Source organism: Ammospiza caudacuta, chromosome 4 (genome assembly GCF_027887145.1).
Source record: "Ammospiza caudacuta isolate bAmmCau1 chromosome 4, bAmmCau1.pri, whole genome shotgun sequence".
NCBI lineage: Eukaryota > Metazoa > Chordata > Aves > Passeriformes > Passerellidae > Ammospiza > Ammospiza caudacuta.
In genome coordinates, this window is record NC_080596.1 from 8,861,806 (window position 1) to 8,933,894 (window position 72,089).

Genomic DNA, 72,089 nt, shown 5'->3' on the forward strand with positions numbered 1-72,089 from the left:
GAACCCCACTGGCATTTTCAGTGTCAGGATTCCTCCTTCATATACTTTGGACTCAGTTTAAGACCTGTGTGGAGGTAGAAAGCTGAATGTGTGCACAAAGCACCACCACAGCTGACCCAGCCCTGCTGTGTTGAACAGGGCAGTTTTTAGCAAAGCCACGTGGAGAAAGGCAGGGATGTGTTTTCAGATTACAGATGGCACAGCAATGACTCCTGTGCAAATTCCTCCAAGGAGTATATGGTGCACACCCCACGAAGGGGACAATCCCCAAACAGCTTATTCTACCACTGCTTAGTAGGCACAGGGGAAAAAGCTTTGAAAGCCCAGAAAGCAGAGATGCAGCATATTGGCACACTTCATTTATCAACACCCATCCCTTACCTTTGCTGCCAAGACACTGCATGATGGAGCAGACTGACTCCTCCCTACCAGCTCCTGTTTATGCTTCTCATTCCACATTTCTCCATCCAGGGACGAGAATTCCATCACCTTCACTGTGTTGTGGTCCTGTGCATGCGACAGCTTCAGGCCAGCAAAGTTCCAAAGAACTGCTAAAATGCTGTTTAAAAGGAGTCTAAAAATGATGAGCTGTGGAGGAACTGTTTGAAGGAACCGTTTGACCTGCATCACTCCAGACTGCATCTAGTACAGGTTTTGAGGCTGGGCACTGGGAGCAGGGAGTTGGGCCCCAACCTTGAACACTGAGCTTAAAATGGAGTTTTGAACTGTTTTTAGGTACAAAGCTCGATGCTGGCTGTGTGGAGGGAGCCAGGTGGTGCCCATCACAAAGGGCTCTTCTCAGCATGCAGACACCTTCATAGCTGTGTGGGGGCAGCAGACACAGCCTGGAGAGCGGTGGGTGTTTTCCCCCTTGTAACAACGTGGTTTTTAGAAAAGGCAAAAGCAGACTGCCTGAGGGAGCAGATGGAAGCAGCAAAAGGGAAGAAACATGGCTACAGGACAACAACAATTTTCCCCTCTCTGTGAGACCCATCATCATCCCATGCCAAGGACCAGGAACTGAAATGTACTGAACTACTGCACAGATCCCCAGTAAACTCCTCCTTCCAGCACTCAGCCTTCCTGCTCCTCAGTGGGCAGCCAGGCTTGGCCAACTGAAGGCAACCCAAATATATCCAGGTTTTTGGAGGATGGCAGATGCCCCAAAGCCTCCATCCTTTGCCAAGAGAATAATTTAGGAGGGTGCAAAGCAGCCCCAACAATAAAAAAACCTACCTGGAGAGAGCAGAAGTGATACATGAGGCAAAATCTCCCTGGTGATTACACAGCAGTGGCACCTGAAAGAAATTACTGGGGTGATGGGGAACACAAGCGCCTCAGGGCCAGCTTCCCTGTGGGGTGGGCACCCAGAGGCTCTTCCAGCCCCTCAGCCATGCACAGTCTGGCACAGGTGTGTGCCATGGCTCCTAAAGCACCTGGCATAAGCAGCATGAAAGTGCAGTCTGGCTCACATCCTGGCCCCATTTATCTCCATCTCCCAGAGGTGCAGGTCAGGCCCCTCATGAGCTCATGAGGACTTAGAGCTTAAACTGTAGTGCAGTAGGATTAAGTCTTTTCTGTCCCAGTGTGCAAAGAATGCCCACAGATTTGGGGATGTGAGGGAGGGACCTAGGGAGAGTGTGTAAGCAAGCCCAACAAGCATTGGGCAGATGAGGGGCTTCTATCCAGTAGGTGCTTTTCCCCCATCCTGCCTCTTGCTCCCCCTTCCATCAGCAGGGACTCTGATGGCAATGGGGACTGTTTGGACATTTTTGTGACTCATCTCTGAAATTTGACCTGCAAGTCCAATGCAAAGCCCTGACAGTCAGCAGAGCAGCTGCAGGTACCTGCAATCACCTCCTCTCTGCACTTTCCATCAGGTGTGTGCTCCAATGCAGTCAGCTGCTAAATCCCAGGGAAAAAATATCTCCCTCCAATTACTTTGTTTTTTCTAGTAGCAGCTCTTTGTTGAGCTTCCTAGTACTGAGTCTTCTTTGGAAATATGCACATGGGATTCATAAAGATCGGACTGAAAGTGAGTGTGATCAGACTGGCTGGCATGGGACACCTGCAGCCACAGTCTCACCTGCATCACACAGCATTTCCCATCCTCTGAGGGCTGAAGGTCTGATATGGTTTTCTCCCTCAAATGATTTTTTCTTGGGTTGAGGTGAGCAGCAGAGTTCAACTCTGGCTCTGAACTCCCCCAAGCTACATGGATTTCATGCTCTTCTTCACCCTTCCTTCCTCACTTTTCCAGCTAAATTCAGACAAGGTGCCTGTTTGCATAAGAGCTGTACAGGAGCTACAAGTACAGGAGCTAGAAAAGTCTTGAAGTGTAAAGCTGGCAGCCCCCAAAGACCTGCAGGGACTATCCAATCCATCTGGTGCTCCAGGGTGCGGAGCAAACAGGCTTTTGACTAGTTCATAACCGCAGCATATGCAAAAGGCTCAATTATTGCTTCTTAAAAAGCCCAAATTATCTCCTGGAGTTGGAGACTGACAGCCACACAGTCTCCACAGCGTTATGCATGACTGAATTTTTGCTGGCTTATTCTCTGCTGTTCTGTGCTGCCTGTAATTGCATTGCATTTTAACTGTTTAGCATCGTCAGAACTTCAGCCCCAGGGGCAGCGGAGGTGGTGAGAGCTCAATACATCAAATTACTACCCAAAGAGCAGGCAGACAAAAAGCAGAGCAGGGAGGGAGGGAAACAGACAAATGAGCCACATTCATTAGAAAAACAGTAGCCCTGACCAGGGAAGCGTCCTACTGATGTAATGAGAAAGGTGAAAGTTGTTAATAATAATAAAGAGCACAGTAACACAGTTGCTTTTCTATCAGAAAGCACCAAATCTGGAGAAAATAAATGCTCTGTGGAAAGCAGAGATGAAAACCGATGAAATGCTCCTTGCCCACATAGCCCTTTCTTTCTTCCCAGTTTTATATTGTGGGTTTTTTGTGCTAGTGAGTTCTGCAGCTGCTCTGTTTAGTGCTGCTCCCTTGAGTGCTGTGATGTGGCCCCAAAAACTGGCATTGCTGCTGTGGAAGGCAGTGAAAGCACTTTCCCACAAGCAGGTTTTTGTTTCACCCTTGGCCAGCCAGAGGTCCTGAGTACTGCTCCTCTCTTTGGAATTTTGCCACCCGTGAGGGTCCTGAAATGTAACAGAGCTCTCCACGGGTTTGCCCTGCTGAGGCACCTCAGTAGCTTTGACCTCAAATAACTGACTAAGTTCTGTGCAGCTTAACACCCTGAAATTACAGGACAGTGTTCCAAGAAACAGGCCCCACACAATGCAGAGCCCACAACGATACAGCCACAGAATGAAGGGTGACCCGTGGATGCCTGAAGAGCAGCCTCAGAGCTGCCCACCACAGCACGGGGTCCCCAGGAACCAGCAGGACCTGCTGGGTGTCCCTTGTAGGCCACCAGCAGGCCGCTCGTGGGTCTTTGTCCTGCCTGCCTACAAAGCCTTGGGAGGTGATCACAGAATAATTTGTGTGGGAAGTGACCTCTAAGCTCTAGTCCAACCCTCTAGACGAAGGCAAAGGGAGAGCCATGTCAGCAGGCACAGCCAGTGATGCCAGCAATAAAGATGGTTGTGACAACAGAGAGGTTTCTGTCCCTGTCCCAGTGCAGCCTGCCAGGGAGGTGCCTCTGCTGTGGCTCCAGCCAGGGAACATGCAAAGTGGATGTAAGGGAGCTGAGAAGATCCTTCAGCTTTCTATGGTGAAAATTTTGAGGGTATTGACATTTCATGTCAGCTGCATTCACCAGGGTTAATTAAAGTCTGTGTTTTATAGATTGCCCATGGCCATAAGCGGAAAAGCTGCCTCAATTGGAAATCAATAGAGTAATCTTTAAGCTCTTTTATTTTATTAGATATAGAGTTCTAATTTGAAGAAATTGAGGAGCCATAATGAATGGTGCCAGAGAGGTCCTGAGGTACATGTTTAAAGTTTCCTCAGGAGAGTGCTTTACTGTAGGCAGTGTGCTGGAGGTGCCCAGCATGCTGGGGCACACCACTGAGGCTGGGGAATGCTCTGCTGAGGGAGCTCCCAGGAGCACTGCAGAAATACAACAGCAAATCAATAGCCAGCACTCTGCCCAAAAATTGAAGAGAAGGCTGTGAAGGCAGTCCTGCCACCACTGGGCACAGCAGAAAAGCCAAATTCTAGGCTGCTGACAACCAAGGAGTCTCACAGATGCTGCTGATGGCCTCCCTGTCCCGAGCCAGAGAGACTGATGTGCATTATGCCTTTCTCTAAGTCTACTGTGCACTGGTATGCAGTGAAATGATTTGCCCCTCTTCAGTGGGGTGGAGTCATTCCAAACCCACAGATGCCTCTGGGGGTTTTGGAAGGTGAAGTATCCTGACAGTGTTAGTGCTCTGCCCCTTGGAACAGCCTTGCTGGCAGGCCGTACAACTTTCCCACAACAGACAGACCAAGGAATATTTTTCATTTAAACAGCTTTCTAAGCAGTGCCTGTAAAACAATTCTGTCCACAGACAATGGAGTGTCACAGGCCAGAATGATCCCTGTGATCCAATAAGCAAAATAAACCCCAAAAAGACCAGCCCATTCATGAGCAGCCATCATGAGGCCCTCAGCCAAACTTGTGAGAATATGTAAGTACTTAGAAGGCTAATAAGCTGCTTGTGCTTGAAAAGCACTTAATGCCTACCTTTTCAGCATCTACCTTTTAGAAATAATTATTTTCAACTTTTCTATGTTGTTTTTCTCATTTCTAGACCTTTTCACTGTAAATAGTGATGAAAATATTTTTCTTTCTATGAGTCAAATAACTTACTTGATACAGCATCTTAGAGTAGAAAGCCAATTGCCAGTAGAATGTGGCACACCTTTTTCTTGTGCTGCGTTGGCTCTTCTTCTTCAGTGCCCACTTGTCTTGTTTGGGACTGTGTCCAAAATCCCAGCATGCTGCAAGTGGTCACTCCCAGAATATTGCAAATCTTTGTACTGAGCAGGGTTAGACTCTGGGAAGAGGTCAGGGAAATTTTCTGTGCTTGAAGACAGTGACTCGCCTTCTCAAGTTAAGCCTGAGATGAGCAGTGCTGAAAACACTTTCTCCTGGCAAACCTGGGCCCTGCACACTTTGCTGGCAGTGATTAATGATACCCCAAAGTCTTTGCCAGCCAAATATGTTCTGTAGTCTTGGATTGTAACATGTAGATCAGAATCATACACTCGACCTACAAACTTATTTAACAAGTAACTCATGAGCTGAACTAATTTGTAAGCAGATCCAGTTTAATTACATTTCTATGGGCATGTTCATTCCACAGCGAAGTAGATATCATTCACTTCTTTAGCAAATTAGGACACAGAAGCTGAAGAACATTAAATTTAGATGGGATTGTCCACAGAAGATTTAGTCCAACTTTGGTGAGAAGACTTTTACAAATCTAGATTCATTTTCCTAGTATTCTCATATAGACAAACCTCACAGTGGAGGATCAACTTAAACTTTTGGGGATTTTTGATATACTAGTGAGGAGAAAAACTCTACTGTCTCTTTTAGACACATATTAACAGTGGAGCTGTTGAGCCAGACAACCTGAATGGATTTTTCATTTCTTTTTCACCTATTTAAGCCATTGCATGTAACTTCTCTAAATACTGAGTTATCTCTGCAGACAGTTCAACATCTCCCATTAAAGGCAAATTCCAGTACCTTCAACTCTGCAGAAGAAAAGTGCCCTAAATATTCTTCCAAATCCTTTCTGTGCTTTACAGATATCCTTCAAGCAAATCTGTCTTCTCTCCTTCATATAAACATCAATTCCCTTGTGATTCTTAAGAACAGAAGTTCATATTGTCTCCCTTTACCACAAGTTTTGTCATTTCAGGGGTTAAGAGGAGCTCAGGCTCTTATTTCTGCTGTCCACTGAACTCACCTCTTTTACTTCATACACACTCAGCACAAGCCAGTCCGTTTGAGAGATGTTTCCCAGCCTTCTGACGAGTGCTTGGTTGTCTGCCATGCCCCTTATCACAAAGAGCACAAACACCTTCCCTGTTTTGTTGTTTTTCACTTTTCCAGTATCATGATTTGCAGAGAGGCCTGTCCTCTTCCCATCACTGATTCTAATGAGGAGGAGTTTCCATTTGTCACCTCCAGCATGCCTTCTGCAAGGTTTCATGGAGCCCCTGCCACCACCATGCCCAGAATATCTAATGTCTGCTCTCCAGGCTTGTCATAAAGGGTCCACCTCATTCTGTGAAACAGGAATGTGGAGTGATGGACAATAGCTGTGCTAGACATGTGCAATGGATTGCATTTCTGCAAACAGAAAAGCATAGCTACTTAATAAAGATAATAAATTTTAATAGGCAGTAAATTTTTTTCTTGACACAACATGGTAGTTTCTGAACAGATTTTGCACAAAAACAGAAATAGGTATTTCACAATATTTCTCTGCTTTTCTATACTGTCCTTTCACTATGATACAATATACTACAAAATACCTTGGGTTTTTAATCAACATGAAAATCCACAATGACTACTTTTTTTGGAAGGAAACCTCATCAATCAGGAACCAGAATAGTTGCAGATGCCAACTAGCCTATTTTAGATGGCCTGACCTTTCCAAAGTAGGCATCCAAGACTTCTCTGCTCCCGAGGAACACAAGCTATCCAGGAATACCTGAATGAACCACGTAAGTTCAGCTGCAGCATGGACACTTGTTAGTTTCCCATCTTTTATTGAGCTTCACCAAAAGTCTCTCGTGGTGCCACTAAGAAAGATTATCAGACCCACCAAGGCAGAAGTAAGAGCAACGGCCAGGCACAGGGAAATAAACACTTTTCAGATTTGTCTATAGACATGAAGTAATAAATCTGCTCAATCTCTCACCATCATGCTAAGCAAGTTTTAATATTTCAGAGAAGGAAATTGGAGAGAAAAGTTCCTCAAAAGCATTCTATCAATAGGTATCAAAACTTAGATGATTGTCCCAGATCTCAGCCCTGCACTTAGACCACCAGTTGTCTTCCTTCCATTTCCCAATTTAAAAAAATGTAATGCTTGGAATGCTACAGTCAGTGGATTGAGACTGAGCAGATGCTCACAGTAATACAACTTTCAAACATTTATAGTTCTAGAAAGGTAGGGTACATGCAGGCAGAAGCACTACTTGATATTTTGGAACTGCCGGCTCTGTACAAATTAAGAGTGTCTGTAATTAGCACTTGAAACACTCTTTGAACTTCCAGAGTTATTCAATAACCTGCAGGAATCCCATGCATTACTCAGAACACTGGCAAGAAGGTTCATCTGTGAAATTGCTTACCTTGCTGATTCCCACTGTGTGCCTCAGGCTATATGGGAGTCATATTTGCAGCACACAATGCAATTAGCCAAGGAACAGGTGAAAACCAGCTATTGCCTGCTACATTGCAAGGATTATGTTCAGTAATTTACAGAATTTCAAAGAGCCTCAGTGCAAGGTATATTCCTCCCTTCACAGAAAAGGAGCACACACTTCAGCATCTCTGCCAGGCATCCCACCCTGTAAACATTTATGACAAGCAAAGCATGTGCTACAGTGAGGAGTCTCATGCAAATCACTGAATTAATTTTCATAGTGGCTGTCTGCCCAGTCCTGTTTCAAGGGTCAGGTCCTGTTTGTATTCTGCTACATACAACTAAAATTTCCCTAGCTATCATAAGTCCAACAAAGTATTGCTGACTTATTCCTTCCTGTGTGTGCAGAAAACATTTTTAGTAGCTACTATGCGAACATCACCAAATTTTTACATCATCTTCACTCATCTCTTTACATTCTTTTCAACCTTGTTCCCTTGCTTTTACTATATGTGAAAATAATAAATATACATGGTATACCAGTTATTAAGGCATCAAAAAATTACATGTCATTCCAGAAGGGAAAGGAGATGCTTGAAATTTAGAAGTCAAAACCTGGTCATCAACACAAGTGGCCTGGTGGTAAAAAGCTTCAGCTTCTCCACATTTCCCATTGAAACACAACTTTGGTGAGATGTTCTTGCATATTGTGATAAAACAGGCTGCTTCACATCTGAAATGATAAGAGCATCTCAAGATTATTATTCCAGGTAAGGTTGTTCAGGAACATAAGAGTAAGCTAAAATGGAAGACAGAATAAATCCAGTATGGGATAGACAATAAGGATTAAATTTATTGTCCAGGCCCTTGTCCTGGGTCCACACAAAATTGAACCACCTCTGGGTTTTCAGTAATGTAGGCAAAACTCTATTCTGCTGCTCTAATTCAAGGAACAAAGGAGGTCATTTTGTCCTTACTATTGGCATCAGGAAAGCTCAGTCTCTACCTAGGGGAAAGGAGAATAGGTCAAAACCATCAAAGGTGTTCCTCACATTTCTGGCCAACCATGTATTTCTCAATGGAGACTGATGGGACCCATTCTAGCGGGGCTTCATTCTTCAGTGCTGGGAGGAGTCTGGGCCTCACCAGAGCCTCTGTGAGGTCCATCCCACGCGTGCTGTGACACCCAGTTTCTCAGGACATCCTTGTCCCCTGCCTCCTGCTCCACCCTGGTCATACAGGGCCCTTCCACCGCTGCTTCTTTCTCCCACACTCAGCAATGGACCACAGCTCTCCACAGTTCTCCACAAATGAGAAAAGCAGCTCCATGGGAAGTGGATATTGTGGTGCCTGAGAAAGCTTCATATATGAAGGAAAATTCAGCACCCACATAAAAAACTGTGTTTCAGAGTGCTCTGATGGTCTCTGCCCTCTCACACATAAAATTACCATCCAGCACTTGCTATAATTTAACCACCTAGGATTTCAAGCCATAATAAACCACCTCAATAAAACTCCTGGCTTTTGCATGAAGTGAAAAGATTCAGATTTTTCACAGAAAAAAAAAAAAAAAAAGGAGTAAAAAACTTCTGGTACCAAATTTTTTTTTTTTTTTTAAATAGGTATCTGCCCTTAAAAATCTATCATTTCTCACACGAACAGAAAGAAAATTCACCCAGGGGTTTACATCCAGGGAATGCTGAACAGTTAAAGTCACATGCTCTTCCCTATGAATATCTGTCTCTACGAGCTGGCAGCTTCTTCAGCCCCTCAGTTTGCCTGTGAATCTGGTCACCATGGGGTGCTCCAGCTGAGCTTTGTTTAAGCCACTTTTCCTTGAGGCTGCTGCCAATTATAAAGTAATTTCTCTTTTTGGCTTGCATTTTTAACCCTTTTTTTTTTTTTTTGTTACATGGCACAATACTGACACTAAGAAGTATTAAAAGGATTAACAAACACTAATGTTACAGGATGAAAAACAAAGGCAATAAACTTACACATTTATTGCTGAGATGTGAAGATTTGCCGAGTTTTATTCTTCCCGTGAGATGAGTGCTCTCCTAAGAAACAGAAAATACATTTGCATCAGATAAACATGGAAAGACAGATAAATATGGAAATGAGTCTAGCAGGAACACATCACTGACCAGTGTACAAACTAACCAGTCTCCTTGTCAGATTTACTTCACAGCAAAAACTGTTCACAAAATAGATTTTTACCACTCTTCCTATTTTATAGATTATTTCCCCTGTGATTTGCTCATTAATGCTGGGCTGCTACCACAAAGTATTTTCCAAGGCAGTTCTCAAGGGGGTTGAAGAGGAATAAGATTTTAATTAATTTATAGCTATGATTAGAACATTGAATTATAAAAATAAGAAGATAGAACTATACAATTAATTTTTGCCAGTAACATTGACATAAGCTCAGTTCCATTTAAGAACTTGACACAGTTCTCAATATTCCTTCTCTGGAGAAGCCAGAGCCACATGTAACCAGGCATGTGGAAACAGGAAACCCACATATCTCCTTCTGCCTCCCTGCTCACCTGCAGGAGACAATTTAATTTCTCATGTCCACATGAGAGGCAAGGAAATGATGTATTACATTCCAGGAGAAATGAATATGTATTAAAATCCTACAAATGATCAATGGCCTAGGGTTGCAAATTGTAATACAAATTAGGATTATGAAAAAAATCACTGATTAGGCATTTAAATAATTAGCAGCCAAATTAAATAGTTGCACTTCTGAAGACAATGGAAAAAACTTATCAATAGTTTTCAGACAGTTTTTCTTCACAGCAAAAAAAGGCTCTTTAATTGAGTGCAGCTTTTTGGGGATGAGTAAAAGACTTAGTATCTGCTGAAAACTGTTAAACAATAGTGTGCTGTAATGGTGTTCACTTCCCAAGTGTTCAATTTTGGAAAAAAAATATTTTAAAATAATTTTGAAATGTTGTTAAGATGGAGTTTCAGAAGCTCTTATAATAAATTTCAGGTAGGGCAAACCAAAACACAAGTTTTTGTTAGGAAAAAACTGGAATATCTTAACAAGACATATTTTTGGTAGGTGAAACGTTTTTGCTAGATAAAAATCTTGTACTGAAAAGTTAAAATAAAATGAACCAGCTCAAATATCGCACAGTTTCATACTAGCAAAGGAGTGAGATTTTCAAGAATTCTCGTTTCTTTTTTTATTTTTATTTTTCCTTCTGCATGTTTCTACTTTCCTTTTTTAATATACAGAAATAGAAGATTAAATAGGGGACAGAAGAGAGGAATTGGCAAAACTGTTTAAAAAATAAGGTGTTGGAGAAATTAATTGAGAAATATATTATGATGCAGAAGATAAAATCCAGTAGTAGTAATAAATATCAGTACTTTGTTATCAGTTCCACTCTCAGCTGGTTGTTCTGCAGACAGATTTACATGGAAGCACCCCAGGAAAATTACACATCTAAGGGCAGGCTCCCGAGTAAGGTAGCTCCCTGGGTAACATCCCATTTGTGCCAATAGACCATGGATCAGAGCATGGAGAGGGGAGCAGCACTGGCTGCAGAAGAGAGTGCTTGAGAGGCACCTGCCAGCAGTGGTGGCCGGGCCAGAGGGCTGACTCTGCCTTTCTGAGAGCCTGAGACAGTGGCACACAGACACTCACACGCCCTATCCCGATGTCCTGGTGCTCTACCCCTTATCTCTGGACCAGGGAACTGCCCCCAGCTATTGCCTGGGGCAATGCCCCCTACAATAGCAGTGTCTGCTGAGGGATGGATGCAGGCAGGGGTGTTCTACGTTGCTTTGCTGCTGCACTTCCAAGAGGGCAAGAGCCTGCAAGCCTTGGGAAACAAAAGGAAGTTAAGGCTACTCCATGGTTGCAAAAGTGCCCGAAGACAATTGCATAGTAATATATGTAATATAGTAATTGGTCTGTAATCATTAGTGCCAGCCAACAATTCAGTGACGAAGAGATGATGATTACACACCAGAGAAGGAGTGATCACAGATGCTGTCTGTTCAAGAAATAAAAGGTGGTGGGTGGGTTTAGATACAGGGCTGCAGTACACCTGGAGACTGCACAGAGAAGTGCCCAGATCAATTTTGGAGTTCAATGGTTCAGCAGTTTGATATTCTGCTAAATACCCCGTTGCAACTCAAAGGGCAAACAAAGAACATTCAGATTAGCTGCAAGTAAGAAAACATTTATATTGATCTCAAAACAGCCTTAACTGACACAAATAGATTCCAAGACTGGGATTCCAAGACCCAAACTTGTCCCCTAACCATCACCCACCAAAACAAATGGACTGAACCTTGCTTCCCATAAGGGAAATGAAAAACCAATACTTGTGTTTAGTATTTTGTTAGAACAGATGGCATTTTAGTAGATTGAAGAAATAATTTCACACTGAATTTTTTGATGACTGAGAAAATACAGGGTGTGGTGGAAGTGCTCAACCAGTCCAGATATATCACTGAAGGGGTATTGAGAACACTTAAATGTGATATAGACATTTTATTATTAGAAGGTATAAAAAGACACTTTGTTATTAGAAATCTACAGTTTTTATAGAAATAATGGTGGACTTAAGACTTGATTCATCTTTAGGAATTTTGGTGAACTATGAATAGCACACTCTGGAGAACTATATTGATAAACAATGGTTACAGAAAGAGAGATAATAATTGTTTGAATTTTTTCTTTTAAGTTTCCCACAGCTTCTAAACTTCTGGGAGAATTACGTCTCTCTCTGTTCAGAAGATATATAATTACTACACAGATACATTACAAGGCCTTGAAGGCTGTCACAGGATCATATATCTGTTGAGTTTGGAAAAGACCTTTAAGATCATCAAGTCCTACTGTCAACCCAGCAACATCTCCATGTTCACCACTAAACCTTGTCCTCAAGTGCCACATCCACACATTTTTCAAACACTTCCAGTAATGATGACTTTACCACTGTCCTAAGCATGCTGTTCCAATGCTTAACAACCCTTTTTGTGAAGAAGTATTCCCTAATATCAATCTAAACTCCCTTGGCACAACCTGAGGCCATCATTGAAAGAGAAAGGCTATAGTTCCACAAAATAAACCCACAAGAGCAAAATTGCTGCACAACGTCATCAGTAAAAAACTGTGATCTTATTTATTCTGGATTATGCATTTAGGGAAGGATGACACACAAACTCTAGTGTTATGCACCAGGAGATGGAAGATGTCAGGAGAAACTTGAACCATCAGCTTCTCACGATATAAGTACTCAGTGTCTTGCATAAGGTAGTAGTTGATCCAATCTGACAGCTTCTATGGCAATAAATTTCCAAAAGGGAATGAAATCTTGAAATTGGAGGACAGAGCTGAACAAATACTCAAGAAAGGAGATATGGTCAATAAAAAATGAAATTGAAAATCCAGAAAATCTGAAATGGAGTGACTACAACCAATTGTACTGAGATGAAATGTGATGCAGGGAAAAGGACCAAAACTTGCCCAAATCATTCCCTTTGAAATCCTTAAGATCAGGAAAGAAATGAAAACATAGACACAGAAGAGAAACAGAAGAATTGAAATTTCAAAAGAAAAAAAAAAGCGATACCAGGTGAAACCAAGGGAAAGCCAATGGGATGACCTAAAGTGCAGGAATTTGGCCCAAATCTTTCCCAATCAATCTTCATTAAAATCACAAGATTTTATTCCCTTTCATGAAAGGGAAAATCAGAAAAAATCAGATTCTGGCATGGAAGTTTTAGGTGACATGAAAAGCCTGCCATTACACCCTATATTCTCTTCCTGATCTTCAGTGTTGCATCTGTTTGTTGATTTTTGTCTGAAATTGGATTGCAAAAACCAAGGCGTAGGCATCATAAAGTCTCTATTACTGTCATATAACAGACAGATCTGTAGTTAAACTGTCAGGTTTATTGCTGCAAGAGGCTGCAGATACCACAGCAAACAAGACAAATCTGTGGAATTAATGGCCACTGAAAAGTATGAAACACCAAGGATAACTAGCTTGATTAAGGACGTCTCCAGCCACATGCTGCTGGAAGACTATGGTGCAGGATGCATTTCTGGACTCCTTTTCTGTTTGTCACACTTCCTTTCACCTCATGTGATCCACCCTCTTAAGAAATCCTTTTTGACTGGATTTGAGCCTACAGAGATCCAGGGTCCCAGCAGGTACAGCTGGCTCAGCTGATGGTTCCTTGGCCTCAATACTGAAGGAGGTGGGGCACTGACAACTTGCACAATACAGCACTGATCTTTCATACACACAGCCTCCATGTGGCACCCTTTGAACACTTCTGCCACAGCCTCAGTAACACTGATCCTCCCAAAGAAATTGGCAGTGTGGGCACTGGGTCTGATCCAATATGTCCTGCACACTTCCTCCTCTAAAACATGGTCATGTATTACCACACCTGAGTGGGCGCAGCTGGTGAGAGAGAGACGGTGAATCTTGTTTCTTGAATCAGAAGGCTTGATTTATTAATATATTATATAATATATTATAGTTATACTAAAAAGAATATAGAGAGAGGTTTTGCAGAGCAGCTAGGCTAGCTAGGAAGAGATAGAAAAGAATCTACAACAAAGTTGTGTTCAAGGACTCGGTCCCCTAGCTTGCACTGGTGATTGGCCCTTAATTATAAACATAGAACATGAGCCAATCAAGGTGTCCCTGTTGCATTCCCGAGCAGCTGATAATAATTGTTTACCTTCTCTTCGGGGGCCTCTGGCCTCCCGAAGACGCAGAAATCTGAAAGAAAGGATTTCTGTGGAGAAATGTCTGCGACAGTCATGGTTCAAAAGGATAAAGACAAGGAAGATGGACAAGAAAAAAATAATTTTACTCATAAATCCTCATCCTTCAACATATTTGTTTTAAGTGCATGGAAAGTACACTTAGTACCCAGCTACTGAGGGCTCTTCCAAGCCGAAAGATAATCAGAAAAGAAAGAATGCTGCAGTGAAAATGTGTTTTCTTCCTAATTAAAATTTTACTTGTGCAGTATTTGTTTTGATTTTTCACTCGCAAATATACTCATTTCCAACTATTACTGTTGCATTCTGATGCCAGTGTATGTGAATAAGTAATGGGTACAATCAGCTGAAATTACAGATTGCAATAAGATCAGTTTTGAAGCTCTGAAACAAACATTACTTTGTCTTACTGTTGTAGAAGGTTATTGTAATAATCTCATTGCAATTTTCCCTCTACTCTTGCCTCTCCACATTTGATTCAGAATCTGAATATATTATTCAGAATACACATACACTGCAGAACACCATGACATAAAAGAGAGTATAGACTGAGTACTATGAGTACAGAGCGTCTTTGACCTGGGTAAAGCCCTCTGACATTATTGGGAAAGCTGCAAGAAAAAGGATGTAAGAACAGTCTTTCATATAAAAAATAGGTTGTGCAGCATCTCAGATTACATTGTCTGAAAGAAGAAATTAGTTGTGCTCTTATTTCACTGTAATATCTGCTGCTGAGAAATTGCTTGTAAGTGGCAATCAGATTTGGAGCAAAGAATTAAAGCAAGCTTTTAATAAAATCTGATTGCAGAAGCCTATCTTTTATAAAAGTATAAAACTACCTCTGCAGACACAGGAATCAAAATGTCTATTTTTACCAGACTGAAATAAAAGAAAGATGCTGGAGAGCAGCATTGAGTGGGAACCACTGGCTGGGTTTGGTGTGGACCAGTGGGTCCAGCACCTGCGATGTGCTGCAGCTCCCCTGCCACACACTTCACCATTTTCCTGCAAACTGCTCCTCACCTCTGCCAGCACAACAGAAGGGTCTGAACAATCCACCATGGCAAGAGAGGGTGTGTGGAAACGTTCAGGTGAAGTTCAGGAAGGCAATTCCTGCTCAACGGGCAGCAAAGGGCAGGAGATGGCTCCCTCACAAGGAGCATCTCAGAAAGCTGCAGGCTGGAAAGTCAGCAAATGCTTCACAGGGGAAAACATCACCTGACCCTCAGCAGGCTGAATGCAAGAGACTGCTTAAAAGAACCCTTGAAAATATGCACAGCTCACAAACCAAATTAGAAATACAGAGGGAAACATATGCTATTTTGACTACAGTTTGACTGTGTTTTTGACAACATTTTTGTCCAAAAGTTTCAGCTGGAAGTTTGTGCAGTCAGAACTTTGTGGTGTGAGTAAACACAAACAGAGTCCAACCACAAGCTAAGAAAGTTTATTCTACAGTTCCTGTGAAGAAGAAACAGAACTTCAGGCTATTATACAACACAAGGTTAAAAAAATAGAGTATCAGCAAATGAGAAAGAAAAGGAGAGGGAGTGAGGTACTTGGTACCTTTCTCTGTGGCAAGGGGACTGTAGGAATGTGCCCCCTGTTGATGGAATGACCAAATTATCCTTTGTCTCCTTAAAAAGGAAAAAGGCCCAGAAGTTTCTCTCCTCAATTTGGTAATAAAACACCTCATAGGACTTTGGGGACTTCACCTCAAACTTAAGGATAGCCAATTGGACAGAAGCCAAAAAGTCTCGACTAGGCAATTTACTAGAAAAAGAGGACAGCAAAAGAATTAATTGCTTTTGTGAGGTGTTTTACCAAGAGCAAGAGCCTCTTGCCCTGGCTCAGTTTTTCTCTGTAAAGAGCTTTGTTATTTTGCCTTTCATTAAAACTTTTCTGTTTCAAACACTGCCACAGAAGCCGTCCTGCTGATTTTATGCCATCTGAGTTGGCTGAGCTATCTCAGGTGTGATATAGATCTCCAAGAACTTACAACACCTGGCTTGAAGAGACCCTTATATCAGGGGACCCTTTTTTATAAAGCAGCTTCTAGGTGTTCCATGTGCAGGGAAAAAACATAAGACCCTGAAACTACATCTCAGACTAGGAAACAGAAATAATCAATATCATAACCCTATCATAACTTTAGCAGGAGCACCTGCTCTTACCACTCCTAAGCACACAGCATGACAGCAGACTGCTCTTCACTGACCTACACTGCTTATCCTGCAAGGAAGTGGAAGAGGCAAAGGGATTTCCATTGACAGAGTGACTCATCTAGGGACTCAGATTCTTCACCTGCTCCTAGAGACATCCATACAGACCCTAGACATAATGAGAAAGAGGTCAAAGTCCCAATGCATGATAAGGAACCTCATGGCTCACCATGGAGTCATGCTCCCTCACAGGGGTAAATTTCCCTGGGTTGGTTCCCTAATGAGGTAAACCCCAAAGATTTCTTACCTACTTAAATGCCATGGCCCATGCCCAGACGTACTCAGCATAACAGGAAACAAGGTCTGCACCAGCTCCTGATTTGTCCCATTGTACCAAAACCACATCTATGGTTTGATGAGTGAGGCAGAACAATTAGTCTCAGCACTTGCAGAGTTGTGGAAAGCAGTGATGAAGACACTGTCATCCCACACTGTTTCAGAACACCACAGGATTTTCCATGTTCAAGCCCTAGCACTGCAGTGGGTTGTCTTGAGGCACATTCAGCTGAAGCAGCAGGTAACATCTTTAAGGCCATCATTACTGTTGAACAGCCGCAGCTTTTGGAAGAGATGTGGAGCACATGGAGAATGCAAGATTTCCTGCTTCCTCAGTTTGTTCTATCTTTGCACTGCACTGCCATCAGAGAGCACCTCTAGGTATTAACTTATCCCTTTCTTCAATGTGATTGCAATAAGTTAAAGGGGTTTCAAATGGAACAGGTTAGGTGTCTCCCAAATACCCATCCTTGCCTGATACATTTTTCCATTTCTGTTTAGTAACAACACTGAATTTTCATTTTTTTGTCCACGGTGGGTATCTCAGGAAGCCCTAATGCAGACATGTGCCACAAATCCTTCTACAGCCACCTTCCATTTCAGGTGCCTCACCAAGGTCTGAGGTACCTCAGCTCTGACGCATTTAACACCCTTTCAGCAAATTCAGTGCAGAACAGGCAATGTCTCTACAAGCCAAGTAAGTCATATCCTACCTTTTCACCTCAAAACAGCTCAGTCTGGTTATAAATCATGCTTTATTGGATCAGCTTATGCTTAGGTGCCAGGGTTATACCTAACGTATCTGAGATATTATGTCACCTGCACATCCCTATGAGACTTTACATTGAATATTGAAATGGTGTGCTTCTACTGAAAAGGCCTTTCACACATTTTACATGCTCTAGAATAGTTATTCCAGGCTAGGGCCATACAAGAAAATTCTCAAGTCAGGTATCAATGCTTCTATAACACATAATACACCTGTATGTAGTAGTCTTACCCAAATTTCTATTCACCAGCCTTTTCTGTAACAGCAATTTTCATCCCTCAACATTTTTAATGAGTCCTAAAAAGGTGATCAATAATTTGCTGTTTTTCAGTGTAATACACAAGAACCCTTGCAGAAAAAGTTAGGTCTGTTTTCAAGACAGGCAATACTTTCACTTCATGGCTGATGGTATTGATCTCTTAGTCATCAATTAAAGCCCTTCATCTTATATTCTCAGGAAATATAACTATCACTGACAAGCTAAGTGTGCAATTGTGTGGGCTGTGTTGAATCACAAATCAATATTTTTGCAGGTAGATTTCCTAGAACGCTGTATTGTGAAATACCATTTATTCTCCCTAGAGGGAGCCACCCTAAATTTGCTTGTACCATCAACATGAAATGGCTGCCCAAAGTCCTGCATTTGTACATTAGCGTGAAACTTTTGAGATTATTTTTATCCTAGCTGAATTCTCAAGTAAGATTCAAGAACAGGCACTTATCTTGCATCAGGTGTTGCAGTTCACTGATAAACATGCATGAAAAATGTTCTGAGTCTAGTTTAGTTTTCTCTGGTTTTATACTTTACATCCATTCTACACCAATTGTGCCTTAGAGCTCAAGACAATTAGCAATTCCATCTTTTTAAGAAGAGTTATAAAAAATGACAATATTAAAGCTCCATTTTACCTAGTTCTCTTGATGATACTACTCCATTAAAAACATTACTTTAGTCCAGGCTTAATTGAAAACTATTCTTCTCCTGCATTTTTTCACATTATTTGTAGGTATTTGAAATAATATTCTTGATTAAATTTAATTCAGCTGTGCCTCTGAAAAAGGAGTCTTTCCTTTTTCTTTCATTTCATATTCACAACTTAATTTCAGAAGTCCTAAAATAGGATCTTTCAGGAGTCAGTGGACTGCCACAGGTCAGCCCATCTAGCTCAAGCTAGATGTCCAAGGCAGATAAACAGCCCTCTGGACACATACATCTCCTTCAACTATGTGCAGCTAGCATGGTTTTTAGACAGATAAAACAGGGCAAGATTAAACTCACCATAACCTTTGATCAAGATCTATGCACAACACTGCTACAGGGTCTTTTCTAGGTTGCTTGCTTGAACAGTTTGTAGGTCCTTAGTTGTCCTGCATATATTTTACAAAATTATACAATCTCAAAGTCTTCTGTTTGGAATGAAAAGCAAAAATGAAGGGAAAAAAATAGAATGTATATTTCTAATAAAGCTTAATTTGAATACATATCTGAGCAGAACTTCATTGTAGATATGCTTGACCTTAGGGAGGAGCTGCTTATTGATAGTGAGGGGTGATGTAGCCCTGCCTGTGAAGTTAAGGCTACTGCTCTTTAGATCTTTCTAATTTCAGCCTTTCTACTCATTACTTTTTGTAGTTTTGTTGGTACTTACAGAGACAGCCACAACATACACTTTCTAAACAACTGGACCAAGGAAAAAGAAGAATACTTGTAAAGGAGTTTTATGCAGGACAATTGTTGTCAGTAGTTGTGAGAAGGCCCAAGAGTCAGGCAGTTCTTGTGTCTATACCATGAGAAGCATCTGCATTTATGCCTAAGCTTTTAATAAAGCAAGTAAATCTGATTCAAATGGGGAGGCATCCTCACATATTTTAAATTCCTTTATAAGAGACAAATATTTCTGGAAGAAAGAGACCCCTCTGCCAGAGTGCTTTTAATTTAAGAAGTAAAATGACTCTAAAAACCTAGGCAAAAGCAGGACTTCAATTTCTGTGAAAGCATGTTTAATTTTAAACATATAACCATGCAAGAATTCAAGAGAAAATGGCAGCTAGTTTAAATATGAATTGTATTAATGAGAAGAGGGCAAGAATCTTGTCTTCTAAGTGGTTATGACTTAAACCTTCTAATTATAGCATGCACACATCATAAGTCAGTAAAAAAGAATATCAAGCATTCTCTGGATGGAAGATGTTCAGTTATCTGGTGAACCAGTAGTTGATTAAAAGGGAACCTTGTGGAAAAAGGAAAAAAACAAACCCAAAACTGAGCCTGCGTCTTTTCCATTTACTCTGCTTTAAACCACAAACAATTCTGCTACTGTCAGTGAAGTCACTTTGTTTTTGAAATGTCATGAGGGCAGAATCAATCAAAAATAGTCCGTTAATTAGTTTCTAACTTCATTCAGCTTTCAAAACAAATAAACAAACAAATGCAACTTTAAGAAAACATATACACAACTTGATACTCCAGATAAAGTCCATTCCCAAAGACATTCTCTATAATAAAAAAATTAAATTTCGCAAACCATGAAGCTCTGAAGTGCAGCCTCTGAAGTGCCAAAGTGTAGTTTGCCTTTACCCAGCAGTAGTGGGATGGAACTGATGTGTCCTGTGATGGAGCAGGCCCTTCCTGTCCCCCTCTAGCCCCCAGCTCTGTGTCAAGAGGCCATGGGGACCTTGCACCCTTGCACAACTCTGGTTTGCTGCAAGGGCTGCCAGAGATGCCCTGTGGGTGTTTTGGATTGCACAAAACTTCTGGGAGTTGCAGAGAAGGCTAGAGACACCAAATTGTGCCTCTCCAGCAAGCAGAGGATAGTTCAGATGAAGGGCTGTATTTCAGTGGACTTCCCAAGGATTTGGACAAAAGGAGATAGCAGCTATTGCTCAGACTAAGAAATGTCAGTAGGAGAAACAGATGGCCAAAAAGCTTAAAAACCAAATAAGAGCATTATACTTAAAAACTAGAAAGTAAGACACCTTTTCTTGAAGGACTTTTGCAGGTGAGGTGGGACCTACATGACTGAGAGAGCATTGGGTGAAGGTGTGAAGTTTCACCATGACTACCTCTACCATGAGAGATTTAGGGGTTTTGCTTGTTTAGTCAGAATTCAATTCTGCCTCAGTCTTATTCTGCGCCACTCTGTTTTTTGCAGAACCTATAACTGCATCCATTGCTTTGCTTTAAGATTTTTCTTTCTTTTGTGTGTGTTATCAGTAACCTTTGTTCCTTCAAGCTTTATTACCACAGATTTTGTAAGAACCTTAAGCAGAGGACAGAGGGATTTGCAAGGAGAGCAGGATTTTGAATGCAAAGGGTGACTGAGTATGGGGCTGACTGAACCCTGCTGACACCAACTCCAACAGAATCCTGATTACATACAGCACTGGCTCCCAAACCTTTTGATCCCTGGGATATTAGCTCAGTTGCTTGGAGCATGGTAATAATAACACCAGGGTTGCGGGTTTGATCTTCACACGGGCCATACACTTAAGTTCACCTGAGGGTCCCTTTCAACTCAGAACATGCTGTGATTCTGATATTACCAGTTTTCAAACTTCCTTGTACAGACAGATCTAGCTGATAAATGCCATGATCACTGTTATTCCTGAAGATCCCTAGATAGATCACTTACCATCAATGATTTAAATAAAATATTTTCCTAAACCAGTCATACTTCTCACTCCCAAATACTGACAGCACACACAGTACAGCTGAACAGCAGCTCTACAGGATCACAGTCTGGGGATTTGCTCTGTAGAAGAATTGTTTGCAGTGACTTTTACCTGACAGGAACTGAAGATGGGTTTGCTATTGGAAATGACATCCCAAAACCTGTTTTTCTCTGAACTCAGACAGGGAAACAGACATACAAATGAAACACTCACCAGTCTCAGAAGAAGTTGTCTTCACAGAAAGAAGTTTGACTCCTTCTTTATCTGACTGGGCCCTGTTGAAGTCAGAAAACATTTAAGCAGTCAGCACACATGTTGGTCATGTCCAAACAAAACTCTAAGATTTTGGTCCTGGAGGAGGTAGCATCTACTCCAGTCTTAACTGGCTTAAATGGGCTTTGCATGGGGTCAGGTAGCAGAAAATACCATATGCCAACATATCTGAAAATACCTTTCTCTTAAAATATGTAATAAATTAGGTTTAATTACTCCAGGTTTAATCTAGGACTTCACAGAAGAGGAGGGAAAAGGAGGAATATTTTTTTTCTGTCAATGCAAACCTTTTAGCCATGTTGAATTGCAAAGGACCACTTCAGATGTCCAGGGAGTGAGGGCTACCAAGTAAACCAGCAGCCTAAACGTTGCTTTTGGTCATGCAAGCAGCCACTGCCAGGCTCAATGGCCTTTAGTTTGTACCTTCTAATGGATCTTTCTCAGTTTCCCTCTCCTTACACTCCTTAAGCCACTACTATTTCAACTATGCAAATGATCTAGGGGAAACAAGATGGGACAGAAGAACATGATATAATGGGGAACAGTGAAATATATATATAAATAATCCAGAATAAAAAGGAAACATTAAAAAGAGAGAAAACATGAACAAAAGAAGTGGGGTGGGAAAAGATGTGGGAGTAGAGGCGAGGGATCAATGGGAGGAAAAAGAAAAAAAAAAAAAGAAAAAAGACTGGGAAAGTGAGTCCTGTGGCACAGCAGAAGCTGTTTATCCCCTTCGAAAGGATCAATTGCAAAACAGTTAAGAGCCATCACATTTCTATCCATGCTGAAACAGCTGCTTATCATGCATACAGGTCTACAATAACTGCAAGTGCAGCACTTTCAGGATATTTCTCTTTGGGGTGGCAACTGATTATGATATTTAAACAGAGGAAGATCAAAGAAGATCCTATGCAAAATCTGCTATATTTACAAGTGCCCTGTGATAGATCTCAAAGCAATGAAAAGGATTCAACCTACTGTTCAGCGCCATTCTCTTGTCTCTCTGGAAGAAGAAAAAAAGTTAATATCATTTGGATTGCTAGAACTCAAACCCCAAACATTTAGACATGACTATTGCGGTTGCTAGCAGAAGGCTCAGTTGTAATTTTGCAGTATTGCATTAAGTTCATAAACACAATCAACCAGCTTGAATAGTAATTGTTATTTTTCTGGTCATCTGTGGAAGTGAACTGATGTTGCTTGTACCAACACTTCTGGAAACCAGGGAGAATGACATTTGACTTGTCCAAGAGCACAACGGGAGTACATTTTTCCCTGCAGCTCCCAAATCCCTGGGTAGCTGGCACAGAGAATATGAGCATGCCATGGCTCTCAAGTACACAACAACTGAGCTAAAAGATGCAGGGTAAGGGGACTGAGGGAACAAGGGTGTTCCTGAGGCTGTACCCCCTGGGGGCACAGCCTGGCATGATGTCTGGGAACAGACATCTGGGAACAGTTTGTCATCCCCATCAATGAGGAACAGGTTTGTCTCCAAAATGAATCATATGTTAAATGTATCTTATGCTTATGTGCAAGTGTGGGCAGATGGAAGGGGCCAGGGGGTTACATCAGAGACATGGAGCCAACTCCATGGCACCAAGCACAGGGGAAGTGCACTGGATAGACCTGGGCAAATCCTACAGCAAGCATTACAGATTCTATCTATCTATTCCATCATCCAAATGAGTTTGCTAATAGAGTGATGACATTTGTGCATAGGGGAGGCTGGTAAGGAAATGTTCTTCATCTCACATCTTTATCTCCTGACTCTGAATATTCCATCATTTCCTTAGTAAGGATCACACCTTCCTCTGTTTATCTGGGGTCTGTTTTTCCATGTCATTGGCTAAATTGGTTGTGACACACTGTTTGTCTTGGTTTACAGCTTCAACACCCTGTTGTGATTTTGTATTTCCAAGGCCTGGTGATTTCACAGTTCTGCACAGGTCTCCTAACTCATGCCAGCTCACAGGGACAGAAAAACCAGAGTCTGGTTCAGATCTGGGTTTTCACTTAATGGAAATTTACACTTACCTGTGGCCTACTTGGGCGACCCTGAAACATTTGGCAAATGGACTTTGATGGAATTATAACCCATTATCTTAAGTATTTAATGGACAGCAGAGAAACAGATGCTGACTTTAGCTGCTCTGTCAAAATGACTATTTCTGAAAATACTGTTTTCTCAGGGATTTTGCTCCATGCACATTTTACTGTAACTGGAAAATGTTACTCATGCATCATGTGACTGTGTGTATGTATGTATAAGATATATCCTTTAAAAGCCCACTGATATTTCTTTGCCTGTATCTAGAAGAAAGATAAAATAAATAAAGCGATTTTGTTGAATATCTTCAAATTTAGTTTTCACTGTCCATTTCTATCTGTTTGATTGTGTTAGCAGAAGTGTTTGTTAGCTCTTTGTAGCTGCAAAAGCATGACCAAAAAGCTTTACAGCATGATTTATTCTCAAAAAATCATTTTGGCTCACTCTGGTCTTCCTACTGATTTTGAAAATGAAGTGTTAGTTTCCCACTTCAGGCAAAACAGAAAATACAAAAAGCATTCCCATCAGACTACCACAACAGTGATGGTTAAGGTAATCCAAAAGAGACCTTTTAATAATAAAAAGGACATTGATTTCCCCCCTCCTGCAGAGAAAGCAAACCAAATACCTGGAGTTTTCTTCTGGCACATTTTGTACAAAGCTACCAGTGAGAAGACAGAGAGGGTAATGACTATCAGGGTGATGACAATTGGCAAGATAACATCTGCAAAAGAGGGAGAACATAATTTTGGCTGCTGCCTCTGACTTACATTGCCTCAGTGTATAGGTACTTGCACACACTAAGGTGAGTGGCACCTCCAGCTCCACTTCACCAAACACTACCCATTTCTCCAGAGAGGATAACCTACTGCTCCTGTTATTCTTCCTGCCACCACTGAGCCTCAGGCTTGGATGCTTTGTGGAGGGAAGACAGGCTTGTTCCTTCTCCCACCCTTACTCCTTCCCTGACACTCATGCTGCCCTGTGGAACTACTTTCACCCATTTTTCAGTAAAAGAACAAGGTTTCAGCACCTGCTCCACTGGGCCCACCTTAATTTTGAAAACTCTCATCATTCAACCCAGTGCTGATGGCCTCCAAAGGTTTTGTGAGAAAGTTGTGATCTAGAAATAGTTTTCAAACATGCAATTTATTTTTTCCTCTTCTTTTTTTTGAAAAAAAAAAACAAAAAACAGCAGTCTAAAATTCAGCAACTGAAGCAATTATTTTGCTTTTAACATTGTGCACCCTGAAAGACACCAAGGAATTACATAATTCAGTAACATTCCCCACAGCACTTAAAACCAGGGATAGAAAATGCAAGATCTCCTTTTAAAACGAGGACATTTCTTTCCTTTTATTATTTCCCACCATCTGTCATTTCCTGACAGGTGTTTCCCAGCCAAGAAGCAAAAAAAGGAAAGAATTATGTAATGAAGAGAAGCTTTCCCTGGGAAATATATAAGCCGAGCTTCTCCCTTTTTATCATTTCTCTGGCAGCAACTGGCCATATTCAAATTCAGCAGGCACTCTCTGCCTGCTGGCCTAAGCCCTGTGTCAGGGGGAGGCTGCATTCAATGGCTCTTGATGCAATTAATATTTAATGTTCATATAGATGCATCCTTGCATCTGTGGAACTAGAGGGAGACAGTTTACAGTGGGAAAACATCAAACATACTTTGCTTAGTCAGTACTCTGGCTTGGAAACAGCAAAGCTGCAGCACCACTCTTGCCCCAGAGATGCATAATATTAAAATGAAAGATTAAGTAGCATGCATCATGCAAATATCAAGTCCTTAAAGAGTCTGCAGAAGACTGCCTCCTAGACCTTTTTTCCTATGACAATATGAATAATACATTCATATCATACATTCATAACAAGACATTCATATAATAAGTACAACATGTACATGAGCAATTTTTTGTATGTTCCCTCAGGTCGTCTCTCACAGGGGATAACTATTTTTGGAATTTTTTTTTCAATTTCACCACTTTGAATCAGTCCTTGGGAATAATTGTGCTGCTCCACAGTGAGAGCAGTGTCAGCTTATTGAGCTCTGTTTCTCTCTGAGAGGAGTTTTATAACCAGCATTTAAATTTGGTTTGTAATAGGGCCCAAGTCTGGTAAGGCTAGAAATAAAACTGCCAGTTCCATTTGTCCGCTACTCCAATCACTCATCAAAAGCAAAACTGATCAACTGAAAACTCAAAATCTGGACAATTAAGTAAGAATACTCACTAGAATAGCTGATATTACTCCCTGTATGAGTCTGGTTTCCAGAATTGCTTTTAGGACTTTCAGAAGTTGGCTCTGCAAAAGAAATAATGCCTTTCAGGTAAAAATGTATTGCCAGAATTCCCCAAACAACTTCCTCTTAAAAATTACCCTCACAAAACAACTTCTGTGTCCCCAGTTCTGGAGCTTCACTCGCTGCTTCACATCTATATTTCTTTTCAATAATACATGGATAACTCAGCAAGAGGGGTGGAAAAGTTTGTCTAGGGTGGCCTAAAGAAACACACACTTTGTATGGGTGCAGATTTTCCTAAGATCCCCTGCTTGTCCACTTACAGGTTATGAGCTACAAACTTTTTCCACTTTAGGAGGTTATGGTACTTTTCAACATTACAAGAGAATTTTTAACAAGTAAATAAACAAGAAAGCAGGTGAAAATTAGACCTGTCTCCAAGAGAAGAAAGACCAAAATATTTCACTGCTAATTTAAAAAAAAAGTGCTAATAGTAGATGAAGAAGTCTGAGGTGCAATATTAGTAGATAGCAAGTTTTCTTGAGTGTTGGTATAGAGGAGTGTGCCTGCTCTCTGCCCCATTTGGAGACAGTAATGTTGTGAGTCTCTGGGCCATCTTTTAGGGCTAGGTTTAAAGGAATGTATTTCTACCTTCAGGTGCTAATCTGAATTTGAGTCAGGTATCAACAACACAAATTATTTCTCACCTTGCTGCATACAGCCTATGAAGAAACAATCACTGAACTTCCAGAGAGAAAATGCAACCATTGGCATTTCCCTAGGTACATTATATAGCACACGGGACTGCATTCCATATTGGATGGAGGCCTGAGTGAACAAGTGCTCACTGCCTCTGAAGGAGCCACTGGCTGGACAGATGTGATGCAAGGTCAAGCATTTCCATTGCCTGGCCAAATATCAGAAGTGGCTCTCAAACAGAGGCATCTGGGGAAGGTGATCTGTTAAAAAAGGGCCCTAGCAGAGCTTATGGCTCCATATATATGTAGTGAGAACATGGTGGCAACCACTGAGGTTTTGTTGGTCAGGTACCTACTCACAATCCACACCTGAAGGATTGCATGGTTCTTCCTCCCAAGAACGGAAGAGGGCTCAAATTGTAGGGTGGAAGCTATGAAATTAATTAAGTCATTAAAACCAATATCCTATGGTCATTTTGAGGTCTAGAATACAATTTTGTTCTACTAAGTCTCTGAAAGACATGTCCCTGTTTTTACAGAAACTCTTACGTAGGCAGTACTTGTAACTCTAATCCATGGAGTTACAGTAACAAGATTTGTTTGTCCCAACCACGTAGGAATTCTTCTTCCTTGCAAAACTGATTTTAAACTCATGTCCACTATTAAAAATATTTTGGTGGTTGCTTTCTTTCCCCCTTCCCCACTCCTCCATTTTCATTTGTCTGGACACAGACAGAAGCCTCCTGGGGAAAAATGATCACTTACTAAGTGCTTGTGTGATGCCCAAACAATACAGTCATAGCTGAGACATTCTGATGCTATAGTGCAGGAAACGATCATTGTCCAAGACTTTATCTCTGAAAAATCACTGTTTCTTTAAAGCAGAAGTTCTCTTTCCCTTGGTGCTGTCTGCTGAGGGGTGATAATGTAAGGTTGGAAGCTAAGCCATCACCAAGTGACTAAAATAATTCCTATGCATTCTTAATTCCCTGTGATTGATTCAGATTTCCCAAGGAAATACTCCTGCCTTTTTGTTACCTTATCTGGTATACTACCAATTGCCAGGACAAGCAGGCAATTATCACGGCAATGAGTTACCCTGGATACTGACTGGAAATGTCAACAGAAACAAACTGCACTGAAAAACAGGGATGTGTGTCCCCACATTTGTGCAGGAGATGTGTGCCTCTCCTCAGGAAAAAAACTGAGGACTGAAATCCACTGTTGCTTTTTTTTTTACTTGTTTATCTGTTAATTGACCAAGATGTGAGTAATAAAGGAAATAAAAATCCACAAATTAACATTTTAACTACTTGTGACCATCAGTAAGAAATATGACAGCTGAAAAGAATCATTACTGAATAAAACCGAGTAAGGAACTAAAACCTTAAGCTCATTTCCCCACTTCTTTCATTAAAGTTTCCCACAAATCAGCCCCTCCTGTCTAGTTTGTCCAGATCTGGAAGCTATTTTCCAGTTATGGAATAATCTGGGATCAGAATAAAAATGAATTGGAAAAATACATCCATCATGGTAACAGGAGGGCCACGATTTTGCAGGCAGCAGCAAGAACTGCAGGGACCAGTACAGAAGAGACTGTTTCCTGATAAGCCCAGAGAAAGGAAAATAGGACAATACAGGTTCATTAGTACAGGAAACTTGCCTTACTCTGGGATTTGCTGCTTCTCGCTACAGGACAAGGAATGACAGCCACTGACAAGAACAAGCTCCTTGGTAAACACTCTATTTATAACAGCTTCCCATTGCATCATGTAATATACCAGGCCTGATTTTTTCTGTGGTCCCACTCTGTTTTCTTTCCAGTATCTGCCAGTCCAACATGGCATTCAGTTGAAATCACAGCAAATTACTCAATGCTACAAGCTGAACATCACTCTTCCTCTGGTCTGTGTTTCAGGTACATTATTCCCCTAGATCCTTCTTGCTCCCTGAACATTTCCTTTCCTGAAGCTGTCCTCCTCCCATCCCACACCAGCCTTTTTCATCACTGTGCATAGAGCAACCTCTTCTATTGCTCTTACTTGTTGAATGTGTTGGAGAGCTCACGGGAAGGCCTGCAATAAAACAGAAAGAATAGGTTTGTTAGTGTCTGCTTTAGATGTCCAGAGTCTTCACATCATGCAAACTGGCAGACTCTAGGAACATCCTCAGTAACACCCACAACAAATGCTGCCCCAGGAGTGACAAGCTTACACTGTTCCCAAGCCCAGAAAGTCTGAGCTGTAAAAGTCTCCAGCCATCCCTTATAGATGGGAGCAGAATCCAAAGTCTATGCTAGGTTGTTATTCTGCTCAAGAGAGGAAAATACTGAATTAATTGATATATTCCTTAAAAACTCCTCCTTCCAAAATTGAAAAAGTGCCTGGGAGTGAATAGCTGACATTTAACTGGCAAGTAAGTGTTTTAATAAAAGAAACTAATTGAGACACATTTTCAAGAGTCACAAAACCCTTTAAAAAGGAATCTTTGTTTATTTTCTTGGTGCTTTTGGCTAGCAGACTGCCAAGCAGCAAAAGCAAGAGGCACTGCTAATGAGGAAAAAAATTGACCTTATGGAGCACTGGGCACAATGCTTACTGGCTCTACTGTCAGCTTCCCCCAGCTACTTCAGAAGTTTTGGGTGCACAACATTTTTTGTTGTTGTTGTTGTTGTTAGCACGCTGCTGCTCTTGCATGTCTAGACTGTAGCAGGCTTGGAAATTAGAGTGGCTGTGTCCTCTGTGTCCCAGCTGTGCCCAGGGTGGGGGATCACAGAGGCAACATCATGAAGGCCGCTGTAACTCCAGGCAGGCATTAAGCCTGTCCCCTGCCTGCCCCGGTTCCTCCTGCAAACCAGTTTCCCCTGGGAGCACAAATCCATTCTCATGCCCTCACTACACCTTCTGTGCTGTGCACAAAGACAGCTCCTACCAGCAGAGCTATAACACACATTGTTCTATTGCTGTGAACATGCTCTTTGAAAACCAGAATGCTGCTCTTGTTTTTCCTTCTCTCTACCCACAATTAAAACCATGGATCACTTCAGCCACTGGGGTGCAAATAACCGCTTTTGCTAATGGTACATGTGACGAAACTTAAACTGCATTTTAATCACCAATGTTCATGAAAAGTATGTTTAGGTTGAAAAGCTAAGTACTTAAAAGTCAACAGTAAGAGCTCTTCTTGAACATACTAAATATTTGTAATGCTAAGTATCCCGAATGTATACAGTTACCTCACCCTGGCTTCCTAGAATGCAGATGAGACTGTTTTCCTAAGCTTGTTGTCATCTCATCAATCCATCTGCAAACAGCAATATCACTGTGCTCTAAGAGGATCTCTGTGATGAATCATTAGGCAATGTTTATAGCATGTTTGGGCAATATTACCAAGCAAAAGCCTTCAGGAAGTTAATAAATCACTTGTCAAAGGAGCACCACACAGTAGACAATGCAGGAGGACACACAACTGGCATTAAGGAAACATCCAAATATGATATGATTGCTTATTACCAGAATACTGCCTTTCCTTCAGCCTGTAAGGTGTGGGATGCCATGATAAAAACACCATGTGATCACACAGCATCTGGGCAAACTAGCAAACTGTAAGGCCCTGTGTATGCATATTCTCAAAGAAAGGCGGAAGATTTTGTCAAGTCTTACAAATAGATCACTTCTCTATGAAGTCACTTTGAACCTTGTCTCTCAAGTCTGTGGAACTTTCCTTTGAAAGAGCTCCAACATTATAGCATAATTGCACATTTTGCCTCACATTCACTCTTACAAACAAGATGAAGCATCTTGGCTCAAATTGAAACAAATAAATAAATAGAAAAAGCATACTAAGCCCAAGACTGATATCCAAGTTCACCTCAAAGAGTTAACAGCGTTTCAAACCTGAATGCTGGTGACATAAGCACAGGTGACAAGTCTATGCAAACAGGAAGGGCTGGGGGACATGTGCTTCAGTACCCACTGGCACAACCAAAAGCCATGTAGCTGTCCTGGCCAAACCTTGCCTCTTTGATAAACCCAGAGAGCAGAAATTATCCCAGGGGAGAAATATTACAGCAGCTGCCTGCCCTCTCTTTCTAGGCCTCTATTATTTTTTAACAACTGCACACACCTACACACAATAATACTACCAGCATCTTTCCAGAAGGTATCTCACCCAGGTTGTGCTAGAGCATGAAAAATTCAATTGGAAAAATCTCACGCCTTCCTCTCTCTTCCTGTCTCCAGCATGCAAGCAAGGCACCAGTTCACCCTCTGTTCAGAGACAGCTCAGTCCTGCCATGCAAACAAAGCTGTGCTTATCCGAGTGATTCAGCAGGTGCTTTCAGTTTGCATTTTCGAAATAACCATCCAGTGCCCTTCTTGGTGTGGGCCTCACATACTGCTGTTTCCAGAAAGAGAAGGGCAGAAGGAAAAGCAGCATTTCACTTGGTAACAGTTACTGTAGTTGCTCTAGCTGCCTGTACAGAGCTTGCTACCCCCTTTGGGGCTGCAAGCAAGATGCTCTGCATAAATAATCTGGGAAGATTTCCAGATTCATCATGAAAAGTGAGGTGTGCAACACTGGCTGTGCTGGGTTCCTCCTTGTGCAGTAAGGAGGACAAGGATAAAAAATTTGGCATATGACCATGGTTTGTTTTGAAATTACCTGCCTGAGTCAGTTCAGCACTGGTGAGGAGCTCGACAGATGGAGGAAGAGACCAATAACTAAACTCTCCCCACTCTGTTCTCCAACAGCCGCTACCTAAGCAGCCTGGATACCCTACAGTTTGCTACTTCTGTGTTTTGGAGTGCAGCCACATCCAACTGTGCTCACTGGCAAAACAAACGAATACATTTGGCTGATTACTCTGAGGGGATATACCACAATATAAATCAAAGCAAAATTAAAAACTTGAAAAAGCCTTTCTTGCCTTGACCACACCATAGATCTGTAATAGTGTTAACTGAGGCTTTGCTATGTTTTCTATCTCCCAGAAACTTCTGGTTTTGTGTCTCTCTCTTTGTGAAGGAGCTGAAGATACAGTGGATAATTTTTATCTAATATCACTATCCAGAGTTCCTGCAGTTTGTGTACAGATAGAGTCAAACCCTACTAGTCTTACTCATAAAAATTTTTCTTAGGGAGATGCCTCCTGTGAATCAAGTGAGTAGGATTTATAATTGGAGGAGAGCAATAAAGATATCAATAGATGAAGCAGGCTGATTCATCTGACAGTTTATTATAATAGATCGTTTAATCTTACCACCCTGCTGGGTGAACTTAGGCTCATACTGCTTTATGGATTTTTTCATTGTTTAGATCACAGAATAAAAAACCACAATACTTGCAGTTTCCCAGATGTATTTAGACTCTAATATCCAATTTTTCATTAATTAAACAAAAGGAGAAAATGAAATATTAGCAAGCAATCCTCTGTGGAGGTGGAGGAGGAGTGGGAGGTATATTCTGCATGACAGCCAAAGTTAAAGAAGTGCAGCATGTGTCAATGGCACGCATTTAGGTGGCTCTCTTTGCTAAAAACAGCCCTTATTGCCTCCCCTAGCCTGGGTGAGCACAACGCAGCACCTCCTCTGTGGCTGGTGCTTTCAATCTCCTTTAATACAGCAATTCTGTTCTCTGATGTTCCTACACGTTCTTTCCCAGGCTCCCCCACTCTTCTCAGTCGCTCTCCAGCTCTCTGTAGCACTCCTCCCACACCCTGATCTTTTGATACGGCTGATTGGAAATTTCTCTGCAAAATGTGCTTTCTTCTTTTTCTGCATCAAGAAAGGAAACTTTCACCAAAATGGCATTTTTTTTAAAAATGGAAAATGGTCTCAAAACTAAACATATTTAGCCAGCTGGATAATTTTGGTTGGGCATACCAAATAGAAATGTTCTGGTTTGGATCCATTTCACATTAATTTGTCTTCTCCTGAGCTCCCACGCAGAAGACGTGGCTCAGACACCTCCAGCTTGCAAGCTATTCTATCCCCAAAGGGCTGCAGCCTTGGCACACACAGCCCCCTGCTTTGGTGAACAAAAGGCACCCAGCCCCTGAATGTGAAATTCTGGAGACCCAGAAATAAATAACCTAATGGCAGTCAGAGAGGTGGCATTTCCTGTAGTCTCAGCACGGGATGAAACAACTGGCTTCACACTTGCATTGCCTTAAAGTCATTAGGGTGCAGCATATGGCTTTCCCTGGGCCTGAGCAGAGAGGAGAAGAAATCTGTTTAGAAGGAACCAAGACATTTTTCTTTAAGCTTTTAACACATACAGAGAATGAGGGAATAAGGGAGCAAGGGTGGTCTAAGCCTTAACCATTTGGAATAAGCTACCTAACACATCAGGATGAGAAATTATGATTTCTTGTATATACAGCCTTCAAGAAAGAAGCCAGAGGCTGGTGCTGTGAGGAGACAGGAAAGGTGATAGTGTGGAAATCCTGGCCTGGGCAGAAGTGATTTTGAAATGGCATTTTTATGGGAACTTGGAGCATTGGCTATGCCAATGATACCTAGACTGACTGACTGCCCCTGGATGGACGGGTTCTTTCTGTCTCAGCCAGGCAATTATAGTTCTGGCATCTTGGGTAGTCTCTGAGCTCAAGAAGATTTATTGGTTTTACAGCAGAGTAAGCTGAGTAAGATGATGACTTTTGCAAACAGACCCCAGGAAGGTTGTAAAACTTCCTTGACAAATTTTAAGTGTAAAATGTAATTATATACACAGCATAGTAGGTAATTCAATACACATGATGCACAGTCAGATATGCATTACAATTTAATATTAACCTGGGGAATTTACCTGAGTGAGAGACCTTTTAATTAAAAGTGTTATAATTTAATGTTTTATAGCAGTATAGCAATGATGAGGTTTCTGTGCTATGCCTACATTTGCCAAAAGTCATGAAACCCAACAGGAAAGTCAAGTTAACCACAGGTCACAGTATATGCGTTATGGGGAATGGGCTTATTGAAATAATTGCAAGGACTTCTCTCTGAATCAGTGGCCTTGGGTTTACTTTAACTTCCTTAAAATGCTTATAATCTTTTTGCATGCTTCCAGGCATTTCAGTGCATAGTGAGCATATTGCTCCACTTTTGTATCCAATCCTCTCCTTTATGAGGAAAAATCACAGTACACACACATGCTTATCTCCCACAGACACAATCCAGAGGTTGCAAAAAGAGTCTTGTATCCCTTGGGGGATGTTAAGCACTACCATTAATAATAGGGATATGTAAACAAAGAGACTGTCCTTGTTGGATTTACACACATGTAGTTAAGAGTAAGTACTAAAGGAAGGGAAGGCCCAAGAGACCTTAAGCAAACCTGAACAGGTGGTTCTTCAAAACCTAGGGAAGTTAAGCCAGCTAGAAGTATAATAAATGATCATTCATATGACCTGGCATCTGCATTCACCACAGCATTTCTTAGTGAATACATACACCAAAAGACACTCAGAAAAACAGTAGCACCAGACTTGAGCTGAGAAGAATTGATACATTTTTGACCTTGCACGCGACCATGTTGTACTTTGAACAACATAATTTAATTGGTGATATGCATAGAATTTGTCTCCAGATTTTATAACAACTGCAAAAATTATAGCTGCTTTCTTCTTTGTCTCCTCTGCCTTGCAGCCAGAGAATTTATCTTGATGACCTCCTCTGACAGCCAATGCTACACAATGACCTCACACAGCATATATGAAGATTACTATTATCATTTGTAATTTATATCCTCCTGTAATGACACCGTGTATCTCAACTGAGTGTTTGGAAGTTCACCCATCACTCAACACAACTTCAAGGCTAGGTGACATGGACACACCATACCCTGCATGAATAAGGAGATGTGGCCCTCATTCCATCACAATGCACAGCAAATGAAGAAAACACTCAAAATTATTTACATCTTTTAACTGCTTGTACAGAGAAAGAAAGTGCATGTTTTCAAGACTTACCTGAGGTTCCAGAAGCAGAAGTGTTTGTTTTAGGAGAGACCGTAGAAATAAAAGACTGTCCCGTAGTAGGTGCAGCACCCAAACTCTCATTTTGTGGCAATTGTGCTCCACTTGCTTGTGTAGCTGAAAATGGGAGAGATGTTCAGGGAAGAGGCACCTACACAAGCATTGTCTTAGATCCTGGAACATCCCTCAGACAAAAGCTCTGGCCATCATAGAAAAGACTAAATGTAAGAAAGCACTGCATGTTCTGGTAACTGTCTCCCAAGGAACAAACCATCCCTATGGAATTGTTACTACTGGCATAGCTGAGGCACCTTCAAAGCACATTGTAGCAAGACAAACAGCCTCATATCTGTGCCAGAAAACAACCCTTGGGACCCTAGAATAGTTAGACAGTGTTGTACCAAGAGCAACATGAGCAGGAGAAGCTCAATTTACTGCCCTCTATGATTTTCCTTCATTTTAAAGTCAATCCATCAATCAATCTATCAAGCTTCAGTTACAACTGTCACATAATGTGATACAGTATAAATTTTAGGGATTGCAATTAAGCATAGAATTAATTATTTCATTCTGTGCCATTAAGCCCTAGGAAATAACATATCCCTGAATATTAATGTATGAAAAAGAAATTGTCTTTTTTCTCCTCTCACTCAGCCAACAGGAAATCAAGGCTATTGTGTCACAAGATTTGCAGCCTAAGGTGAGGCCAAGACAATGGTGTAGGACATGACCTGCACCTGTGGAACTGAAGGTCACAGAATGACCAGAAAAAATTTGAGATATTCCAGCACTGCCCATAATTCCTACGTCTGTACTCAAACCTCAGAATAACAATAGGCAAGAGAGTGCCTACTGAATAAAACATAGAGGTGTTCAAGAGTAACTTTCTAGTTCATGTCTGATATAAATCAGAGAGGCTACTGAGTTGTAAACTGTTTTCAGTGCTTCTTCATATGAATTTTAAGCACTGGAACTAAAACAACTAAAACATGTTTCAGTCAGTGAGCAACAATACACACATGCAATATGAAAATCTTGAAGAATGCTTTATCACACACTTTATCTAGAAACTGATTACCTATTTGGTAATCAAAGAACCCAAAGCATCTTATTCTACAACTACACACCTTTAACTTGGCCTTTCCCTTCCCCTCTTGTTCAGTTAAGTGCAGTACCTTAGAAAGGCAAGCTTCAAAAATCAGTAAGAGAGAGTGAGCCAAAGCCATTGGAGTTGGGGGATTCATACAATGTTGGAAACTAAGAAAAGCTAGGCAGCCAGGCACGGTGTCTTTTGAGATTGAGGCATGAACATGATGAAAAACAACTTGATCCCCCCTTTCACTGGGATTCTAGTGAGGAGAAGCAGAATTTCATGTCAGCTTCCTTCAGGAACTTCAGCATTGTACCCCTGTTAGTACACAGGTCTGCCTGCAGTAGAAAAGAGTGTAAAAATCCCCTCTACCTCATTTTATACTATGGTAGAGTACAAGGATCTGATAATGTTAACAATTCCTACATTCTCTTCATGGAAGATTTGAATCAATCTTTAGAAGCAAACTTTTTCCACATTTGATTTTTACTGTCATGGCCTCAGACTCAAATTTTATATGTTGAATTTTATTCTGAGATCAATTTTTCAAAAAGGAAAAAAACCTCAAACTGAGGTACCTCCCTCTCCCTATAAGATGCACAGGCTTGCAGCAGTAACAGCAACCATCTTGTGGCTCCCTTGTCATAGGTTAGAAAAGGATTGCATGGGAAAATGAAAAGTAACTCAGAATAACAGTGCAGAGATACTCAAACATAAATATACTTTGTGAACACTGCAAAACAATCAGGTGTGTGGGAGAGAGGAAGAGGGAGGCAGCCAGTTACCCTGTAACCCCACAGAGGGCTGTTTTCCCATGGGGATCACTCGTTCCACGCATCCTATCAGTCCTGGCAGCAACCCAGCCTCGGGTGCTCCTCTTGTGTTTGGGAGCTGTGAGAACAGATTGTTCTCAGGAACATGGGCTGTGCGCTGGATATGCCTTGGCAGGGGATCGGGAGAGGAGGGATGATGGCATTTCCATTTTATTTTATTTTTTTAATTTAGCCTGGATACGATTCTCCCAGTGACCCAAGTAGCACCAGGTATGACTTGCACCTTTACCTAGGGCTTGGCACAAAGGTTGTTGCATTTATTTTGCCAAACTGCAGAACAGCCCCAGTCAAGGGGTAAAGTAGAGGTGCTACAGGGCAAAAATCCATGTGCCAGTTTTCACCACTTCCAAGAGGGAAAACGCGACCTGGTGGGTAAGGCTCCCTTAATTCCGCTGCAAGATTAAATCCTAGCAACCCAATTCTCTGCTGACTTGTGGCTTTGAAGCAGCATCCAAACCTCACGCCCAACGCACAGCACAGGCTCTACCACCAACACATTTAGCAGATGAGACAGCTTCTGCACCAAAGCCCGTGGGAACAGGAGCATCCATACCCAGCCACTGCTCATGTACTCAACAAAGATGAGCCTTTTCGCTAAATCCCGTAACTCGTGTCCCTGCGAGCTTTAACTGGGTGCCGGCGGCAGGAGACCGCGGCAGCCCAGGCTGCGGGGCCCGTGCTCCGGCGGGGACAGGCGGGGGCCGGGCGGGCGCGGTGACTCAGTGCCGCCATCGCCGCTGACACATCGCTGCAGTCATTCATCACGCCTCGCCTCCGCCGGCTGCAGCACCGATCCCTGCTGCTCCAGGGGGAGGCCTGGCCTTGCAGGAAAGCAGCACAGCGCACAAGGGCGGCTGCTGCTGCACAGCTCGCATCATCGGCTCAGGGGTCTGCTGTTAACAGCTGATTACGAATAAAAATGGTAAAGCAGTACAGAGTGTCTGTCCAAATGGGGATGATGGCTGGGCGGCAGAACTCTGGTGGTGATGCAGCTCTCCCTGCTGATATTTTGATAAGATAAATGACAGTGTGTTAACACGTATTTGGCAAAGGGATAATCAACAACAGGGAACCTGAAGCTGCCTTGCAAAGCTGCTGTCTGAGCTTCAGGAATTTCCTTACTCTCTATGCTTTGAAAACCCTTAATTTTCTTTAACTAGCTGAAATTCGACACATATCCTCACTTGATCCTAGCACGGTTTTCTGCTTAACCTACGTATAATCCACATACATTTTGGCATTTCCAGACAGTACTTTGAATTTTCTTTACAGTAAGCTGCTACCTAATTAGTTTTGACATTTTAAGATGCTTCAAGTAACCCACAAACACCCTGCATATATTCTGTGCTCTGCAAAGAATATGGACATCCTTATGTGTGTTGAAACCTTCCTTGACCAATAAATCAATCAAGGAAACATTTGAAGGGGCAAAATGAACTCCACCTAAACCATGTTAAAATACCAGCACAAAAGCTCCTTTAAATGGAAGACTAAAGCTTTTCCTTTGAGCTTGTATTTTTAGCATTAACACACATGCAGGCCTTGCCCCCATAATCAGTAGCCTGAAAAGCCATTTGCATGAATGAGTGCACAAAAGCTTTGAAAAAGCCATTGTAGCAAATCCAATGATGTTTTTGCCCATTCAGAGGAATGAAAACTGGCTAGGGAGGTAACCAAACAGATCTCAGTTTTAATGTTTACATCCATAGTTGATTGCAGGTGCTTCGTGTTTTCTGGTAAGCAAAACCCCAAAGTATTTCAAAATACATATTTTAAAACTTCTCTCGGCATGAAATGTCTCGGCAGCCAGTGTTTACCTATAGCATGTGCTAACAAACCGAGGAGAATTGAGCAATGCCCGTTACAAGAACGCTTTTCTGGTAGTGTTCCTGAGGTAAAACTTACTTTTTGATTACCAGTAGTTTGATTAAAAAAAAAAAACCTCCACTGTTTCCCTTTGTCACTTTTTAATATTTAATATACCACTGCACCATAATGTATCATCATCCAGGAGAGTGGTGTAACTCAGAAACACAACAGTCAAAAATCCAGTCTTATTTATCACATAACACCTTGAATACTGATCTTACATAAGATGCTTGCTCCATATCCAAGGGAGGAAGAACAGAAATTTTCATTGCATTTCATTTCTTATTCTATTTGATAACTTCAGGTGTCCCAGGATATGAAATCCTGATTGCAGATGCAATTTTCTGTGGTGTGACACACTACAAATTCTTGGTTTAAGGGCCTGAACCGCACAAGTGAAATCACCGACTAAATGTGAACTCTTGGATTTGACACCTTATATTGAAAATAAGAAGGCTAAGGAGACCAGTCTGATGTTGACTTCTAACACAATAAACAGGGTAGGAAAGCAAGCAGGAGAGATTGTACTTGTTGCCTACAGAGGAAAAGAACACTGAAGTCTTATAAAAAAAATAAAGGACAAAGATGTTTGCATGATTTCAGTGTATGAAGCACTGGGGGCTTTTCCTGAATCTATAATAAAAGGTGACAGCAGCCACAGAAATTGCAGCAGTGACAGAAAGCCCTGTCAAATCTCAGTTGTGTGAATGCAATCGTTTGCTGGAGCTTTTAGCAGGGATTGAAGCAGAGAAAGGGATGGTTTCCATTACAAAACTACAAAGGTGCCTGCTTTTTATTAAAGATCAGGTGTAGCAAAAGTAAATTTTGACGTGTCATAAAGGCACCACCAATTTCTGCCTCACACAACCAGTGCAGAAACAGGGAGAAATGAGTGCTAGTGAAAAAGGAAGAGAGACAGCAGCCAGCTTTTCCCTCCTGTCCATTCTGAGAGCAGGAGTGTTGCTGTGCCTGTGCTGGCTCCAGGCAGCACAGCTCTCAGGGTGTGGCAGGGGCAGGGAAGATGCAGGGAATGGAGCCAGGGCCACCCCCACTGCTGTGCCCGTGCTGGGCTGGGAATGCAGGGTGGCTGCAGCCAGCAGCAGGATGGTGGCCAGGGGCTCTGAGGGTTTTATGCAAGGCTGATCACAGACACAGAGCCCCAGGGCCATGCCCTGTCCCAGCACCAACACCTTGTGCCCCATCCCACTCCCTTCTGCTGAAGCCAAGGCTAGGATTTTCTTGACATGTAGAAATGTAGACCACAATTTTATCTTAAAAAAACCCACTAAAATTGGCTTTCACATACAGACATTCCCAAGTACTACTTTTACATTAAAAGATGATACAATTTTTTTTTTTTTTAAATGCAGGGCATTTCTAATGCCCTGGACATGCTGTACCAATTTTCTTTCTTACAAAGGGGACTGAGAGGCAGGAAAGCCCTGTTTTTAGATTAATTTACCAAGCATTTTTTTACCACAAGTCTGGGGGGGGGGGCAGGAAGGCTTAGCTAAAATGAGGAGTTTTAAAACCAAACCACAACACAAGCAGCTAGGGACTGAACCCTACCTGGTGGGAAGAGAATTCAAGAGGAATGGAAAGGAAGCTAGAAAGCTCCCTGCCCAGGCCCATCACACCTGCAGCAGCAGTTTTGCAGCACAGAGCAGTGGCTGGAGCTAAGCTGCACTGGCAGGCATGCCTTTCCTCATTAGCTTTCCTTCCCCTGCCGGGAGCTCTACCTGTCACCAAGGTTTAGTTCCAGGTGGCTGTGCTGCTCTGGTAGCCATGAGCCAGGAACCTCTGCCAAATTGAAAGGAGCAGGAATTACATCCATAATGCAATGTGCCATGCTGTGGCTTCTGACAGGCCTGCAGTGCCACAATTGCAAGTTTTAAGAGATTTTTGGGGGCTTTGGTATCACAATGGCCAAGCACAATGCTTGTGCATTGGCCAGGCTGTGTGTAGTCTGTGACTCATTGACAGTGGCATTTAAATGCCAAGCCAAAACCCCAAAGATTTTGGGCTGACAATCAGGCCACTCCTTACACAACACACAGCAGGAAAGCTGCATCAGTAGAAAATGAAACCATGGAGTGAAAGGGGAATAGCTCTCCAGGAAGCTTGGCAGGCTTGGGCCCATGAGGGGTGGCTTTAAAGGAAAATTTGCACAAAAAAAAAATGCAGACTGCTTCACAGGAGTACCTTTCCAGACAAATAAGCCAAGGGAAGAGAAGTCATATTCTAATAATTTGTAACAGTTCAGTATGCTGTAAACATCAATTCTGAGTACATTGGTGTACCACTGACTGCTGAGGTAATTATCTGGTGTATTTCATTTTTTTAGCCAATTAAAAATTTAAAAAATGGAGCATTGCAAAGCTCTGGTTCATCAAAAGACTGGAGCAAACACTTACAGTACATATCATAGACAAGGGAGATTGAATTTTATCTTAAGCTTACTGGATTCCTTTGGGATGTTATTATATTATTTAAAATTAACCCAACTACTTGCTGGATATGTGGGCTTAATTTTTTTGTTTGGGGTTTTGTTTGGGGGTTTTGTGGGTTTTTTCATTTGTTAGGGGTTTTTGTTTGTGTTTGCCTGTTTTTTTTTTTTTTTCCTAAAATCCAATCTGATATTCCAGGCCAACACATATGCTATTCCAAAGACTTATGGGAAATAAAAGTATCTCTCTAGATTGATGCAGAGTAATTAGTACCACCTCTCTTTCAGTACTATGGCTACCAATAATATGAAACATAATAAGCATAGTGTTCTAACACATACAAAAATAAGAAACAAAGGAGTATTGTTCTGCCAGCTTTCTGATCACATAAAATTATTTTTTATTTCATACTTATTTAAAAAAAAAAACAGAGAAGAAAGTAAAAAATTAAAACCCTTCCAAATACATCTCTCTGTTACAGGGAGATGAACACCCTGTGTAATGGCTTCAGATCACCTCCATTACAAACTACAGATATATTATTCTTTGTGGAGGATTCCAGGACAAGTTTCATTTAAGATATATAATATGCTAGGATGAATAGCTCTGATTCCCTAAACCATCAAACAACTCTTTTTGACCTCCTTTTATTGTTTTGCAGAGTTTTACAGAAATGTAGCATAGAATGACTCAGAAATGGCTCAGTGAAATCATCACTTACTGGTTGTTGTGCTGAGACTTGTACTTGCTGTTGAAATCACAGTTGATGGTTTTTCTGTTGTGCCTTGTGCTGCTTGTGATGTAGCATTAGGTGAAGAAGACATGGGGCCTTAACACAGGAAAGACATTCCATTTATTTCCTTGATTTGGTAAACACTCATAAAATACACCTACTGCCCTGCTTGCAGACTAACTTTAAATTATCAAAAGGATATTTAATTGAAATTCAAGGTCAACAGGGGCAGGGCCCCATTGACAGCAGGGAAAGCCACTCCCTGGCCCATAGCTGGGTCATCCCACTGCAGACAAGCCTGTGACAATGCAGCTGGAAGGTGCAGCTTGGAGCTGCTTTTAAGCCTGACCAGAAGGGAGCTCCTGCACACACCTGTAAGGTTTCACCAAAGGGTACACTCCCTGTAAAACAAATTCCCAAGCCAAGAAGTACTACCTAATTAATTTCCTCAGTGACCACTAGAGCAGCATCAATTAACTCAGAGATTTTCACTTACTGCTTGTGGTGGTTTCATTTGTAGCGTTGACTGCAGTTGTTGTCAGCACTGGTGCTGCTGATGTTGTTGCTTGTGAAGTTCTTGTAGTCACAGATTCCCCTTCTGCAAGAAAGGCATTCACATCATTATGGATTTATTTAATCATGCCTAAATAAACATCACATTGTTTTATCTGTGTTCTCTTACCAAGACAGTGAATTTCTGTTTAAAGGCTGGCCCTCACAGAGCTTTATAACCCACACATTTTGAAAGAGGATTCAAAGTACATGCATTTGGTTTCAGAGGGGAGGTTTGGCCTGTGAACAACCTGCAAGTGCCTAATGAAAGGGAGCAATTGTACCTTCCAGCCAGCCCCAAAGGAGAGGCACATGATCTTTGGGGGTTATACAGAGGTGCTTGGCTTCACTTCCAAGGGAAGAAGTGAGGGGAACAGAGCCTGGAGTGGATGGATGGGTTCAGTGTGCTGCTGGACTACCCCTCTGAGCAGCACTTTGCTGCATACCTGCTGAGCAGGAGGAGGGATGTAAAATCTCCATAAAGAAGTGTGAGTGGCACACAGGAGCACAGTTTATAGATCACAGGTAAAGAGCTGAAGGGGAACAAACTCCCCTTGTCTTTTGGCAATTTTTCCCTGTGTTTGTCCACTTTGAGACATGTTTGAGTCTTCTTCATTGGCCAGCTTTCCCAGACCTTCTTGCTCTGCACCCAGATTTCTGGGGAAAAAGGAGCCCCCAGCAGGCCCTCCTCTTTGGAGTACAGTAGAGCTTAGGACATTGTGGATGATATGAATAGTATTCTCTAGTAAATTATATTTCTTGGGGTGAACTCGGTGCCCTTTGTAAGGTGACTCCTAGTTCTGTCCTCAAGAGGAGTGAGACTTGGAGGCTAAGGGGAGGGGAAAGGGCTCCTGCAGGCAGCAGGGATCCCTTCCCAGCCACTGCTGCTATGAAGAGATGGGAGCAGAGTTGCCCAAACATCACTGATAGCAAGGTTTAAATCACCTTGTCTTGCTGTGCATGAATGGCCTACTGCAGGTCCCATGAACCTCCAGTACTGGCTCAAAGGAATGGATTTACCAAATTACAGCCAGGGAATCTGGACTAAAAAACCCTATAACCAATCAATTTATGAGTTCAGCTTTAAATTCTGTCATCTAATGCAAACAGGAAGTGCTACTGCCAGCTAAATAGGCTCAACTAGACACCTGACTACTACCTCTACCTACATACTACCTCTTCTAGCATTTTTAATGGATGATATATGTGAAAGAATAGGAATAAATCATTGCACCCCATGTAATTTTCTCTCATAAGACTCTAAGTACTCATTAGTACTTCTAAATGCAATGTTGACACTGGAACTTCTGAAATATAACTTATACATCCTTTCTCTGTTCTCAGTTTTATGGCTGTTCACCTAGAATAGCAATGCCTCAAGGAATGTGCCTCCTTGTTCCACACTCACAAATTGTTTTAATCTCATACTTGCTTTCTAATGCTTTTCTCCTAGTGGCATAAATACCAACACTGCTTTCCCTTACATGAAAAAAAACTGCAAGAAAAATTTCAGTGAAGCATTCAAAGAGTTAACTCACTGTGAGGTACATTTATGAAGTGTCTTTTAAACTGACATAAACATCAGGATTTTTGAGAACTGCATGAAAGAGCTGCAACACAATTTGAACAGGTCAAAACCTTTGCTGTAACAAACATAATATACACATATTTCACCTGGTTGCAACTTATCCAGCTCCATTACTAGCACTTCAAGTGTATACTTCATCATCTCAGTGCTTTCAGCTCCACAGCAGACTCATTAATAACCCCAGTTATCAAAAAATAGAACAATCTCTCCATGTTTTCTTCTCTCATATGTATAACTTATTAAATGCAACAGTCTTCAATATTCAGACTAATAAAGAAGTTCACATGATTGAAATATGGTAAGTATTGATTTTTCATACATTTTCATAACAAAGCTGCAAAATAAAGAGAACTGAATGTGACAGTGGAAGATGTAGACCAGAATCACAGACTTTTAACATGTGAAGCATGTATTTTCTCTGTTAAGTCCTCTTGAACTGGAAGTCTTTGGTAGTTTATGAATCTCTGATCTCACTTGAACCACTCCTTGAGAGCACAGGAACTCGGAGAACCTTTTTCACTGCAAACAAAAAGTGCAGCCTGCACAATTAAGTGTCTCCATACTAAGATCCTTCAATTCTTTCTTTGCAACAGTGTTTCATAAGAGAAATACATTGCTCTATGATTACCCTTCATGAAATAATTCACCTGGTTTCTCCCAGAAGCTGGAAAAGCTGAAAGCTAGAAAGACAACAGGATCTTCAGAACACCAGATAACAGCAAATTGGAAGTCTTACCAGCTTTTGATGCTACTGAAGAAGTGGCTGTCTTGACAGTAGGGGTTTGAATGCCATCTTCTGAAAGAAACACAGAAAGAATCATATCACTTCTGTACCTTCCAGATCTATTCAGCACTACGCAGTCATAATAACAGAGAGCAGCGTGGACCTTCCTGGAAAATCAAGTTCAGAAGTTTATCAGCAGAAGCAACCAAATAATATAACTCTGCTACCAACATTTTCAAGCTATAGCCTAAATCTCTTCATTTTGCCCTGACTGCTGTAATGGGAAGCATCTGCTGCTGCCTCCCACCTTGGACTGCATGCTCTTTTCCCAGACCAGTTGGGAGGGGGAAAATGGAGACAATTAAAGTGGTTTTTGCTATCTCCTCCTCTCCTTGAATACAACCACAGCTGCTCTGAGTCTTCATGGTGGAGGATTAACTAAAATAACTGGCCACAGGAGTAAGCAGCCCTTCTCCTGCCTTGCAGTAGCAAAATTGTACCGGCTCCCTGGCTAGTACAAGCACTTCAGGAGGGCTTTTCAGCATCACCCTGATGCCTAAATGTGAGAAGAAGAGGAGAATTCCCAGAACATGGCTCAAGAAGCACCACATTGAAAGACTGACTTTCCCCGTTGCCCTCAACACAGTGATCCAGCTGTTGGGGTTTTACTGCCATAAATGATGCAGTCTTAAAACATTGTTAGTAGGTGGCACTTCAATATAAACAAATAAATAATCCAAAAAAGAAACTTCAACAAGAAAAATAATTTCTGTCTCTTCTTACTGTGCTGCAAGGTTGTAACATTATAACTCAAAAAGTGTTTTGGCTTCAAGCAAGATTTTCAGTCTTATTGCTGTGGTGTTCATATTTTTTTTACTAAAAGAAGTTAGGGGGTGTTGAAAGGGGTGAAAAAGCTGCACTGACTCAGAAACAGGCATTTCTCAACCATTTTAGACTGCTGTGAGACAAGTATGGGTACATTTGTGGAGGAATAGATCAAGTCTGTAACTGAATGGGAGAGGAAAATGGCACAGGCTAATCCCTATGTTCTGTCAGGTTTGAAGCATCCTGTCAGGCTGCGTTAGCATGCTGTAATACAGACATGCTAAACTGAGTCAGGACAGCATGTCAGTGTTCTTGTGTGACTCCATTCATGGTAATATCTGCTGGCATTCTCTCTTTTTTTTGGCTACAGGGCAGAACAGTCAGTTTTGTTCCCTTTTTTCAGTGTACTGAGCTCTGATTAAAATTTCACGAGCAGCACCCGAAGCCTGCAAGAGCCACAGACCTAACCTGGAAAAAACCCCCACACAACATAATACAACTGCAGGGGCTCTGCAGAAATGTATTAAGGTCTAACCAGATGAGCCCTTACAACTCCTCTCCAAGCAGTGTGTTATCAGTGCTCTTGGCACCTGCAGATTTCTAACGGGTCTCAGCCCCTTCCCAGTGAGCCCCACTTTCTTGGGCATTTTTTCTAGGTATGCTGCTGCCTCCATAATGCCTTTTCAGAGCACATGCTGGTCCAGTTTGATATGGGCATATCCTATATAAAATTAAATGAGTCCCCTGTGGGCCTGCTGCTGCCCCAGCTGTACTCCCCAGAACACGTGGACACTCACACCTTGCACAGACTCGTGCACACTGCATTTAAAACACAGGTTTTCTTGCCACGTGGTTACCCAGTCAGAGTGATGCTTCATAGCCCACACTTGAAAAACTTGGAAAACAAATTTTATCCAGAGAGACCTAAAGGCAATCTTGTTTCCCTAAACAGCAAGCATTTTTCCATCTCTTCAATCTCATTATGTGCTGCTGACAAAGCTCCTGTAATCCCCCACACCACAAGGCCACAGCACTAGAACAGAATGTTTTTTCAACAGTGCCTACATTTCAGCTGGTTTTGTTTTAACAGATCTCAATAGCTACCATGTCTGTAATGCCAGCTAAATGTACCAGCTGGCCAATCAGCTCGTTCCCAAACTCACTCTTCCCAAAACTCTCCCTCTAATTCAGCATGACTTTGTAGGAGGCTCATTGCAATACTTAGATTATTCATCCTTTAAAGGTGTTCCATTTAATAACCGTGTTGATAGGCCAAGGTTTCCTCAAAACTAAAAAAAAAAAGTGAATATAAGTCACAGTTCTATTATGATTCAGTATTTGTTGATTTTATCACAGGTTAGAGATAAACTAAGATAAATTCAATTAACAGAGTACAATAGAGTTTTATGAATTAATTGTTTTCTTAAAATGTTGAATAATTAACTATACTTTAAAATTAAGTTGAACACATCATGCAAAAATGTTTAAACCTTGACAGGATTGTGGGGGGAACTGTTTGATTAAAAGATATGATAGAACTGGTGGTTTATTATGCTCTTATTTGCAATGTTAAATTGTAACTACTGAGAATCCTATGGGGGAATAAAAGCAAGAGATCAAAAAAATGATAGAGAAAATAATTTTCACCATTAGAGATGGCTGGTAGACAAAGAGAGGGACAGAAATCTTCATTCTTCTGCTCATGTCAGGTTGGCTGCAGGCTCAGATGATGGACAACTAAGTAAAGTTACAATTGCCTGTTTTTTTAGCAGATTTGAATGCAGTGATCCCTCTGATATGAGAGCACATGGATGTACTCTGACATAGGAGTAGCCAAATCTACTCAGCCACTGTTTCCACACAGAAACTACTGCCGTTTGCTGGCAATAAACCCAGCTAAAGGAGGATGGGCAACCTTGTGTCCAGAGAACACACGTGGAGCTAAAAGGCTCTCAGACACAACACTGAGCTGAGTGAAGGGGGGATGCTGGGGGTGGTAAGATCCAAAAAGAAAAAAAAACAAAACCCACTATGTTTTAAAGCAGATAATAAGGCAAAAGAAATCCAGACTGGGAGAAACATAACAAGAGAGGAAGAAGAGAAGGGCAGAAAGGTCTAGAGACAGTAAGACAGGGTCACAGGGAAAAATATGAAAGAATTAAGATCCAAGAACATGTGACACATGGCCACAAGACCAAACTGAAAAGAGAGTAACTGTTGTGTCTTGTTTGGGTTTTTTTTTCAGGTTCACAGAATTTCCATTTATTGTCTTTCCTAGGTTGGATTTAAATGACATATTTGTTCTAAAATGAAAGCATTAGTCTTCAGATTTTGAAATGGATGAACCGGAACACTGAACTTACTTTCTCCTTTTAAATTCAGAAGGAGCCCTTGAATTTAGACAGGACTGACTGATGGCCACAGTTGTCCTCAGACTGCAGCTTTTGATGTAGGCTTCAGTCTCTAAAATCTGAGTGTGGAGTACTCATAACCTTTTCTCTCTCTCTTTTTCTTATTATTGTTACCTTTACACTGGAAAGATACACAGGTTCTGACCTCTTATTAATTGGGTGCCTGTTAGTGCAATAATCAAAACATTAAAAAAAGGGAACAATTGCATGTTATTATATCAGTACTTCTGTTTACACCCTACAGGATACCACAGGTTATGAACCACAAAGTTTGAAACATCACATGAACGAGATAATACAAAACCAAATGCCAAAGCAAAAACATTTTTAAAGATTAATAGATAGTTCAAAATATATATTGATTATATTCATTACATGAGTTACTGAACTTAAGTGCTGTCTGGTTTGGCATCAGTACCTAATTTTGAAAAGAAATTATTTTTATGGAAAAGTCACTCTTGTTACAGACAACAAGTGGAATGGCCTGTTTGATATTTCTTTCACTTGACAGTGCACTAGATAGCCAAAACCACCTGGCTAAATCCTTTCATTCAGATGAAGTACTTGTTCTAGCTTCAGAAGCATGTGAAAAAGGATGTGGATTTCTGGAGGTGGGGGGTTAGCAGAGAACCATAAAAAACATCAGGAGTCTAGAAAAAAAAGACATCTCAGGAAGGATTGTAAAAATTACATTTGCTTAGCCTAGAGAGGGAAGGGTTAGCAGAAGGCAAAACAACAGCAGTCAGTAGGTGCAGGAGGAGCTGCAACCAAGGCAAAGGAATAAACTTATGTCCACTGCAGTTTGAATGAGAGGTAATGGACAAGGGATTTGGACTATAAACCCTGCAGGTATTTCAGTGCCTGTGTCAAACTGTTGGCATAACAGCCAGCAGCTGGTGCTTTCACCACTTTGCTGATGAGGATGTGATATATTCCCACTCAAAACCTGACCAATGCTCTACAGGCTCCACCTGGGAGCAATTACCAAAGAGGTGTCCTGGGGAAAGCTGCACATGATAATTCCTTGCTTTAAGGTTATAAAGCAGAACCTACAGGTATTTATATTATGTTAGTGTATTATGTATTATCATAGAATCACAGAATGGTTTGGGTTGGAAGGGATCTTAAAGATTATCTAAGTCCAGTCTCCCTGCTGTTGGCAGGGACATTTTCCACTGGACCAGTTTGCTCAGAGCTCATCCAGTCTGGTCTTGAACACTTCCAGGGAAAAAGCATCCACAGCTTCCCCAGGCAACCTGTTCCAGTACCTCACCACCCTAACTAATTCTACTCTAATTCTAGTAAAAAATTTCTTCCTAATATCTGATCTAAACCTACTCTCTTTCAGGATGTTATATTATGGGGTTTGTTGTGTGACCCTGGGCCTTTGCAACTACACACAAGTTATGGAGAAGTCAAAGTTGCTTTTTTCATTTCTGTTTTTCGACACCATCAGGAATAAACAGTGATCTCTTTCTAGTCCATGATAATTCTGCCAGCCCTCATGACCATGAAAGAGCCTCCTGTAACCACAGTTCCAGTAAAAAGAAAAAAAAAAGTCCTTTTTCAAGAAAGTGATAGCTGTCCTTGTAGACACTCTGGGACTGATCTGGGAACTCAGAGGTCCCAAGAAATAGCTGCTGCCTGACACCAAGTAAACAACTTGTTTACTCTTACTTTGGAGCTCTGTTGTCTGTTACCTTTTCTCTTTCATTTAATGCTGCTTCATCTCTACATTCTCTTATCTCACCTTTCCCCAGGCCCAGTACAGTCCTTGCACTTCTCCTGTTTCTGTTTTCACTACTCATTTGTCTTTCTTTCCAGTGCATGACCATTTACCCTAACTCTTGAGATAAATTTATTTTTTCTTTTGTAGTGCATTTTGTATAAAGGTTCATACATTATCCAAAGAACAAAAATACAGATACACTAATAGAAGAGGTTTAAGTGCAATTTTAACAGTGCTGTTTGGAAACATCAACTCCCTTCTTGCTATTCAAAATCACAAATAAAAAAAAACATTGAATACTCCAGAAATAAATTTTTAGGAAAAAGGGAATAATCCCCCCCTCCAGATATTTTTTCTGAAAAATTAATCTTATAGAAGTAGTACTGATTTTAGTATTTAATAGTTTCTAGTGTTTCATCCTTAAGGACTTGTACTTTAGATTTTCCTTCTATAGTCACATAAACTAGATTTTAAATGGGAACCAAGGTTCTGATGTAATCCTGTGAATGGCTGAAGCTGATAACAGCTGACACAGCAGATAAGTATGTGGAAGGATATTAAATTAAACAAAGCCATTTGCAAACTTCATGAATTTGAGGCAAACTCAAAAAAACCCACAAAGTTTGTGTTTCCACATGTCTTTAGTACACTAAGCAATACCCAAAGTGTGGCATGCCTCACACACACATTCAGCTGTGCCTGTAACAGGATCTGCACACAACCACTCAGGCTGTGACAGCCCCTGGTGAAAGGAAAGCTGTGTCCCCAGTAACAGCCCCATGCTGGTCACTGCCACTTCACTATCACCAAAAGCCAGAATTGCACAGTGTTTTTCCAGCCTGGTCTCACAATGGTTTTGCACTGCTGCAAAAGGTCTTAACACAGCCTCCTGCAACATAAGGCATTTTCCATCTCAGGATTTTCTCTGCTGTGAAATTCTCACATTGGCAGCTGGAAGGACAATGCAGATCCTGAGCAGAGTTGCACTGGCCATGTTTGAGGTGAATCCCTGTGAGGTGTATTTAGATACTGCAGGCAATGCTAAAACCATAAGGCAGGGAGAAAGGCCACATCCTTTGCTGCCTGATGCCAACCAGCTGGAAGCCTGAGATTCCCGCTGCCTAGGGAGGTGGGAAACCACCTCTGGTTTGCCAAGCTGTCACCTTCCTTCCAGTCACGCCTCTCTTCAGCAACAAACTAAAAACAAAGTATACAAATCCTACATGGGGAGATTTTACACTCAAGGTCAACTTTCTACTTCTTCTCTGTAGCTGCTGGTCCTGGTTTGCAGGCTGGTGTCACACGACAGAGACAGTCTGCTGCACAAGAGTGGGGAAAACATACAGGCGTGAGCATGGGGAAGACACAAGGGCAGGGAGAAATTCCTGGGCCAGAGACACATAACACTCTCCCCACAAAGGGCAAAAAGCACCTGAAAACAGCCAAAAGAGATGGATATTAAGGAAGGGAGAGCATAAATGTGAAGCCCCATAGCTGGAAAAGGAGACAGGGCCAGGGCTCCTCCTGCATTGCATGGGAATGGGCAGCAGCAAATGGGGCAATGTGGGATTTGGTTTCTGCAGAGGAAACATAAACTGGGTGGGCTGGAGGCAGCCAGCTGTAAGAACTGAGGGGAGGAAGGAAAGGGAGGTAGCTGCCACAATTTTTCCAGCAGGGAACAGAGAGAAGGCAGGAAATTCAGCTTTTGTGCCAGCATTGCCCCAGAGCTCCTCCTGCTCAGCCAGGCATGGGGCTAGCATCCCAACACTAAGCACTGGCAGAGAGTTTCTGGGAATCACCAACCCCCAGGCAAAAGGCTCCCACAAAGCCTGCTCACAGACCCCAGCAAACAGCTCCTGCTTAGGGACCTGCTGCACAGAGAAATATTGACGAGGCAGATGCCAAGGACCAGCCTCAGCCAGCGTGGCTGTAGGTTGGTGAGGCTCCCCTCCTCAAAACATTAATGTGAAATGTTGGATGAATGCCCTGAGTTACTGAGTATTTGAAACAACCCAAGCACAGCGTGATTTGCCTCTCTGCATGTGTGGACATGGAAATCTGGGCACTTAAATAACCAGTTTTAAGGGGCCTTTTTATTGCCTTAGAAGAAAAGCAAACTCCCTATGAAAGGCTTTTAATCACAAGTTTTCTCAGTGTGCCTTCTGCTGACGTGAAGGTTGGTGGATATCTCTATTGCTGTGTACTACAGAGGGATGAGTACATTGTTTGCACTCCATAGAATGATAAATGTGCTCAACATGCTCATCAGCACTCCAGCCCTCCTTGAATGAAGGCTCCAAGCTCTGCTCTTCTTTTTATTTAAACATGTTAAAAGTATTTAATAGGTTTTAATTAAACCCCTTAAAGCTATTTAAATCACCAGATTGTCACCCTTTGATTATGATATATTTGTTTGTCCACATGTAAGATAAAAACTAGGAGTTTCTAAGGACTATATTATAGTACAGAAAATGAACTGCCATCCCCTCCCCTTGTGTTAGTCAAGCTAAATAAATTTGAAAAATGTCCTTAGAGGGTGCAATTTTATATAGAAAGCTTTATACATATTGTGCATTGCTGAGCAGAAGGAGAAAAATAAATAAAGGAGAGCCCCTTTCCTTGCAACAGGAAGGGATAAGTGTTGATGCAATTCACCCCCACCCAGAAGGCAGAGAGAAAATTGTAATTATTTCAATGCTTTTTCCTTAACGTGCTATTGGCAAGCCTATTTTTGTTTCCCATGAAAGAGCACGTTTGGGTAGGGCAGATACAGAACAGCCAGAGCGGAAGCTGAGCCCCGGTCAATCAGCAGCTCTCCCTTTCCATGTGCTGCAGAAGTTAGGAAAGTCATATAGCTCTGCGCTATGTTTGTGACCCAAGTGCATCTCCAGCAGCATGACTAATTGTATAATGCAGGAAAGGGTCACTGCAGTGTCTGCTATGATGTATTTATTTTTAGAACATCCGGGATCAGCCCAGACACCCATTTTAGCCACACCCGCCCATGCCATTCTGTTCCTGACAAAGCTCTGAAAGCCTCTGGAACATCAAAAAGCAGTTCCTGTCAGAAAACTCTGTGGAAACACTGTAAATTCCTTCTATAATTAATGTAATTCCATGCTCACTGGTCCATTGAGACGCTCTTCATCTTTTCCACACTGCCTGGAACAAAGGTTTAATGGTACAGAATATCCCAAAGGGAAGGCCCCAAATGGGCTTTTGCAAGCCCTGCGTGCAGCACAGTCTCACTGGAGTTACTTCATATGCAAGGATGAAGGGAACACTTTGAAAATCTCATTTCTCTAATTGGCACATACAGCTGATGAAGACCTTCTCTTGCCTGTCTCTATCTTGCCAAGCTGATTATAACTCACGTTGTTCTGAATTTCCACCAATCTTATACAACTGCTAAGGTCAGATGCAAAACTGAAAATCTTCTCACATGCTTTATGTAACGAAGTATTCCCATTTAAAAACAAAGTTACTACAAAGAGCACTTGAAACAGAGTGTCAGCACTGAGGACTCATCCTACCAAAGAGCAGTGGGAACTGCTGCATTAGCCACGCTGGCTCCCACTCAGAAAAACAGCTTCCAGGGGGAACAGAGAGGCCCACATCCAGGATTCCCGGGCCTATCAAAATCCCAGCTCCCAGTTGGTGCCCTGGGAAGCCATGTTGAGCTGGGAGCTGATCCCATCACACTGGTGAACAGCCATAGACACCCCTTGTACTTTCATTGGCAATTAGAGCAATTGTATTCCCAGGACAATTACAACTATTACATTACAATTGTAAATAAGCTGTTCCCTTCCTACACAAACCTTTCTGCTCTTCTTCAACCTTTCCTCCCATGAATGATCAATCCCCACTTTCCATTTTGCATCTGGAAACAGCAGTTCCTGCCAGCTCTTGGAAATGCAAGGTGAAAGCAAATAGGGAAGAAGCAGACTGTGCACTACAAGAAAGCATCTCTAAGTCAGTAAGATAAATTGTGCACTAGTTCACCTAAATTAAAGAGCATTAAGACATGCCAGCCACATGACTCCATTAGCACTGGGGATGGCTTGCAAAAGTAGTGGAATCCTCTGGAGCCATTTGAACTAGACAGGATAAAATGTGCAGAAAACCAAAAAACCACTGTGCACTGGAAGGATTTTTTTGCCTCTAGTTCATGTGCTGTGTCCTTCCCTTGCACATCTCAAGGACTGGGTTATTTGGCATAGATCTTGAGTAAGTAATTTTTTTTGTTGTTGCTGGCATGTTGGAAACTAGTGAGTTGTTGCAAGCCCAACACTTTTTAAAATACATTTGCTATCTTCTGAATAACAGCAAATATATTTATAAACTACACTTACAAGAAAAAAAACTTCCTAAAGAGAACCTAAAATTGCTCTGCTGGAAGAGCCTTTCTGGGCAGCCTGCCCTTGGTGTAGCTACAACTTCCAAGGGTTATGTGATCTGAGTCAAAACAGAGGATGTCCAGACTCCATCTGGACTCTATAGGACATCCAGAAAGCTCCATAACTCAAAGAATTCAGTAGTTTTCACAAAGAGGTTTTAACAGTCCTTTGCAAGAATGAATAACAACAGTGGAATTGCACACTGGTCCCAAACATTTCCTTCAACACACCACACATTTCTGACTTTATGAGCATCTGTAGGAGTTAGGGGTAGATGAGGTTTGACAACTTGGCAGGAGTTTCAGAGTGTCTAGAATTCCTGGGTAAAGAAAACCCCCAAATTATTGCTTTTGTGCACTTTGAATGGTGATGGAAGCATCAGCCATGTATCATGTCAAAACCTGCCCCTCTCTACTGGACATGAGACCTGGAATTTGGGTGGAAAGGATTTGAATTACACATTTCTTTGCAGAGTAATCATCACCTATTTTTGCCATTTTGTATAGAAATACTTGGTGATATCTTTGCTTCTATAACCTTTGAATGAGTTTGCAAACACCTATATTTACATCATCTATATTGTTGTGATATATAACCCATGCTGAGATGAAGAGGAGTAATTCATCTGTCTAGGAAAGATTATTCCAGGCTATCCCCACAATGGGATAGATAGCACCCATATTGTAATGTTTAGAAGGTTATCAACACTGTATTTAAAACAAAACCTTAGACTCAATTTTGTGCATGAGAAAAAGTAGGAAAAGTAGCAAAAAATTAAGGAATATATGGGGTTCTGATCACTTCAGGTAATTAATATGAAGTGGAAAGATGCCTCAACAAATAAGTATTTTGTAGAGGAAAATAATGCAAATTGGCCAAGAAGGTTAGAAAATCTCCTGGCACTGTTTTCCTCAAAACAACTAAAATCCAAAGTTTTTGCCATTCTTATCAGTTGTTGCTTCAATAGCTGAATTTCTCAAGCCCAAAACCAACATTAATCTCCTGCTAAAGATTATGAAAGAAGAAATCTGCAGGAAGAACAAACATCTCATTAATATCATAATGTTAATTAATTTAACCCTAAAGTTACACTGACACTCCTCACACCAAGTAAATCACACCATCAATCACACTGAGAAATCACACCATTAAGACAAATTGAATGCGCTTTTTAGAATGATTACTTATCTTGTAGAAATCTTCAGACAGAAAGGCTAGTGTAGTGCTCCCATCCCAGCAAAAGACATAATTTTGTCAGAGTGATAAGGCAGAATGGTTACAGCAGAAAATTGTGATGCAAAATTATGTGCCACTTGCTCTGTGGTTTCAGAAACCTGAGATGCATTGCTATCTACAACATGCAGGTAACACCCAGAAGCACATTACTGCCATTGCAAAAATAAAAGAAAATAAAAGAAAAAGAAAAGATTCAAAATTGTTGTAAAACTACTCTACCGATCTACTGATAAACAGCATAGAATTTGCACTTGTACCAAAGGCAAGTATCCATTTTCCACATGAAAGCAGCCAGAAAATCCTTGTCCTGTTCCTAGTTTGAAACATAACCTTTGGAGCACCAGCTAGTTAGTCTGGCCAGAAAGGGGTCGTTGGCCACTCTGACTGCTGAGAAAAACAGTATATTGAAATTAATTTGGATCCTTCCAGACCAGCCTCTAGTACATGTGTGGGTGGCAACAGAGAGCTTTCTACCCCTTCCTACAACACCCCAGCAGATAACACTTGCTGAATTTTATTCCAAGTCATCTTATCAGCAAGAGATCATCAGCTCAGTCTTCTCTCATGGGGAGGTAGGACCAGAAGGCACAGTGTGGAGAGAACATCATATTAAATTCTCTCAAACCCCTTTTCCTGTGGCAGGTAGGTCTGGCTGATACCACATGCCACTGTTAGGGCATCCAAGGATCCACTTTCACAAGAGGAGTGCCAAGGTATTGCTACACGATATGCCAGCTGCTGGAACAATGACAGTGACTTGCAGGGCTGCAAATCAGAGTTTTGACCTTTCTGTTTTAAAGGGATACCTATTTTAATAGAGAAATCCATTTTTAGAGTGCTAGTTGAAACCAAAAGTAGTTGTTTGTCTTCCAAAGGAGCCAGGTATTTAATTCTTCACTTGTATTTGGAAATAACACCTGCTACACACAAATCAAACTTTGTGTCTCTGTTTACAGAATTGCACAATAAACCCATTAATGAGTCTTCCTTGAGTTGCTGCAGCAAAAATTACAAACAACATCACCTTCTCCCCCCAACCCCATTCGTAAGGGCCATAAATAAAAATTACGGTTTTCCATGAGATTTCACTAATTTTACATGTTGAAGTTAGTCTGGCTATCAAATAGTACCAGTTAAATGTACTCCCATCTCAAGGTTAAGAGATTCTTAAAGATTATTTTCAATTTTTACTTTTGCAGTACAAATTATAGTACCAAAAACCAAAAAATGTTCAAGTACTTCAGCAGGTTTTTCCACACAGGACTGAGATGTATAAACAATTTGAGTCCAAATTCAAGGTACTTTCCTAATTAGGAAAAAAAACCCCACAAAACCAAACCAAACCTCAGCAGATCTTTTTTTCCTAATTTATAAACTAGTGAAGATTAATAAGAACTCTAGTTTTGAACACAGATAAAAAGAGTCAGCTCAAGAAAAGATAAAACATTCTGGTAAATTTTCAGAAAAGACAATAAATTTTTGGGCATGTTATACAGCATTATGTTTTCCCAGGTTTGGAACTGAATGCTGTAGGCAACTTGCCCTTCATACTCAGTCTCCATTTATTTTGGCTGTAAATCATAACCAAGCAGGTATCAAGCCATCTGCTTCTATCCTCAGTAAATGCACTAAACTTGCTTTCAGGTTTGGGGATACAACATGCAGTTTACTTCTGTCCAGGAAGGAAACTCCATTAGTCAAAAGCTGCCCCAAAATGCAAAGGATCTAATGAATGAAAGGAATGTGGCAGCAGGGGAAAAAAAAGAACAAAAAAAATCTGCACAGGGATAAAAATTCAATATTCCATTAAAGGCTATCATAAGTTCCAGTGCTATAATTTGATTTTTCACAAAACTAATCTTGACAAACCGCTGGAAACAGTGAAAGCACCAAATACAATTTTTTTTTTTCACAACAGGCAAATTCTCAAGACATCCAAACTTTTGGTTCCAGCAAGTTAAAGGTGTAAGAAAGTAATATCTAAACCCCATTCACATTTCTCAAATTTTCAGAAATGAGAAAATGATCCAACTTTGGCTGTCTGTGCCTTGCTAGTTTTCCAGAGAACAAACATGAATAGTAACCCAGAGTGAGGTGAGACCATTCTCAAAAGCTTTCACTGCTCAAAACAGTTTAGTTAGTATTAATTTTAAAAATTAATTTTTAAAATACTTGAGGGCTTGTGAGCAGAGAGCACAGAAGCTGGGAAAGGAAAAGGCTATCCATCTCCTCTAATTTACATCAACAAGAGCAGCATTCAGACAGCTGCAAATGTGTGTAGTAACTACAGGAGCCCTGGCTCAGTGGAACTTTTCTCAAGCTATCAGTTTGGGAGTCAGGATTAATCAGCTGTGCTATAGGTTTGGGATGCTACACAGCATCCCCATAATGAGGAAAGGGGCTGGGAAACTCATATTTTAGGGCTGATCCACACTGAAACAGAGCCGCTCCAAATTACTTCAGGGGCATTTGGACCAAACTCTCAATGCCAAGATTTACTCCTCCCTTTCAAAAAAAGAACTCCCTTGTTTCTTTGTGATGCCATCAACACTGACGCAGCACTTGGCTAAAGCTACTTCTGGCTGTCAACAGGGGTCAACAATCTGGTGTTAACACCTCAGCCCTGGACATGTCCAACACAGGGTGATTCATTCCAGCCCCTCTGCTCGGGTGCACTACCTGGACATGCCCAGCCCGATGCCAGGAGGAGCACAGCCCTCTGTCCTCTGCCACCACTTCTGCAGGACACCAGCCAGGGTGCCTGGGTGAGAGGGATGCAGTGCTGTGCTACCAGCACTGTGGGGAGGATGTTTGCTGTGCTGTGCAGCCACGCCATGCTGTATTCCAAGACCAAGGCACAAGAAAATGCAACATCTAAACACTTACATTATAAGCACATGCCAAGGCTTCTCCTCTCATCTTTTAGAAGGAAACAAGTTCACCTTTGCGCATTTTAAAAGTAATTACATCCTAAGGCAGATTCAAGAGCATTCATATTTGATTACTATAATTTGACATTGTATTTTTTGACACATTCCAGTGCTGCCTGTTTAAAGCTGAAAATGCTGTGAACCAACCTAGAAAAATGCTAGAAAGCATTTTTATTTGAGCTACATTTTGGAACAGGTAAGAATAAAGAGCAATATGCCAGGAGAACTGAACATCTTGAGATGAGCATGCTCCTATTTTTAGCATGCCATTTAACTCCCAGAGGGTTGAGAAAAGTCTAGGTAGGAAGAACAAGTTGTCAGGAGGCTATCAGCCTCCACATCTGTACTTAACTGAGCCTGTAGTAATGTGCTGACAGAAGGCAGACTCCGCTGAAACATTATGGGCTTTTGAGGATGCAAGATCCCAGGACAAGTTAGAAAACTGCAAAGAAAAGCACTATGAGCATACAGCTGACGAAAAAGCATGAAATTTGGAAGCCCCACAGAAGATCAGGTATATTCTTTACTATCCACAGTGGAAATGTCCTATGTATGATGTACAAAAAGTACACAGACAAACACCTTGTGTGTAGCAAATGAAAAAGTTGGAAGCCCGCACATTTGTCTTGGTGAGCTTTGAAAGCAAACTACTCCAAAACCTGGGGAAGGGAGTATTAAAACACTGGGATGAGATTTGGCCTTCTCTAAAAATCATATTATATATAAAAACTATATTATTTTTTATCATTTAATAATACTAAACAGCTGGAGAAAAGTCTTGTTGCTGTCTCCAATGCTCAAAAAAGGGAGACTGTCGTGAGTCTCCTCACCATCACTTCCCAGCTTCAGATTACAAGATTCTGCTGTTATAGCCCAGATGACCAGAGCACTTTGGAGATCACAAAAAGTGGAAATCCAAATAATCTGGTCCAGCTTTGCACAACAGACAATAAAACCTCTTCTTAAAACTTCTGTCTTAACAGGTTGGTGCATGTGGCTGCCAAAAGCAAGCTTGACCAGAGCGCATAACTTTATTTCACAAGGTAGACAAAAACATACTCCAAATTTCCCCATAAATTTTCTTAATTTTCTAGCATGAATTTACCAATAGAATTTCACTACCACATCTACCTTGCAATTAAGTGTTAAAAATACTTTTTTTCCTGTTTTACAGAACCAAAATTGTTCAGAACAAATGTATCATATATAAAATCTGCTTATTCACTGTCATAATTTCTGCCATGTTCATATTATGCAGAGGAGGAAAAATCCTTTTTTAAGAAAGGACTGTACAAAATTAGCAGGATTCCTCCCACCTTTGCATGTTGCTTTCTGGTAAGCTTTATGGATTGTTGTGTTAAACATGCTCTTTTTGATGCAACTCCACTTTGCTTTTCAGAAATTGTGAAATTAAAGCTTTGACAATGACAGGAAGACTATTTTTACAAGGAGTAGCAGACAGAGAATAAATAGCACCTCAAGACAGACTTTTGGGGCTTGTACTTAACATAACTTTAAAAGCAGTTCTTTCTGTGGCACAGGTTTATTTTTAATCTCCTTTATTGATCTGTTTTCCTAACAGCAATGAGCCCAAGCAATAGAATAAGATACACCACAAAATACTAGATTTCAACACATAACCTGAGCAAAAGTTGATTAACTTCATTTAGATCAGGTAATCTAGTGTTATCAAATTTTAATTCTGGTTAATAGATCCTTTTCAGGAAATGTATAGGCATTTGTGGAAGCTGTAGCCCAGAGAGATGGGAAATGAAAGTACAGATAAAAGGTAGATTTTACTTCAAATGTATCTTTTGGCAAAGGTGATGATAGACTCTGGCCCTTGTTGCAGGTTCTTTCACCCTTTCAGGTTTTACTAGTTAATTCCATTTTAAAAGCTGAAGAATCTTTTAAGCTGAAGAATAATGAAAACATCAGTTCAGTGACCACCTGAACACCAAAAGTTGTATTAAATCTGTGCATTTAAGAATCATATCTAAAAGATACTGTGCCCTGTAACCAATGTGACCCCTAGGCTTGCACCCCTCATTATCCGACACTTGACAGATGTTTTAAGTCCCTATATCTTTGGGGCCAAAACTAAAATAATTTCTTAAAGGCATTCTTGGCCAAACCTATGGCTGGTATAGTGCAAGGGAAATCTATCAGGATGGATCTAACTTGCAAGCGCAAAAATTGCAACATCTTTCAGGCATTTCAATTGTCCCCTTAAAGCCATCTTTGCAAAAAATGCTTTAACATGTAGAAACTGCAAACTTTTGTAAATACACCTCTGCTTTTGACTCCTCTCAGATTTAGGAGCTCCATGACACCTAGAAAGAAAACTGTCACAAAAATACAATGGCAGGAAAGTTTTTCACAGAGCACATATAACTCAGCTGCCAGTTAGTACCTTCTCCTCCAACACACAGTCTTTCAATCACTGCAGTAGGAATGAAGAAAAAGCACACACCGACTGACAGCTCAGCTTTTGTTCACAAGCCACTTGAGAGATGTGACAAGTCTATCCAAAAAAGCCAAAGAACTTACCTCCCACGGTGCAAACACAGAGTACAGCAAGGAAAAAGAAGGCAGTCCCCAGGAGCTTCATGCTTGGTGGTAGCGCTGTCAGCTCTCCCTTGTGCAGCTGGGCAGGGAGTGCTCTCACTCTGAGGCAGGCCTTAATTACTCCATGGAAAAAGGTGTGTGGTGACTGTGCCTGGTCACTGCCCATTCCTGCTTATTTTGGGGACTTTGATAAAGAACAGGAGGAAACACAACATACTCCCTCTGGGAGTTCAGTACAGAGGAGATTTATTGTTTCAGTCCTTACAGGAACTCCTTTTCTTTGGCAGTGAACCATGTTTTTGTTAATACATTATTTTGTTCTTCTTCAGTCATGAGGCCAGGAAGGTTTCTGAACAGAGGCAAATCTTTCCTTAGGATATATTATACATCACCAGCTTTCATACTGGAGCTTGGGACACTTTTAAAGCACATGTTTGTGAGCAGTGAGTGAGCCCAGGTAGAGGGGGATAACACAGCCAGGAACAGAGGAGCAAAACAAGCAACAAGAGCCACCCTCAAGTGGCTCTTTTCTGGGCTGTTAAAGTGGCCCTGCTAAAAATCACAGCTGCTTCATGTTAAAGGCAGAGAGTCTCCCTGAGAGAGCTGCCATCCTGCAACCAACAGGATGCAAGGGCCACCAGAATAGGGAGAGGAAGTGGCCCCAACAAGGTGCCCCAGCAGTGAGAGGCTCTGGGCTGTGCGGAGTTAGAGCTGGGGTGGGGGGTTTTCTTTACATGAAAATGGGTACTTTTTTTTTTTTTTTTTTTTACTTTGAGAAGTTGCATCTAGCCTTGACTGTATCTGCTCCATTAGTAATGGAAAGGATTTTTTAATTCTTCTGTTTAGGTACTTGCTGTGCCATGGGATGGGAGTACAGACCCCCAAAGCAAGCCTCTTACCTGAGCTGTCTAATCAACCAGCACGGATTCTCTCTCTTCTCCTCCTCAGGACTGAGTGCAAAATTTTACTTCTTACAGCAATTTCTTCAATGTCTGTGGAAGAAATCTTAGCAAAACTCTAGAGCTGAAGGCTATCAAAACATGATCTTGTAATAGTTCTGTGCTCTGCCCCTTAGAGATTCAATGCAGCTGAAGGCAATTAATCATAAACCTTCAACCACAATGAGAATAAAGTGCAGTATGTTTGCTCTTCTCCCTCTTTGTCAGCTCTCAGGAAAAACTGGAAAAATTGACCTCATAAACAGCCTGACTGATTAAATATCCAACTCTACTTATTTCAGTAATTAACAACTTTTTTCTTTGTGACAGGTTCTAGCTATAAGGGGAAATTTTGGAATGGCTTCACATGCAGGAACTTCCAATAGCTAACCCACAGTGCTTCCAGCCACAGTGCTGCTTTATCCATGGGATGAGGAAAATGGTAGCAGCTTGGCATTATGTGTGGAATCACAGAATTGTTTAGGCTGGAAAAGACCTTTGAGATCATTGCACTCAACCGCTGACCCAACACTGTCAAGGCCACCACTAAACCCTGTCCCAAGGTGTCACATCTACACATCTTTTAAATATCTCCAGGAATGATGAATCAACTTCTTTCCTGGGCACCCTTTTCCAATGGCTGACAACCCTTTTTGTGATGAAATCTTTATTATATCCAGCCTGAACCTCCCCTGGTGCAACTTGAGGCCACTTCCTCTTGTCCTACTGCTTGTTAGCTGGGAGAAGACTGACACCACTTTTGTTTAAATAAATTACATTGCTACACCTTAAGACTCTGACACATCCTCTGCAGGTGACAGAAGCTGGTGCTCAACAGAAATCTGATGGCAGGCAATGAATTTCTGGCACTTCATTTGGACAAACTTGGGTATTTGCACCCATGAGAGATGCAAACATGTAAGTTCTCCATAGCTGGACTGTGTTCTCAGCATTATTGAAAAGGATCCCATAGAAATAAAAACTTGACTCACAAAGTGGTGGGCCACACAATGACTTTTGCCAAGTTCATCAGAGCTTATGCAAGGGAGTTGCACCAGTGCTCTGTTTTTATGCTCATTTTCTGCTGACGTAGGACTAAAAGTTAGAATGGCCTAGGAAAGCAATAACTGCTGCAGCAGAGAGCCTTCAATAAAGATGACAAATCTGAACACAGAGAGTGAATTCATCCCAGGTTAGTACTGTTCCTAATGTAATAAGAGTGACTCTAACCTTTTATTGCTACCACCTGAAATGTTAATGCAGAAGAAGGATACAGAAAGGGATATTATTTTATTGACTGAAATGAAATCTCTGCAAGATCTAGGAGGCATGAAGGTATGAGGACAGAATCCTTTCCTTGGGTTTTGAGACCCAGAGAAACTGTCTGAATGCCTAAATGAGTAATGGTTTGCTGTTTATCTGAACAACAGCTCCCCAAGGAGTTTCTGCAGCTTAAGATGGTGACTGTGGTGGTTCCTTGCAACTCATTGAAGGCAGGCATATTGTAGGTACAAGTGTGGAAAAGCCTCCCCAGCCTCACACAGGGGATTGAGAGGGAGAGAAAGAGAAAGAGCCAAGTCTCTTTGCCTTACACCACATCATGCACCTCAGGTGCTATGTCAGAAAGCCCTAACACAACTTTCTGCTCCCCGGAACATCATGAGAACAATGTCCCTCTCAGATGCTCATGTCAATTTCAAAGGCAGCAACTTCTGCTAGATCAAACTTGGGCAGCAGCAGGAGCATACACGTAAGAAATAATAGGAATAGAAGAGGGATGGCTCAAATAACTCACTGAAAGAAAAATTCTGGCTAAATCTGAGTTGCAGCTTCTGGCTTGGATTATCTGAGCTGCAGAAGAGATTCTCACAACTCTTGTCAATGGAAACAGTTTTTTTTCTTTAAGAAGAAATAATTTAAGGTTTCAAAAGCTTCTAGAGATCTTTGCAGCAAAAGACTATTCTTCTATGTGTTCACTGAAAAGAATTCTTTTTTCCCTTCCTATCAGCAAATAAGTTTTCTTCTATTGAATAAATGTTTTTCTTTCTTTCCTCAAACTGCGAAACTTAGCTTCAGTGCCAACGTGTTCTTTGTTTCACAGAGAAATTTGGTCATTGGTACTCCTGCCAACTGTGGTGTTCCTGCCAGTGCTGGGATATCTGGAGTTTCACTTCAGGCCCCAGAACAAGTGACTGTATGACTCAGTTTCTACATCTTTTCATGTAAGATTTTAGCCCTCCTAGTTGCAGAAGAAAACTTGAAACATGACCAAAGAGCACTCTAGAGAATGAAAGGACTCTCTGTTTTAAAATACCATTATTTTGTAGTCCAATTAGGGTTGGGGTAGCATGAGTTATACATTCATTTTTGCCAGTGTGGTATTTCATTATTAAAGGGAAACCATTTACAGCCACAGTGGATTTGCAGTAACAGCTTTATTGGTCTCTGGCTGTATTTATATATTCTTTCTTAGTTCACATTGCTTGGAGCATAACACTGCCTTTTCATGCACAGTTTTCCTATGAGGTTCAAATAATCCCCTTCAGATTTAGAGAATGTAAAAATTTTACATATTGTTCAATATCCTTGAAGCACCACCGCATAAAACAGGTAATAATGTGGACAGCAAAGTGCTACCTTGCTGTGGGCTGCTGACAATTTTCAGTGTGGGTGTGAAGAGTCAATTTGTCAAAGTCTTTACAAAAGCAAAAGTAAAAAGGTACAAAAAGTATAGCCTTTGGTGTTTTACTAAAGTGAAGAAACAACCACACTAAGTTTTTCAGCCTTTCCCACTGATGGTTGCTATCCTTTCCATTGATGGTTATTTTAACTCTTATAGCAGAATGATATAAAAACAGCAAACTAACCTCAAACTCTATTGTTTTGCTCCATCTGTATTTTAGCAAACACACCCAAAGCAATGTTGTGCGTGTTTGCTAAAATACAGATATTTGCTAAAACCAGAAATTACCTATGACTTACCTTATATATTTCATTATACTTACTTCTATAAACAGGGTAAATTTGCATTGAAAAATGCAGTTGTAACAGTGTAGGAATATTTTGTTTCATTATGCTTTCTGTTCTTTTAAAAATTGTTTTTAAAAGTACTTGGGTTTTGCCTATTACATATAGTAAAATTTTTACATGAAAGTAGAACTTCAAAGAACTTGAATTTAGCAGTAGAAAACCAAGATATTTTAATGCTATGTATAGAAGTTTCTCTAAAAATTCATGCTATTGGGCCATATTAAAATGTAGATATTTTGTTCTGAACTTTTTAATGGAAACACTGGAATATTTAATGGACTAGAAATGTCAGTATCCAAATCCTGCTGCATAAAATAATATTAAAAATATTAAATACTAGGCTCATAAATGTATTCAGGTGCTTTAAAACCCAAGCTAGCCACCTTTTCTTTGTAGGATGGAACTGCTTCAATCTCAGTGACTTGATTTAGAGACAGCTGCTAATGTAAAAATTCTACTAAATCTCTAAGTGCCTTTATGTAGGCAACTAAAGACAAAAACACATTTAGCCTGTTGGCTTTTTTTTTTGTTTTTTACAGAACATGTTTTCAAGGCCAATAGAACTACTGCATCTCTGGCTCTCAGAGGATTGTTTATTTGCTCTACCAACAGACTCCGTAACAATATCCATTACCAGAGAGCGTGTTTTTCCTGCTCTTTCCTACTCCATGTCTTTCCCACTCTTACACACCTGGAACCCTACTGATTCACCATAGGGACTCAAAACATGCTTGAAGGATCTGGCTGAATGGTTATTCACTTTCAGCAGGTATAACTCAGGCCCATATTTGTAGAAATGGAGTTGCAATATGCAGCTTAACAGCCAAGGTCTTTCCAAGGGCACCATCCAAGGTCCATTCTTTCACTGTTGGTGAGCTACTGGTGGGTCGATATTTGATTTTGTTAGTCAGATGGAAGCTTAAGCAGAACTACTGTGGCTGAGAGAAGGAAGTTATGAAGGGAAACGTTACTGCAGTCCTAAGTCATATTTCATGCTTAGATATGGGCAGTCAGAAGAGCTGGAAGAGAGAGACCATAAAAAGTTGTTCTAGGGATATGAAAAACAGTGGGTTTGCAAACTTAGAGCAAGGAACTCCATGCCATGTAAAGCCTCACACGGAATGTGTTTATAGGATCTGCATCCTGTCCTGAGCTAATGAAATGGGAAACAGTGAGTCAGTCTCAGTTTCTCATGTTATTCGAAGCACATGGAGCGATTATTATGGCTGGCTGTCTCAGAAGAAACAAAACATAAATATGTGTTTGAACCATGCCTTAATTTTCCAAAAGGATGGACAAAACCGACTGCTATCTATCCAGAGAGATATCTCATCTTTATTGTGGTAAACTGAAATGAGCTCATTCTTCTTGAGCCTGGTTAAAAAACAGGCAGTAGTATGAGACTGCAGTGGATCCCAGAAATGAAAAGCAAGATGTGTTTTCTGTTCCAATAGTACTTGTCATTTTTACTGTGTAAGATGTTGTTAGACATTAAGCTGCTGAGCTGAGTTTCTGTGGTTTCTCCTTTCCATTTGGTTTCCTCTACACAAGCAATGGAAAAATGTATCAGATTTCTTGGCAGTCTTATGAGGGGATACTCTGTGCATTGGTCTCTCTAAGCTACAGTTTCTAACAGTGTCAGCTTTGTTTTTAGGCCACTAACATCAGAAACATCTTAGAACATTATAAAATATCTGATTATAAAGAGCCTATTGTACTTAAATACAAGCATTTATAGCTTTCCTAGCAGCCAAACTGTTGTTGTGCTAGTATCCCAGCATGTATTATAAACCTAAATTTTCATCCACTCATTAAAGGAGTCACTGATAAAAATGTGTCCAGATTCCTCATTGCTCAGTTTTGTTCCTGTTCATAAACGTTGTGGATATGGAGGGCTTGAGCTACTTAGAAGACCCTGGGAGCTTCTGAGCTGCAGGTCATGGGGCTGTAAAGGGAGAGTTACAGGAGATTTGGCAGCTGCACAGAATTTAATGTTGGGCAGATAGAGAGTATGCAGGAACAGCTGGGCCAGAACGCTCATTTCCTGCATCTCTTATTCCATCAAAAAAGTGAGGTAAAGGGATGTTTCATAATGAACAGCTTCTTCTGGAGCTTACAGCAAGAAGCCAGAATTCACATATCATGAATCTCAGACTAAGTTATACTCCAAAGCAATATCTATCAGACATTGTTTTGAATAGAGCCTCTCAAACTAAGGCAGCTCTTCTCTGCTTGGCATTTTTCCTTGTACAATTTTTTTTGTTTGTTTGCAGCTACCTACAATCTCCTGCAATCCAACTGACAGCATTGATAGGCTTGAACTCTTTGTGGCTTAACGTCCTTATCCAGAACAGCTATTACTGCTGCTCCTCTGTGTCTGGCTTCCCAAGCCTTCATTCCTTTGGTGTATTTCAGACTTCCTGTTGTCGCTATCAGAATGAGTCCTGCTGGCAAGCACTTTTTGACACATGCAAAATACAATGCGTGCCTGGTCTGATAAGGAAACAACGTTGCCAAGAAAAGTAGGTAAAATCCCTGTGCCAAAATATACCCCCAGCATTCCAGCTTCCTAGAAGACTGCGTATCTGCCCCTTCACAGATAGCAAACATTTTCCTGTTCTCTGCATTTCTAGTTTCCAATTTATTCAGCAATCCAGTTGGGAATAAATGCTTTCCACAGCATTTAAGAGTTAGGCAGTAAGTAGCCAACTGAAAATAAAAGCATCTTGGGCACCTGCTAGAAGCAGGTCTTTTAGATCATCTACAAATAGCTGGAAAACACACAAAAATATTTCACACTTCCATGCTTTTGGAAATTTCTTATATTGCTGGGCGGTTTGTCATCAGGAATGCACTGACTGACATTCATCTGTGCTTACACTCATCTAAACTTTTGTTCCAGACAGCTGGGATAAAATTATTACTTTTTTAAGGGAAAAAACCCTACACCAAACAATAGAAAAAATGAACTACCAGCATTTTGTGCTTGCACATACTACACTTCAGGCTGACCAGTAGCAATGAAAACTGCCTGTAGTACTAAAAGCTGTTAATAAACCACTATATATTATGCCAATCACTTTTTAAAATTAACTTTATGGTATACACTGGCAGATATTTGGAGTTATAAAACTATGCTCAGGGACATTAACACCATGGAGTCTTTGCAGCAGCAGCACCCTCAATTTAATATTCAAAAGTGCTGATTTACAGTCAAGACCTTTACAAATTAGTTTGGGGTACCACGAGAAGATGGCTAGGTAAAGAACAGTTTTTAGAAATTGCTTCTCTCCTGCATCTCTCCATGAAGAACAGAACCACGTACAACCTACAAGTTACGCTCCAGCAGATTAAGATAATTTATTTTCCTTCACAGCTGGATTAGATTAGGAGACTGTTAATTCCTATGGCCCATCTAGAATGCAAAACCCCAGTGACTTCTGGTAAAACAGGAGTTACATACACAACTTCAGCACTTAGGACACTTAAGTTAATCCTTAACTTTCATTTTTGTTCAGTGCTGGGAGTAGCAAGTGGACAGTAATTACTTCTGCAGACAGTTATTTTTGTTCTTTGAGGGATGGGCAAAGAAAGGAGGAACAATGTCAAGGCTGTGACAGTGCTATTCACACAGCCATCATTCCAGGCTGAGTACCCTCATCACGTTAATGAAGGAAGTAAGCACTCAATAAAAGCACAGCATATTGTTTTTATCTGACTTTCTACTGTCTGAATAGTTTGGCTGAAGATGGAGAACTGCCATCACTGGGAGCATGTAAAAGCAGGCTAAGTGTCTATCTGAGATAAAGCACCATGGTGTCAAGCAGAAATCTGACCTGTATTTCTGTAGAGCCCTTGCTATTCTCAGAGTCTTGAGGTAGAATCTCAGTCTGGAAAATGTATCATTTATCAATTTAGTAATCCACTACTCATTTAACTTCTGTCATCACCCACAGATAGGCAGAGCCATTTTCAGCCTGCATGTGCAGACCATAGCTGGGGATCCTGGGGGTAAGTCCATCAGAGTAACAAGATGAAGTGCAAAGTCTACCTTTGGCTGCTCTAGGTGTCAATTCTTCAACACAGACTGTCAAACCCATGTGTTAGCAAAAGATGGGTAGAAGCAGCCCAGACCTGTGACATGACATCCTGTATTGTCCCATTTACTGAAGTGGACATAATGACTGCACAAAACTCCTCCTCTGCAGAAGCATTACTGTACTGACAGAAAGTTCACTTTTGCAGAGTACCTTCATCTGCATTAGGAGAACTGTAAAGTATTGGCACTTGTTCAGTATTCCTTGAAGAAACCTATGATTTTTATTTCATTTAATTGGTACAACCATTTTCTGTCATCCTCACTGCACAAGAGAGCTTTATGAGAAGCGACTGTTTCAACCTAGCTTAGAGCTGCTGGAAATCACTATATAATCACTATATAACCTGATACTTGGATCAGCTTGCAGCTAGGGCTGGATCAGCTCAGTACCTGAAAGCAAAAAAAGCATTGGAAAGTACATATGTTACAGAAGTAATATCTAGACATTAGAGCTGCTCCAGCAGAACACCAATGAGCAAGGGGCAAGAGGAGCAACGCCTCACTGCAGGCACAGCCAGCCCCTGCTCTGTGGTTTCCCTACTTTGATTGAGCACATCTTTATAGCAATCATACCTTCCTTTTGTTTGTTGGGGGGTTTTTGGTTTGGTTTTTTGTGTTGGTTTTTTTTTAGGGGGGGGGGGTTGGGTTTTTTGGTGTTTTAGAGGTAGTTTCATTTCCCTGGGCTCCTGTTGTTTGGGTGGGAGGCCCTGGGCTGAGTCACTGAGCCATCCACCACAAAACAACAGAAGAGTGACAAAATTCTTCAAGAACAGCAGTGTCTGGGAGGTGTCTTCATCCAGGCTAGACTGCTGGTTGCTGACAACTCTTGCAACTGCATTAGAATTATGCTTCTTTCAGACCATATTTTTATTTTATTCCCTCTTGCAAAATTGAACACTTTCACAAATCTTTCAAACAGTAGAGCTGATGGAATACTATTTATCAAGCTTAAAATTTAGTGAGTTTTTCTACATTTTGCTAAAAGATCTGTTTGATAAAGAATTAAATATTTGATCATCTTCACAGCTGGTGATATATGTGCTTTCAGTTCATGTTTTGGGGTGTAAATAGCAGTATTTGCTGAGGAATTTAACTGAAAATAATGTTTCCTGGTGCCCAGACATACCAGATCTGTGCTCAAGCCAGGCCAGATCTGCTCTCCAAATAAAGTTACTGGAAATTCATCAGATTCTTCCAGACCAGTCTAACTGTACTCCTAGTGAAGTCAATGAAAAAAATCCAGAACCATCCTTTCAACAATTTTGGTGAGCAGCAATAGGACTGATTACTTTGGAAAAATTTTCTCATGCCTGTTCAATATTTACTTCAATGACAGGTTAACAAATCCATATTCTGAGTGCCTAATCATTACTCCTATTAAATTCAGCTGGACATCTTAATGCTGAAAGTTACACATTCAAGTGTTCATAGAAACAGGCCCTGGAAAAGGAACAGTGCCATGCAAACAGCAGTCCTGTATTTCTATTTTCTGCAAATCTCCAGAATCCTACTCCAGTCTCATATTGCTTTCCCATACATGTTACTAGGTTGGCCTCACTCAGGGTGGAGATTATATGGAATAGGGATAATCTTTATTTCCATTGGGCATTAGCCCAGTTTATGTGACAGAAGGGAACCTGCAAGTTAGAAACAATACCAACAACAAGGAATTTTCTATCACATCAGATCTAAGGCTGAGGTTTTTGTGAACTCCATGAACCACTAGCCTGTGACATTCACTGAGCATGAAAACAAGCAAGCATATGCAATTCTAAGTATTAGGGCATGGAACGAGAAGCATACATCCCATTCCCTTGGAAAGGTGAGGCACATGTGATCTATACCTCAATAAAGCACCTGATAGTGCCCTTCTGCAGCTCAGCTGCTCCTTGTGCAGGAATCAGCTCTCTCTCATAACCACATGTGACCTTGCTAACGTGACCTGGAGATACCTGAGTGCCCAGCTGTAACCAAACATACCCCCTTGCACACAGACTTGCCATGGTAATAAAGAAAGCCCTCTAAGGTGGCCAGTTCTCCTGGTTTCTATACCTCCCATAACAACATGGAGCTAAAAGCTTGGCTGAACACCTCTTTTTCCTTGCTTTGACTTTTGCAAGACTTCTAACATTTTGTTTCACAGTTTTCAACAGTTTTGACATGCTTTCCATTTCCCTGTAACAAATGTTACTTCTGTTGGCCTTTACCCCCTGTTGCACCCCTATACATTCTTCTCCCCTTTGCACCTGCATTGAAAATAAGCAATATTTTTCCATGTTTATACAACAGGCAATACAGTTCATACTTAGCTGGAGTGGGTTCTGGCCATATGGCTGACCAACGCAACTAAGGTCTCCCTAGCCAAATTATCCTCTTGGAGATCATGAAAATATGATAAATAATTGGCAAGGATAGAAAAAAATGAAGATAGAGCTCATACTTCTGCAGCTGGCTGATATTCCTGCTTAAGTTACTAAGGAGAATTATATCAGATGTGCAAAAGCTGGGACTACTTTACTGCTAACATCCTTCTTCAGTTAATGTAGTTTTCACTTTTTGCCAAATGCATTTCCTTGGTCTTTAAAGCAGGGAGAACTGCTGGCAGACTCCAGTCAGTAAATCTGAAATCCTGTAATAGTTAGTGATGGTCTTTGGGATAGCTTTGGACAAATGTATTGCCAACACTATCTATTAACACAAGACATTAAGAGAAGTTTCTTATATTTGGAAAAAACCTTCATAGAAATAAAAATGCATAAATCAGGAATGAGCTAAAACTCAGTGTCAGCATGCTCCAAAAATGAGTGTCTAATGTTAGGCTCCTAAATCCTTCTTAGCCACCAGGATTAGTAGCTTGATCTTTACTACTGGTAATTGCCCAGCAGGTTCTGAGAAAGTTGCTCATTTAGGCACCTAAATGTCAGCTTTAGGAACCTAATTTCAGCTTCTAAAATAAGAGCATCAGGATTTTCAGTTACTATTAGAGTTTTGCTTTCAGGTCAAACACAAAATCAGAAGGGCTATAATCTTCTACTTCCACTTCAGACACAACTCCAAATGTCACCACTGCCACAATACCCTGTAGGTGCATGAGAGGAATGATGGCAGAGCCCATGGAGGATCACTGAGCTCCAGAACAACTCTGGTGCCACAGCCTTGCTTCCCTTCCTCCTGGCTTCTTGTGAATGCTCTCTTGCTGCATTTGCCCCAGCTGCTTCCTTCCTTTCCTCTCGTTATCTGGGCAAAAGTCACTCATGGCTTATCTGTCTGCCAGGGCTCCAGCAGGGCTCCACAGGCTCTCACATCGCTTCCAGCCCAGGCAGGGGCACCATTCCCACCTTCTGCCAGACAAGGCACCCCTGAGGGCCCAGGGAACTCCTACACTCCATCAGCTGGAATGATATGCCTTTTTCTGCTGAAGAAGTGGATTTGCCGCTGCTATGCAGCTGGTAACAGGATGCTCTACAAGGAATTGGAAGGGAAAAAAAACCCCAAAATAAGCTATTTTAATTGGCTACTTTTAAAGAGGTTCTGTATTCCTTCTCAAGACCCTCCAGAACACAAAAAGCTTAACTCCAGAGTATGCTTGAAATCAAAACCCAGGCTAAACTTAAGCAGAAGCCAAAGCCAAACCAGAAGCACAAATCAAAACCAAATGTGTTGCTCTATTCCTAGAAAGTTCTCTTTTCCAATAAAAATGTAGTTACGCTCTTCTTTTGTCAGGTCTTGCCTATACACAAAGCTGTAACCATTTTACTAAGCTCTTTCAAAAACTGACTTTTATTTTAATTAGTACAGCCC

At 41.2% G+C, this 72,089-nt stretch overlaps 1 protein-coding gene across 2 annotated transcripts; it reads right to left on the minus strand.

Moving 5' to 3' along the window:
* Positions 1-5,376: 5,376 nt before the first annotated feature.
* Positions 5,377-60,387, minus strand: EMCN (endomucin). Of its 2 annotated transcripts, none has more exons than XM_058803420.1 (12): positions 60,204-60,387; positions 44,135-44,194; positions 41,755-41,856; positions 41,247-41,354; positions 34,281-34,403; positions 28,354-28,386; positions 25,604-25,675; positions 23,994-24,089; positions 22,294-22,318; positions 21,253-21,314; positions 9,329-9,391; positions 5,377-8,064 (listed from the first exon to the last, which is right to left on the minus strand). In XM_058803420.1, the coding sequence occupies exons 1-11, from the start codon at positions 60,385-60,387 to the stop codon at positions 9,333-9,335; spliced, it is 924 nt and encodes a 307-aa protein (XP_058659403.1). In that variant the 3' UTR covers positions 5,377-8,064; positions 9,329-9,332. The 2 variants fall into 2 exon arrangements, with proteins under 2 accessions (XP_058659403.1, XP_058659404.1); XM_058803421.1 differs by having other exon boundaries at positions 44,135-44,191; positions 60,204-60,294.
* Positions 60,388-72,089: the final 11,702 nt, after the last annotated feature.

Excerpts from the sequence above, each read along its gene's own strand:
- EMCN (XM_058803420.1), bottom strand. The coding sequence starts at position 60,387 with ATGGGCAGTGACCAGGCACAGTCACCACACACCTTTTTCCATGGAGTA. Across the intron at positions 41,355-41,754 it reads AAATGAAACCACCACAAGCA|GCCCCATGTCTTCTTCACCT; the intron begins GTAAGTGAAAAT and ends TCCTGTGTTAAG. Across the intron at positions 25,676-28,353 it reads CTCTCCAACACATTCAACAA|AGCCAACTTCTGAAAGTCCT; the intron begins GTAAGAGCAATA and ends TTTCTTTTGCAG.